The following is a 72,089-nucleotide window of genomic DNA, read 5'->3' as shown; positions in this document are numbered from 1 at the left end:
TCTCTCCTGTTCAACCCATGGTGTGTTTAGACCGGGCTACCGAGTAGCAAGGTTTTGACCGTTCTAACCACAATACATCATGACCGGACTAACTCTGAGACCGGCCTAACTCCAAGTTGCTCCCGGCCCAGAGTAACTTTACAAATCTTGGGCCGAAGTAACTTTATTTCTCTTGGGCCGGAGTAACTTTATCTCTCTTGGGCCGTAAAGTCCATCTCATAGCTCGACCCAATTTTGACCAAAAATTACCCTCTCAATTGCCCCTTAATTCCATCTGCACAGCATGATTGGGATTACCTGTCCACCAGCCGAGCTGAAGTTTTTAAGCCTTTCCAGCCGAGCTAAAAACCCTTTAGCCTTTCCAGCCGAGCTAAAAAAAACTATTAGTCCTTCCGGCCGTGCTTACTTTACTCCGGGCTCTGCTTGTCCGGTCAAAACGTCTTTTCAATCACAGCGACTGAAACGCTTCCCATTCTAATCACACGTGGCACGCTCTGATTGACTGAGGACGGCTGTCACGCCGTCTTCGTACTTCGTGTTTTTTGAACAGTCCCGCCCAATTTTTGGGCTTTCAAACAAAAACAAGCCTCAAGGCCAGAATCCCTCTACTTTTGCCCTTCATCTTCTCCCTTTCCGTCAAGTTCTTCATTTTTATCCAACTTCTGCAATTGTGAAGTTTGCTTCGCGTGTGCCTCCTTTACTGTTGCTGCTTCCATCTTGGTCCTCTTCAATCTGGTAAGCAAGCCTATCCTTCTTGCTCTGTTTTGCTTTCGTACCTGTATATTTTGTTTTGTGTGTTTTTTGCAAACACTTTCTCTATCTTGCTTTGCTCTGTACTTCTATGAAAAAACTTTAACTGTAGAACACATGAGCATATGATTCATCCTGTAGAAAACTAGCTTTTGATCCAAAATCATGATGCAACCGAACTAGGATACTGTTTGTGCTATATATGTAGATCACTTCAGACAATAACCGAACTAGAACTCGTAGAAATAACAGCAGTTTTAATAAGTTACCAACTCCTGAATCACTCTAGCCGAGATAAGCTCACCGAACAAAGTTTGAACTCATTAAACTACGAACCTCGGTCTTCAACCGAGCTAAGCCTTGGGGCTAGGCCAGCTTTCCTAGTTTCTGAACCAAACTCAGAAAGCTGCCCCTGGAGGCTCAACCGAAGTAACCAAACTCATTGTTCAACCGATTTAGGCCTTGGGGGCTAAACCAGCTTTCTTAGTTTTTTAGACCGAACTCAGAAAGCTGCCCCTAGACAATGAATCGGTCTAACAAAATTGTTTCCAAAGCAATTATGCCGAGATGCTTGCCAAGGTCTGGCTAACAAAAACCCTGCTCAAACCGAGCTACCAAGCATTTTGCTAAACCGAGATAGAACCTGTCCACATAGCCAAAGTAGGACTCCTATTCTTGCTTTTAATTTGTAGCACGGTCCAATGATCTGTGCTTAACCCCTTTGTTTTCTACTTTGCAGACTTAGGTTGCCCAGGCACTCCTTCGTGCGCTCAACCGAGCTACTGAGTACAATTTTTGCACCGATATAACTTATTCATAATTTATACAATAAATGGGGAAGTATAGGTACCTAGTAAATACTCCGGGCGGCCTTGCCGAATTCAGAAAAGACTACGATATACCAGATGACGTCCACTTGATCTTAGCCGAAAAAGATGTCATTCCATGGGGTAATGAAGGCTTTGTCCCCTTCACCCTTTTGTCAATTATTGAAACCGGACTACGATTTTCAGTCCAACCTTTAATCTGTGAGTTTCTTAGGCAAACTAGATTATGCCCCACCCAACTATCCACCAATTCATACCGCATCATCATGGGAATAGCCGAACTGAACCGCCAAGCCGGACTAAACCTTGGCCTGGCCAAAATCTTCCACCAATACTCCATTGGTTCAAAAGAAGATGGGTGGGTCTACTATTTGAGAATACGTCGTCGTCGAGAGAAGATAATAAAACATACACCGGATAAAGACTTAAACGACGATGACTTTTTCTGGGTGTCTGGAAACTTTGAGGATCATCAAGCCCAGATTCCTGGCCGACCTATAAACGGGAAAAAAGGAGAACCTGGTATACTTACTTCGGTTTTCTTGCTTGCTTTATTATACCTCGGTTTGTTAATCTCTCAGCCGGACTAACAGTTGTCTTCTTACGCAGATTCTGCCCACCTTCACTCTTTATACAGCTACCCAAATCTAGCCACTTTGCGCGCCGCACTACGGTATCCAGAACGTAGTTGGGCCAAATTGCTGAAGTTCGAGCCGACCTACAGATATAGTGGTCGCCGAAAAGCCAGAGTGACTGATTTTCTTCTTGAATATGCCCCAGAGCCGGACCCAACCTTGCCCCAAATCAGACTAATTCCACTCACTGCTGAAGAGGAGATGGCCAAAAAGAACAGAGTAAGGGCTCTCTTGACCGAAACCAACAGAGCCGAAGTACCACCACCAAGTCAAACCCAAGAAGCGGTGGTGGCCCTTCCTACTCAACAATCGTCCTCATCCCACCGAACCAAGCGCGCCCGAACTACCGAAACTGAACAAAGCTTGGTTGATGAAGACGAAGCTGCTCTTCCACCGAGCCTGCCACCGAGCCCCCAACCGGAGCCTACCCACCGAACTACCACTAGCTGGGCACCAAAGCTTACCTTCAACGACCGAGATATCCAAGATTCTGACTCGGTTGTTGCTGAGAAGGATCACCAGTTGGCCTTCAACCTGGCCAAGAGTGTGTGCCTCCCCAAAGATATGGAGCACCACCAAAAGCAACTAAACACCGAACTGAAGGCCATCCGGTCTTCAACAAAGTCCATGATCCTGGTAAGTAGCTGTCCGTTTTTCTATCTAGTTTTTTCAACTTTTACTTCGGCTCTTTTTCAACTTTTACTTCGGCTCAAGGGAAGTCTTTGTTTTGTCAGGCCATTCAGAAAAACAACATCACTTACAGGAAGGTGGTTGAGCTCAGGAAAACAACAAGGCAAGCCGTGGCAGAAGCCGAAGCAAAGGCGACCGAGCTAGAGAAGGCCAGAAAGCAGATGGCCGAGCTACGAGCTGAGAACGGCTGACTGGCCGGACTGGTTAGTTCGGCCGAAGTAGAAAAGCAGAAGGCCACCATCGCTCTAAAGGATAAGTATCTGCGCGAGTTGGTGAAACTTGAAAAGAAGAAAGATACCGAAATGACCCAACTGAAGGAGAGCGCAAAGTTGGCCGAAAAGCAAGGCTTCAAGAAGGCAGAGGATGTTTATATCAAGCAGTGCGAAGCCGCCAAGGAGCTATTCTTTAAGTGCGGCTGGAGGGCAGCTGTTGAGAAGCTCGGTCACGATCCACAGACCGAGGTTTTCAACCCTCCAGCCTACTTCATACCGAACTCCCTTGTGGAGTATGCTAATGCCATGCAACAGCAATTTCTTGAAGGCTCGGACTCTGACGAAGACTCCGCTTCTGAGGATACTCCGGCTGTCAGTGCGGACCAGTCAGTTCGGTTGGAACCCATGGTGGAGGACCTGACTATTGAACTACCATCTGAAACCGTGGTTCCGACCGAAACTGCCCTTGAGAGCGAGCTCCCGCCTGAAACCGGTCTTCGTTTTGAGGCTGATGCTGCGTTTGATGCCAAAATTGATGATCTTTTCAACTGATTCTTTTTGCTTTTCTTTTTTGTTACTTTTTGCTTTTGTAACCGGGCAATGCCCCTCCTTTGTAATTGCCTTTCAATGAATGAAAATTTGCTTGAATTCTTATTTCGGTTGATTTGTATGTTTGTACTTGTAATGATTTTTCCATAGTCTTTTCATTCCAACTTTTATCTCGGTTTTTGCTAGTCAAATTAACCGTGCTTACCAGCCAACCACTCCTTAGCCGACATAATTACTTCGGCTGAGGAGTACACAGTTTGTTTAATCCAGCCAACCACTCTTCAGCCATGCCCTTACTTCGGCTGAAGAGTACAAAGAGTTGGTTTATTCCAGCCAATCACTCTTCAGCCATACCCTTATTTCAGCTGAAGAGTACAAAGAGTTGGTTTAATCCAGCCAACCACTCTTCAGCCATGCCCTTACTTCGGCTGAAGAGTACAAGGAGTTGGTTTATTCCAGCCAACCACTTAGCCATACCCTTACTTTGGCTGAAGAGTATCAAGAGTTGGTTTATTTCAGCCAACCACTCTTCAGCCATGCCCTTACTTCGGCTGAAGAGTACAAAGAGTTGGTTTATTCCAGCCAACCACTCAGCCATACCCTTACTTTGGCTGAAGAGTATCAAGAGTTGGTTTATTCCAGCCAACCTCTAAGTTAGTTTTTCCAGCCAACTTAGAATAATGTTTGGTTATTCCGACCAAACGTCCTGCAGCCTGGATCCTTATCCTGGGCTTAGGAAGGGTGTTGGTTTAATTCAGCCAACCTCTAAGTTAGTTTTTCCAGCTATCTTAGAATAATGTTTGGTTATTTCGACCAAACGTCCTGCAGCCTGGATCCTTATCCTGGGCTTAGGAAGGGTGTTGGTTTAATCCAGCCAACCTCTAAGTTAGTTTTTTCGGCTAACTTAGAATAAAATGTTTGCAATGTACCTAATTTTCACTAAAGCTAACTTTTATAGATAACAACTTATGCTGAAAAGAATCGCTTGTTTTATTGAGAAAAGAAAAAATTACATATGTTTGAAAGAGAAAAGCAAAAAGTAAAATAACTTGAGATTGGCCGTGTTCCATGGCCTAGGGATTGCTTTGCCGTCCTTGTCTTCTAGGTGGTATGCTCCTTTGCTTGCTAACCCAACCACCTTGTAAGGACCTTCCCAGTTTGGCCCTAACTTGCCATCTCCTGATATTAAGGTGTTTCCCATCACTTTGCGCAGTACCCAATCCCCAATCTTGAATTGTCTTGGATGCACCGTTTTGTTGTATTTTCTGATTAACTCTCGTTGGTATGAGGCAATGTGAACCAGTGCTCTTTCTCTTCTTTCTTCTGCAAGGTCGAGTTCCAATGCTATGGCTTCTCCATTCAAGTCTGGATCAAAATTTTCGCTTCGAATTGTGGGGAGGCCAACTTCCAGTGGGATTACTGCTTCCATTCCGTAGGCTAAGGAGAATGGTGTCTCTCCTGTTGATCGTCGAGGTGTGGTGCGGTAAGCCCATAAAACATGAGGAAGTTCGTCCGCCCACTTGCCTTTTGCCTTTTCTAACCTTTTCTTCAGTCCATCCAAGACGACTTTATTTGATGTTTCTGCTTGGCCATTTGCTTGAGGATATGCCGGTGTAGAATTGTAGAACTCTATCTTGTATTCTTCACAAAAGCTTCTGAAGATTCTGCCGTCGAACTGAGTGCCATTGTCCGAAATTAGGGCTTTTGGTATGCCAAACCGAGTGATGATGTTCTGCCAGATGAACTTCTTCACATCTTTTTCCTTGATTGATGCCAATGCTTCTGCTTCTACCCATTTTGTGAAGTAGTCTGTTGCTGCGAGAAAGAATTTTCTGTTGCCAGGTGCTGCTGGAAGTGGTCCTACTATGTCCAAACCCCACATTGCGAAAGGCCATGGGCTAGTTAACGGTAGGAGTTCTCTAGCTGGTTGGTGTATTTGGTGTGCGAATTTTTGGCATTTCTCACACTTCTTCACATATTTCTCTGAGTCTGCCTGCATGTATGGCCACCAATATCCTTGTAAAATGGCCCTGTAAGCTAGCGATCTTCCACCTTGATGGCTTCCGCACACCCCTTCGTGTATTTCGAACAAGAATGCTTCCACTTTGCTGGAATGAACGCACTTTAGGTAAGGCCCTGAGAATGACTTCTTGTATAATGCCAAAGATGGAAATAGCCAAAATCGCTGCGACTTCGCTCTTATTCTGTTGGCTTCTTTTTTCTCTTCTGGTAGGATGCCGTCTTTTAAGAACAGGATGATGGGATCCATCCAAGAGGGGCCTAGTGCTGCGCAACATACCTTTTTTGCTTCGGGGTCTTCTATGCTTGGTCTTGGTAAGTAGTCGATGAGCAATGGATGAGAGACGGATGCATCTGCTATTGAGGCAAAGCCTGCTAGTTCGTTTGCTCTGCTGTTTCCTCCCTGCCGATTTGTTCTATCCTTACTACATCAAACTTTTTGATCTCTGTTCTGACCAATTCTTGGTACTTGGCCATCCTATCATCCTTGGCTTCATAGTCGCCTGAGATTTGGTTTACCACCAGCTGTGAGTTGCTGTAGACCATTAGTTCGGTGGCCTTCATGTAGTATGCTGATTTAAGTCCTGCGAGAAGCGCTTCATACTCCGCTTCGTTGTTTGATGCTGGGAAGCCAAGGTTAATTGCTTGCTCTACAACCAAGCTGTCTGGAGAGATGAGGACTGTGCCAAGTCCTGCACCATGCCGGTTGGATGCTCCATCCACAAATAACTTCCACATCTCTCCAACGAAAAACTTCCAGCAAGTGGATGGGTCAGATGATGTTGTGGGGTCAAGAATGGTGTTTTCTTCAAGGTCTAAGCTTGCTGTCTGCCCCTCGCCATCTAATTGGACTGTTGGTGAGTCTTGGTCTGTTTCTTCCTTGCTGACTTTGGTCTGGTCTGCCTTGGATTCTGACTGAGTGCTTTCTGCTAGGGGTTGCGCTATTCCGGCGTCAACTTCCATCCTTAGTTCGGTTGTGTCAGTTAAGTCAACTGGGCAGATATGATGACTACCAGGAGTAAACTCTGCGACGAAGTCTGCCAAAGATTGGGCTTTTACTGCGGTTCTGGGTTGGAACTTGATGTCGAATTGTCCCAACTCTACTGCCCACTTCAAGATACGCCCAGAAAAGTTCGCTCTCTCAAACAAAGCTTTTAGTGGAAAAGCTGTGAGGACGACTATAGTGTGGGCATGAAAGTAGTGTGCCAATTTCCTGGAGGCCATCATTAAGGCCAATGCTAATTTTTCCAAGGGCAAGTACCTTGTTTCGGCTCCCAACAATGTCTTGCTGACATAAAAGATGGGCAAGTGTTGTATTCCTTCTGCACGAACCAACACTGCGCTAACTGCGTGCTGAGAGACTGCCAGGTACAAGAAGAGTTCTTCACCAGGTACTGGGGTAACAAGCAGTGGTGGGGAAGACATATATTCCTTCAAGCTTTCCAGAGCTTGGTCGCATTCTTCATCCCACTTAAACTTGGCCTTTAAAGCTTGAAAGAATGGTCGTAGTCTGTCTGATGACCGGCTTATGAACCGATTGAGCGCAGCCGCCATACCGGTGAGATGCTGCAATTCTTTGGTTGAGTTTGGTCTCTCCAATTCCTGGATTGCTTTGATCTGGGAGGGGTCTGCTTCTATACCTCGGTTGGTCACAAGGAAGCCCAGGAATTTGCCAGATCCTACTCCGAATGCACATTTCGACGCATTGAGGCGCAACTTGTGCTTCTTCAGGATTTCAAACATCTCTCCTAAGTCCTTGAGATGGTCATTCTCATCCTTGCTTTTGACCACCATGTCGTCGATATAAGCCTCCATTGTTCTGCCTAACAATGGTTCAAACATCTTGGTGACCATTCGTTGGAATGTTGCCCCTGCATTTTTCAGGCCAAAGGGCATGACTTTGTAACAGTACAGTCCTCTTGGGGTTGTAAAGGATGTGACCTCCTGGTCTGGTTCATGCATGGCGATCTGGTGGTAGCCTCTGTATGCATCCAGAAAGCTAAGTCGATTGTGCCCCGGTGTTAGGTCTACCAGTTGATCTATCCTTGGTAGAGGAAAGCTGTCTTTTGGGCATGCGTTGTTGACTGTTTTGTAGTCGACGCAGACACGCCATTTGCCATTCTTCTTTGGCACTACGACTGTGTTGGAGATCCATTTTGGGTAGTGCACCTCTCTAATTGCCCCTGCCTCCAGCAGGTTACCTACTTCTTCTGCCACTATTTCGGCATGGTGAAGTGCCGATCTGCGAGTGCGCTGAATGACTAGTCTGGCGGATGGGTGGACATTGAGTTGGTGACAGATGAAGTTTGGATCAATGCCTGGCATGTCGTAGGGTGTCCAGGCGAACACTTCGATGTTAGAGGTTAAGAATTCCAAGACCTCTAATCTCTCAGTGCTGGACAACGACGAACCGAGCAAAAAGAACTTATCCGGGTTCTTTTCATCTATTTTTACCTCTACCAAGTCCTCCACTGCTTTCTGATCCGCCGCTTTGCCGACATCTGCGAATAGCTCATTACTTTCAGGTTCTTCCATCGAATGAACATATCCTTTGGCAGCGCGGCTGCCGTTCACCGTGACGAAGCATTGTTTTGACATGATCTGATCTCCATAGACTTCTTCAATTATACCGGTGTCGTTGGGGAACCGCATGACTTGGTGGTAGGATGACGCCACCGATCGCATGGCATGCAGCCATGTTCTGCCCAAGATGATGTTATAAGTGGAGGGGACCTTCAATACCCAGAACTCCACTTGTTTTGTCACGGTTCCTGCTCTGACTAGAAGAATTATCTTACCAACGGGCCATTCTGGCATGGAGTTGAATCCAATTAGGGGAGACACGGCAGGTGCCAAGTCTTTGTCTTGCAGCTTTAATTGTTTAAATGTCTCGTAGTACATGATTTCACATGAACTACCCTGGTCAATCAGAATCCGCTTGACGTCAAAATCCTTGACTCGGAGAGTGACGACTAGGGCATCATTGTGAGGACAGTATATTCGATCCAAGTCTTTATCCGAGAAAGACATGACGTTTGTCGCCTCTGTTTTCCCCTTCTTGATAGCAGGTTGGGCACTTAGTACCTCCCTAAAGTGCTCAGCCTTTTTGATTGATCCCCTGAGCTCGCATACACGCTCAGGTTCAAAAACTCCATGTATCACATTGATAATGCCTTGAGGCGGGGCGTCGATTGGCATCCCATTGGGGTTATTATGGTCCTGGGGGGCTGGCTGCGTCCCTCCTTCAATGTATTTATCCAAGTGACCTGCCGCCACTAACTCCTCCAGGTGCTGTCTCAATGGTGTGCAGTTCTCAGTGTGGTGCCCCTTTTCTTTGTGGAAGGTGCACCGCAATCTTTCGTGGCTACTTGACGAAAGGCTCATCCCTTATTTTGCTCAGAATCCGATATATCGATTTCTTGAACACTGTGGTTATGGCAGTGCGGATTCTCAACCATCTTTTATCTGGGTCTTCTCCGTTATCTCGTCTGCCACGTCCGTTTCTGTTCTGACGATCTACTGTATTGACCTTTGCTGAGGTTTTCTTTTCTGGTACGGCGGTCGCACTAGATTTTGCTTTGGCACGTGCGCCATCCTCTTCTACCCTGATGTGCTGATGCACTCTCTCCATCAGGGCTTCCATGGTGAGGGGTGGCGTCATGGTGATCGAGTCCCTTAGTCTGTTCCCAACCGGAAGGCCTCTTTTATACTGTGCAATGGCGAGATTGGTGGGGCAGTCCCCAATCTGATTGAATGTCTCCCAGTAGCGACTGTTATAGGATCTTAAGGTCTCTTTATCGCCCATGTCGATGGAGAGTAGCTGGTCGATCTCCACCGGGGTTTTAGTGTTTGTTCGGAACCTTGTTACGAATGCTTCTGCCAATTGAGCCCAGGAGGCTATGCTGCCCTCTGGAAGTTTCTCGAACCAAGTCAAGCCTAGGTCGCCAAAGCTTGATGGGAAGAGTATGCACATTAAGGCCTCGTTTCGCCTGTATACGGCCATGACTTGGCGAAAGTGGCTGTAGACACCCCATTTTTGACCCTCCTCAAGACTTGGACGTCACCGTTTGAACACCCGGTGATCATCCATGTTTGTGTTCGTTTGGAGTTCCCGGAGGTCTCGGCTCGCGTGCCTTGCCTCAGGATCTCCGAACTCGACTGTTTAGTGTCTGGTTTTGCACCAAACACTTGTGTTTTGCCTTGGAGGGGCAGGGAATGCCTTGTGAGGCATCCCCACACACCACCGGCCATGGCCAGAGGCCACCGGCTGTGTTTTGCTTCCATCGGCAATCTCTATTGCCGGTCGACATTCTTTGTTGCCGGTCGGCACTCACTTTTGCCAAAATGGCATCTTTGGCCGGCCGACTACTGTGCATCTGCTTTTGCAGATATTTTATCACAGCTATCTTGCATTTGGCTCCCCTCCATACACGTGTATGGAGGGATCTCCCTCTTTAGAAGCTTGTCTTGTAAGCTTTACAAGACAAGAAACTCTATAAGAGAGGGTCTTCTCTCTTGGCCTTAGAGGTTAGACACTTTAGACATTTTAGACAGCCATATTAGGGTTTTGAGTTCTAGGGTTAGAATCCATACACATTCTATCTCTATACCTCTCTCTTTTTGCCTTTGTGTGTGTTCTAGGTGTTTTAGTCCATACTATTGCACACAAACACCTAGTGCTTCACCTTCCTTTGGCTACTGAGGTTCTAAGGGGCAGGTTTTGGTGTTTTGGAGCTGGATTCAAGCCAAGGAGGGCTATTGGAGCATCATTTGTGAAGGTGATCTACAAGGGTGAGAAACTTCCCTTTTATTCCCTATTTTTACATTGCTTTTCTACCTATCTTAGGACTATTTTTGTGCTTAGTGTATAATACAAAAAAGTTCTGTTTTTAGGCCCTTTTGATTGTTTATTAAGAGTGTTTTGTGGTTTGGGTTTGTTTGACCCCTCCTAAGCCTTGTAAGGCTCCTTTTTGTGCTATTTTTGAGTGAGTTTCGAGACTTTGGTGTTTGGGCCTCCTCACCACTGAAATCTTGAGGGATTTCAGAGGTGAGGATGGTGCCTTGAAGTCTCCAAAAGGGGAGGGCCACCCCCTCTCCTTATTGTCCTTGAAATGGACTATTTTTGGCCTCTTGAGGGAGCACTTAGCTAAGCTTCATGTTGACCATGCCTTGGCTGTTTTTTATGCTTAATATGTCATAATATACCTCTGTTTTTACTTGGTTTTGGTACACCATGCATGCTTAGCATATCTACCTTGTAATGCCATGTTTAGGCCTTAACATGCCTTAGGTTGTAAACCGTTGTTCGAGCATGTTTTAGGTCTAGTTTTGTGAAGCTTGTGTGCTTATTTTGCCATGCTAGAGGTTTGTCCATAGTCGTTTGGGTCGGCCATGGCATGCATTATATGCCCCCTTTGCATTTTGGTTTGTTGGCCTCAAGTGTGTGAGTATGTAGCATGCACTACTTGCTTTATTCTAATGATTTGGCATCATTTATAGCATAATTTCAGTCCCTTTGACATGCTTGTATGCTTGCTTTGGACACCTCTTTGAAGCTTTGGAAGCTTGACTTGCATGCTCCATGTTTTGGTCTTTGTGCACGCTTTTGATTTTGAGCCATTTAGATGTCATCTAAGTGTCCCTTGGGTGTTGTTTAGGTCTGCACTAGACCTATTTTAAGTCCTCTTAGCCTTGTAAGGCTTGGTTGATTTGGCCTTGGTTTAAGCCTCTTGGCTTGTCTTGGGTTTTTGGTTTTGTTTGCATGCCTTGTTTGTCTTGTTTAATTGGCTTAATACCCTTTGTAACATGATTTTCAATGCTTACCTGGCATGCCGTTAGTCCATGTTATGCCTCTTTCAAGTGTGCTTGGGAATTGCCTTTTTATGCTTAAGTGTTGGTCCTTGTGTGCATGCATGTTTGCATGTCATTTAGCCCTCATTTTATAGCACTATGGCTACTGTTTTGGGCCTATTTAGAGTTGCCTAAATCATGTATAAGTCCACCTTTTCATCAGTTTGCATTGCCTCATGTTTGCTTGTATGCTTGCATAAGTGTCTTGCCATGCCATGTTGCATCCTTAGCTTGCATGCCTAGGTTGCATTGCATCTTGCATGCATGCCTTATTCCTTGACTTGGTGATAGAAATTGGGCCTTGGTTCGTTTGTTTGGTTTGCATTTAATTTGACATGAAAGTTGCACACTTGATTCTTTGGGCCACCATGCATGGAAATGCGTGATTGGTGGTCCGAGAATCGAGACACATGCCCTTTTGAGTCACAAACATGATAGGGGACATGATTGGTGCATACATTGCTTGAATTGCATTGCCATGCAAGTTCTGTCCTCTGCTGCTGTAAGTTGCAGGTTCTGCAGGCATTCTTTGCCGACCGGCAGTATAAATTGCCGACCGGCAGTAAATCACCAGCCGATGGATTAATTTTGTGCCGGTGACCACAATTCACTACCGGTGGTGATTCCCAGTATCCAGAGAGGCATCCTTGAGACTTTGGCAGTTTTCAGAGAGGCAGAGCAAGGAAAACAGAGGCAGACTATGCATGGCCGTGCACTTCCGAGCAGGACCCGAGCACGCGCTGCATCTGGCTCTCCTCCCGAGGCGGTTTACTGCTTTTCCTAGCTTAGTTAGTTTGTTAATTAATTAGGAAATTTGTAATAATTAATTAGCTCGCGAGTTAGTTAATTTGTAATATTTATTCGGTCCCCCCGAGCGAGGACAAATCTGTAATAAGTGTGGGTGTGTGTGTGTGCATGTCTTCCAATCCCCACTTCTTTCTTCCCTTTTATTTACCTGCTTATGATGGTAGACTAGGGCATATTTAAAATTAGCATACCTTATGCTATGCATGCGTGTATTCATGCATTTGTATTGCATGCATCAGGCTCGGTACATCACGCTAACTGCATTTGTACTTCAATTCCAAATTGAATACGTGCATCAATTGATTGACTGCATTTCACATGTCATCCTTAAGATTAGCCGAGCCTATTCTAGTAACATCTTTGTATGCGATGCATTAGGCACTTAACATGGACTTGGATCATGCACTAATTGCTAACATGTTCCTGTTTTTTAGCTCGGAGTACTATGTAAGTGGTTATGCTTTAGCATCTCGCATGTGTGTGAATGTTAACATGATAACATGATTACCATGCGGCTAGATGCTTATGTGTTATAAACTGTTTGAATGCCTGTGGGTGAAGATTGGATTGCTTGAGTTGGAATAACTCGTTGAAATCCGTATTTTAGCCTACTTGCGAGTAGCAAATTCCAAAATGTTTTTCAAAGACAAACGGATATGCAATGCTTATTTCCAAGTTAGGCAATCTAGTCTATACTTGTTTGCTGTGCACATAACATAGTAATTCTAGGCTAATAAATGGTTTAAGAACACATAAAGTTTTCAAAACTAGATTCACGGTTAGTAGAGGCCGATCTTCGGATCGGGCGAGAGGGGGTGCTCATAGCTGACCTTCCCCAATCGTACCCTAGCTCCCGAGCCGAGACAACTCCGGTGATGACGGACATGTGGTCTTCGGCACCGAGTCAGGGTTTCCTAAATTCCCCCATAAAAAATATTTAGGTGGCGACTCTGTATCTGGCAAAGCAGTCCATGTTTGGCACTTCTTTTCAAAAATCTGTTTCTTAAAACGATTTGCCAGATTTGGACTCTTTGGTTCAAATTAAGAACCGTGACACAAATCGAGTCCGAACTGTAGTGAGGGCCCCCCACGCGGGCGCGTCTACAGTGGCTCAGGTGTGAATATGGGTCCGTCTTCCCTTCATATGTAGTGAATTTGGGCTGAAGGAAGCCTGATGGTAAGGGCGCGTTTTCAATCGCCGGAACAAATGGCGAAGTCTGCAGCCTTGCCAATGCTTTGTCCGTTGGTTCATAGGCAGGGCGCGGTATTGGCATTCCAACCTCGACGCTTCCATGCGTCCGAGGAGCCAACCGCTGTAAGGCAGAAACTCTGTGCGGATCCCGTGCCCTGGCATCCTCCTTGCATCGTGCTTTTTTTTCGAGCACGGTTCGTAAGTCGGATGATCTGGGTAGTTCCGTCTGTCTAGATCTGGTTTGGTGTGAATGTGAGGGCCAATACGTGCTTCCTTCAGTGTATGATCTTTCAGACCTCGTTCTCTCAGACCTGGAGTGACGAGTTCTGGAAGACCAGGATTGAGTATCGCCTGTCCTGAGGCTTCTGCTCTCTCCTTGTGAGGGTGTGGTATTCCTACCACGATTTTCGGAGTGGCGAGGGGGCGTCTTGTTTTTGCGCCCCTCTCCTGTCGCCATTTCTTTTCCCTTCATCTGGCGTTTCAAAGCTTCCATGTCTGCCGCCATCTTTTTTATTAATTCATCTTGTTCTTTCACGCGATCTTCCAAAGCTTGAGGATCAATCCTCCGTCTTTGTCTGTCAGGACTTTGCGAACGAGAGCGATGGGGGCTGTTATTCCGCCTCCCCCTAGTATCCCTCCTGGTGTTATGTCGTTGGGGCTCCAAATCTGCCATAGGAGGGATAGAAGGTAGTCCTTCACGTCTTGCGCCCCCATCTGGAGTTTGTCCGTCGATGGCGGACTGTGGCAATTCTTCAATGTGCGCCATTGTCTCTGAAGAGGAGGAGCTTAATCAAGAGGTTTTGTTCTGTCTGTTTTTCCCATAGACGGCGCCAATTGTACAGGAAAGAAATATACCTTCTCGTATAATCCTGTTGACTAAGTCTGTGCTCCTCCGTACGACGTTGCTTTGTCACCTGAAAACACAAACGTGAGCTAACCGGCGGGTGTGTGCCGGAAACCCCTCCGATGCCTAAGTCAGCAAACTTGACAAAATAGACAAAGCTCTGTGTATTCAGAAAGCAAAGTTGTGTGTTACCTCCTCCAAGGTGATGTTTGTGAGCTTTTATAAGTTTCGTGTGGCACAATCCTAGTAGGACTCTTATTTCTCCATGCAGAGTCCTCCTGGGATTCATACTCCTGAAAGATAATGCTTATCCTTCAACACCCCTCTCACTGCTTAAACCAAGTGAGATGGTTTTTACCATGGCCGAACTACCACATGACTGAAATAATTCTGGCTATGCTGAGCCACAGAGTAGGCCGAACTATCCTTAGTTCGGTTTTTCCTTTTATTTCTCCTTATCTCGGTTCTCTCCTGTTCAACCCATAGTGTGTTTAGACCGGGCTACCGAGTAGCAAGGTTTTGACCGTTCTAACCACAATACATCATGACCGGACTAACTCTGAGACCGGCCTAACTCCAAGTTGCTCCCGGCCCGGAGTAACTTTACAAATCTTGGGCCGGAGTAACTTTATTTCTCTTGGGCCGGAGTAACTTTATTTCTCTTGGGCCGGAGTAACTTTATCTCTCTTGGGCCGTAAAGTCCATCTCATAGCTCGGCCCAATTTTGACCAAAAATTACCCTCTCAGTTTGTCTAGTTTTATTGTTTGGCTTTTTTAACTTTTTAGCATTAAAATGCCAAAATTTCCCTCCACTTGGAAATTATACGTTTTTGACTCTTTATTTGTACATGCGTCAATTTGATAATTTTGTAACTTTTTTTTGTCTTTTTATGATTTTGTAACTTTTTTTTTTTTGGGTCTTTTTGTGATTATTTAGCCCAATGTGTTTGCCAAACCAAGGCTTAGTTTATAATTTTCTCAAAATTGTTTTCAATCGCTTTTTCTATCTACTCTAATTTTCTCATATCTCAGAGCATCTCCAATGGTGCATCAAATTTTTTTTTTAATCAAATTTGAGTAAGAGTTTCCTTTCATATCAAGTGCTCCAATGGAGAATTTAGAGTTTCATAAGAACACCGGTCGACTGGGCGGGTGTCCAGCCAGTCGACTGGCCAATGTAAATTTTTTTGTTTTTTTGCTTTGAGGTGGTTGGCGGGGGGTCGATCGGCCAATTTAATTTTTTCACAAATTTTTATTTTGAGGTAGTCATCTAGGGGGACATCCTGTAACAGCAATGAAAAGTGATTTGACGAAAAGCACATTTGTCCTCAGTTTGATGAAAGAAAAGTAAAATTCTCAATTTGATACCTATTTGATGCAACCGTTGGAGTAAGAAAAGAACTCATTTTTCATCAAATTCAAATTTGATAAAAGGCTTAAGTAACTATTGGAGATGGTCTTAGAGCATCTCCAACGGTTCAGTAAATTTTTCACCAAATCTAAGTAAAAAAAAAGCAATTTCCTCAATCTGATACGAGCAGCTCCAACCGTTGTATTGCAGCGTGCATCAAAACACTGGGGACGTCCTGTGGGACGGCCGACCAGTCGACTAGTTAGGGTACTAAACAGTTGATAAAGGCGAAGTAATATCTCTATATATTGGGTCTCTCTTCTTTGGGGTCTTGTTACGACCCAAACCCGCCCTTATAGGTTTAGCATCGTAACCGACCAGTAATCCTTGGACTACCGAAGGCCTCTGAACAGATTAACAAAATTAAGGGGCTAGCGGAAGCAAATGCATAATTATAGTTGTCCAATGAGCTGTGCTGACTTATATGAAACAGAATATTTAAAACTTTATATACATAACCGGTAGTCATACATTATACCTACACACATTATAGTATTTTAAGTGCAGCCAACGACATCAAATCAAGTTTTAAATAAACAGAAACCACAGAACTTAAACACAGGACGCTTCGGGAACCTCCACGTGAGGTACAATGGTTGGCTGACAACAGAACACAGATCCAGACAAAAGCTTTCAGGCTCGGGCTCCAGAATGCTCACCTGTACATATATATACACACAATGAGCTAAAGCCCAATAAATAACATTAAGGTAAAGGGGTTAGTGAACGAAATCCGACATATCATAATTAGCAGAAACAGATCAGAGCATAATCATTCTCATATCAGAACATAATAATGGTACATCCCATAGAACACATTACAGAACGTCTTCCAACTAGAATAATCGGTTCCGGATACCGATTAAACACATATCACCACAATAAAGTGGCTAACGAGATCTTGTAATTACTTGTATGTCATGGACCCGCATTTTCATGCCGTCCCCCATGACTTGGGACTATCTATGGATGCCATAATAGATTTCAAACATGGAATATTCGTTCACGAAAACAGATATCATTTCAGAAATCAGAACTTATCATATTTCATTTAGAACATAATTCATATGAACGTATCTTTACGATAACATTACTCACAGTGGTTCTTGCAAACGGTCAATCAATCCTCGGACGTTGACCTACAAACACAAAGGCACATAACACCAACAGATCCTATCATTACACAAGTGCTTGGCCAACACGGCTTAGCTTACATTACGTTGGTTCTTGTTAATTCTTAGCTCATTGCTAAAACACACCTACTTGCATTCCCTTAACTTAGTACATTCATTCCTTAGTATGTTTCTAATCCATAACCTCATTACTATGGCTTAAGTAAGGCTTAGAAATGCCTAAGATACAATGAGAATGCCAAAACATGCATTGGGACACTTAGGCAAAATTTCTGAAAATGAGGTCCCCGCTCGAGCGTAGCTTTCGTCGCTCGAGCGAACATGCAAAATGAGGGGGGTTACTCGAGCGTGACTTCCTTCACTCGAGCGACCTGCAAACTTGGAAAAAATACTAGGTGGTCGTAATCCAAGCTCGAGTTACAACTCCCACGCTCGAGCGGATCGACAACATGCAAAGGGTTCGCTCGAGCGTCCAAGTGGTCGCTCGAGCGGAAAGCTCATGTCTGAAAAAAAAATACTGAGAGCTCGCATTCTCCGCTCGAGCGCAGGTTTTCTCGCTCGAGCGGACTGTGAAATTCTAGGTTTTTCAAAACAGAGCTTGAGCTTAAAAATGTGATTTCCATGCTATACTCATGCATGGCTTGTTTTTAATGCTTGAAAACCTTTCTAAAACATGAACACTTGGTTGTTTACAAATTCTTTTGCTCAAAGCTCGTGAATTTACCAATTTGAACTCAAAAACTCTTGTATGGAAGATTTTCAAACTATATTCTTGATTTTCTCAGAACATGCAAATGATGATCAACAACCTCATGAATTCTGAAACTATGAGCATGCCGAAAACTCACATGCATGCAAGGACTTCAAAACCCAAACTTAAGATAGTAAAATCAGAGGTGTTCTACCATGAATACATATGCAAATCATTTACATGCCCAAAGATCCACTTCTCTTGCTAATTTCATGAAATTGGTTCCAAGATGAGTTGAAATCGTGATGCATGAAAGTTAACTTGCAGAGGATAATGCTAAGGACTCTTACCTAGAGCTTGATTTCAGAAATGTGGGTTGAATCTTCCTAGTTTTTGTCCTCTTCTTCAACTTCTTGAGCTCACTCTCTCACTCTCTAGCTATACTCCATCTCTCTAACACAAGGGACCAAATGAGCAAATTCTTGCACTCCTTTACTCAACCGAAAATACATGACACACTCCTCACTTTGAGCACAAATACACGTGCACACACATACAACCTTCCAACACATACACACACGAGGGTTTTAATTCCCTACACTCAATACTACAAAAATGCCTCAACACATTATACACTAAATCACATCTTGGATCATTAGTAGGATTAGATTAGGCACCAATCATGCATTATTTAAATCAAACATAAGTAACCTTAGTTTATTCAGATTAACACGAAATTCAATTAATCCAAAATGATCCCCACCAAGGCTTGATTTAATCACATGTGATATATTTATTTATTTATTTATTTTTAAACCGAATTAATTTTTAATAAAATTTGCCATGGTGTTCTAAAATTCTAAATAACACACTAATGTAATTAATTCCGATTTCAGATGCCGATAAGGCTTTCAATCTTTATATTAAAGCAGATTTCTAGACAGATATTTCCACCAGTAACAGATAGGAAGCCAAAGGTCAAGCAATTCACATAATATACTCATAATTTCTCTTATTCACTTAATTAGCATCCTTAATTACTGATTAGTGGCTGATTACGGATCGGGGTTGTTACAGGTCTTCTGGATATTCATTCTTGCAAGTTTTAGAGCATTTGTGTTTGAAGCTGTTGTTGGAATTTTTCCTGGGAATTCAGTTGTGATCATTGCTAGTTCGATTAACTTTCAAGAAACAAATGGATTACAGTAGTTTGCTTGACACTTCATTGGATCTCAATGCTATGCCTCTCAGATTTTATTGACGATGGATATCAATGAAGGAAATATGGACAAAAGGTGACCAGAGACAACCCTTGTCCAAGAGCTTACTTCAAATGCTCTTTTACTCCGAACATTAGATGATCAAGATTTCAGAGAATATACCCAGATGGGGAAACTCTATGGATACACATAAAAAGATGAACAAGGAAATGAAGATATCCATATGCGATTTTTTTTATGCAAGAGACGACCGGTGGGACGACCTTTGGAACGACCGGTGGGACAACCAACCGGACGTCCGCCCGGTTGTCCGATGGGGCTACCTCCAACATCAACGCATAGTGTTTTGGTGAAACCAGACCTAACTCCTCAATCTGGTGAAACTTTTGCTCCATTCTCAATTTAATATTAGTTTGGTGAAACTGTTGGAGTGAGAAAAATAGCATTTTTTCATCAAATTTAAATCTGATGATGAATTTGATTCACCTGTTTGAGATGGTCTTACACATCAATTAATCAAATTTTCTCTCTTATCTCTAGAAATGGCAACGAGCTGGGGTGGGGCTAGGGATTGCCCTTTTCGTCCTCGATCCCCGACAGTATGAAATTCTCAGTCCCCGTCCCCGATCCCCGGCGAAGAAGCCATCACCCCTTACCCCTCGCCCCCCGAATGGGGATCGGGTTTTTCAGACCCCGAAAAATCCCCAACGGAGAGATAGAGACACACAGACACATAGACACATCTACAGATTTGAGTAGTCGTTATCATCACACACATACACACACACGCACACACATCTGCAGATCTGAGTCATTGTCGTCGTCATCATCACACACACACAAAAACAGATAGAGAGAGAAGAGAGGTCTCGATCGGTGACGGAGTTAAAGAGGTGAAGAGATTATAACGAAAAGAAGGGAGGTCTCGATCGGTGACGGAGAGAAGAGAGGTCTCGATTGGTGAAGATGAAGACTCTAGTTACGCCGTCGGTATGAAGCGGCGGAGTGCGGCCATGGCAGCGGAGAGGCGAGAAGTAGAGAGAGGAGAAGGAAGGGTACTAAGATGAGAAAGAGAGAGAGATCTGAGATAAGAGAGAGGATGTGGGTTGTTGTGGTTCTTAGATCTGAGTCTAAGATAAGAGAAAGATATATATATATATATATATAGTGGATAAGTGAGTGAGACAGAGAGGAGAGAGAAGCGGGGTTGAAACGGGATGGGGACGAGACTGGGGCGGAAAAACTTATCACGGTCCTTGGCCCGAAACTTATCGAGGATTATTTTTTGAATACTATCCTTGGTCCGTTGGGGGTATTTTTCTGAAAAAAATCATATTAATCGGGGTCAGGAGATCGGGTCCCCATCGAGCTGGGTTCAAATTGTCATCCCTACTTATCTCTCATTCTTTCACATCAATCAATTACTTTCTCTCTTTTCTTTCCTCCTCTTGCATCACACATCAATCAATTATTCTTTATTTCACCCATATACAAAAATATTACAAATCATCCAAAACTCCAAATTTGTAAAAATTATTTTCGAAACATACAACTAAATAAAATTTTAAATTTTAAAAACTGTTTCCAGAAAATAATGTCTCAAAATTTGATTATAGGGTCATTTGGGAAGAAAATAAAAAGCCAACTTTTAGCTTTTTACCCATTTTGAGTCACATCAATTCTCACATTTTTTACTCACAAAAAGACAAAATAAACTAAAAAAAATCAAAAAGTCAACTTTTTACCAACTTCCCAAAACACTTAGGCCTCGTTTAGGAACATGCTAATTTAGTAACTTTTTGACTATTTGGCTAAAATATGAGCTAAAAAAAACTAGTATGTTTGGGATGACTTTTTAACTTTTTACGAAAAGATGTGCAAAAAGTAGAGAGAAAAGAGAATCTTTGACTTTTTAGTATGGGTTGTTGGGTTTTTGACTTTTTTAGGCCTCGTTTGGGAACCCTCCTTTTTAGCCAGAAAGTCAAAAATAAATTAGCCCAAAAGCCAACAACTCATACCAAAAAGTCAAAGATTCTATTTTCTCTCTACTTTTTACACATCTTTTCGTAAAAAGTAAAAAATTCATCCCAAACATACTAATTTTTTTTACCTCATATTTTAGCCAAATAGCTAAAAAGTTACTAAATTAGCCTGTTCCTAAACGAGACCTTAGTAACTTTTTGACTTTTTGACTAAACCAGTTGCTTCCCAAACAAGGCATTATATGAAAACCAAACCAAATGCAACTTTTATTTGTTCAATCCCTTTTAGGTAGATAAATCTAGAAAGTTCAAAAAAAAAAAAAAAAAAAAAAAAATTATTCAAAAATTCAAAAGATAAAAAAAAAAAAAACAAAAAAAGAATAAAAGAAAAGTCCATTATTTTTTAGGGCAAATTACATATATCTCCCTCGAGGTTTAACTAAATTACAGATACCCCTGAGGTTTTGAAAATTACAGATACTCCCCTGAGGTTTATATTTTCATAACAAATTGTCCCCTAAGGTTTATATTTTCATAACAAATTGCCCCTCAATTTGTTATGAAAATATAACCTTCAGGGGGTATCTGTAATTTCTCAAAGCTCAGGAGCATCTGTAATTTTGTTAAACCTCAAGGGGTATATGTAATTTGCCCTATTTTTTATTTATTTATCTTTTCCAAATTTTTTTATTTATATTTTTGGGTTCACCTTGTAGAATAGAATTCGGAAGTGTGTTTGGCAACAAAAAAAATTTTAGCCTATTGCTAAAATTCACAAAAAAATAAAAATACGTTAAAATAATTAATAAAATAAAATGTCACAATAAATTCATAATTATTTTATTTTTTTCTCATAAACATCACATCTAACCATAAAAAAATTCAATTATTTTCTTAAATACAAAAATTTTTACCTATTAAAATGACCAAAAACTAAAAAAACCTATTAAGCCTCGTTTGGGAAGTGGGTTGGCTTTTTGGTTTTTTTTTGACTATTTTAGCCTGGGCTTAAAAGCTTAGTTTGGGAAGAGCTTTTTGACTTTTTGACTTTTTTGAGTTTTTTTGTGAGAGAAGAATATAATGATTATGGATTGGATGTGATGTTTTGTTTGTTATGACTAAAATAGCCTATTTTACTTTTTGTAACTAAAATAACCAAATAAACCTGTAAACTCACTTGCCAAACACAGGCTAAATAACAACTTTTCAAACACCTACTTTGTCTATGGAATTGCGTGTGATTGCGGAGGCTTTGTAATTTTCGCCGTGGAAATTGCGTGTGATTGTGCTCTTTCCGTCAACTTCTTGTTTTTTAGTTTTATGGTTTCTTCTGTTCACATCGTATGGTTTTAAAATGCAATGGGAAAAAGACTGATTCGTTTCGGAAATGATTATTTTAAGGGAGAATTGTATTTTAAGGGTGAATTGTAGTCCCTCTACTTTGGGATTTATGTCACTTTGATTAATTTTTTAGTTATAATATGTTTGATTTTAAATTTTAAATTTTATTTTAGTAAGAATAATTAAAGATATTATTGTTTAATTTCAATGATAAAATTATCAATTTGATAAAATATAAACTAATTTAACAAAAATAAATATCAAAAAAATATTTTTAAAATTTAAAAAATTATTTCTATTCACTAAAGGTAAAATTATATAAAATTAATAAATCTTTTATATACTTATTTTTTTTATCAAATTAATTTTTATTATGTATTTGAATGATGATTATGTAATAGGTGATTGTTTTATTTTCATTAAATTAGTTTTTATTTTTTTAAAAGTCAAATATGACGATAACTTTGATATCATTATTAAACTAATTCATTAAATCAAAAAATTCAAAACTAAAAACATTTCATATATTAAATATATTGATTACACATTAAAATCCTAACAACCACTGGTTACACGATCATCATTCAAATACATAATAAAAATTAATTTGGTAAAATAAATAAACAGATATCTAAAAGATTTATCAATTTTACATAATTTTATTTTTAGTGGGTACAAATACTTTTTAAAAATTTAAAAATATTTGTTTGCCATTTATTTTTGTTAAATTAATTTATATTTTATCAAATTGACAATTTTGCCCTTGAAATTAAACAATGATTTTTCAATTGTTTTTATTTGGAATAAGATTCTAAATTCAGGATTAAATGTGTTACAATTAAAAAGTTATGAACCAAAGTGACACGAACCCTAAATTATAGGAACTGTTAGTGTAATTCACTCTTATTTTAATTTGGTTATTAATTTTTTAGAAAAAATAAAATGTAAAAAAAGAAAAAAAAAGTGATGTGATAATTTGGTTTCTCAAACAAACCTTGGGTGTTTTAAAATTAACTTTTTTAGTATTTTTCTTATTTTTAATTTATGAAAATATGTGTAAAAAAATAAATAAAACAATTTGACAAGTTGCACTGACTTTTCGATTTTTTTACTAAAAATTAAAGGTTCCAAACAAGGCTTACCAACCTTTTTTAGGATCAAAGGATAGAAAATTATTTATTTACAATTATAAGAAAAAGTATACGGTACTTAACTAGGCAATTAGAATTTAAAAATACATATTTAAATACTCAACCTTGAAAGATTCAAAAATAATAATAAAAATACATATTTAAATAATAATAAGTTTTAAAGATTCAAAAATTTAAAGATTCAAAAATAATAAAAATAATAATATTTAAAGATTCAAAAATTTAAAAATACATATTTAAATACTCAACCTTGGGAAGTGGGTTAAAAACCATTTCCTAACTTTTAACCCACTTCCCTCTCTCGCAAAAAAATCAAAGAAAGTCAAAAATTACTTTTAACCATCTTCTCAAAATACTCCAAACAAACAACTCAACATAAACTTTCATAATAATATAAATAAGGACAAATTACATATACCCTCTCGAAGTTTAGCTAAATTATAGATATCTCGTGAGATTTGAGAAATTATAGATTCCCCCATGAAGGTTTTGCATAACAAATTAGGAGGCAATTTGTTATGAAAATATAAACCTCAGGGGACAATTTGTTATGAGGGAATCTGTAATTTCTCAAACCTCAGGGGCATCTATAATTTAACTAAATCTCGAGAGGGTATATGTAATTTGCCCTAAAAATAAATATCCCACACCCTAAGTCGAAAATTCGTTTGGTACAAAGGTTAGTTTTTTGATTTTTGCCTATTTTAAAAGTTCGTTTGGGTTGATTTTTTGAATTTTTTTAACTTTTATAAGAAAAAAAACAAAATAATTATGATTTTAATGTGACATCTTATTTTATTAGTTTTTTAGTTTTTTTTTTTTTTTTTGTCATTAGTTAAAAAACTGAAAAAGCCCACTTGCCAAACAAGGATTATGAACTTTTCGAAATAAATCAAATACCTGTGTCCAACACTCGATACTTGAACAAGGATGTGGGATATCTGTTCGATACTTTTCATTGGACATTTCTCATTTTTTTTAATATTTATTTCACATTATCTTACATGTATCATTTATTGTATAATTGCTTTAAAACATATTTTTTACGTTGTATGTTTTTAGTGAATTTATTTTATTTTTCAATAATAATTTAGTCAACTTATTTTATTTTTTAAATGCATCTAGATAAAGTGTAATTAAAAAGTATTAAAAAATTAATGAAAATAAAAATTAAAAAATCACTAAATATAAAATGTCAATTTATTTAAAAAAAAATTTTAAAAAATAAACTAAAAACCAGGCAAAAAATTTTTGTGAAGTTATTATTGTGGGTCGTTGCTGTGAGTAAGGTAATGGTGGCGGTTGAATATAAAAATACAAAAATAAAATAAATAATAATAATAATAATAAAATGATAGTGGGGATAAAAATTAATAATAATAATAAAAAAAAAATGATAGTGGGGATAATGGTGATGACATTAGCGGTTTTTGTGGTGTAGACCACAATAAAAAATGATAGTGGGGATAATAGTGATGACATTAGCGTTTTTTGTGGTGTAGACCACAATAATAAATGATAGTGGGGATAATAGTGATGACATAGGAGACCACAATGATGGTAGCGTGCTGTGGTGTTTAGTGGAGGGGACAATAATGTGAATAATTTATAAAATTATTGTGAACCAAAAAATGGAACCAAAAATATTTGTGAAAAAATAATTTATAAAATTAATAAATATACAAAAATAAGAAAATATATTGAACTGTTATATTTTTTGATATTTAGTGTATTTTTTAAAGATTTTTTTTTATAAATATTATACTTTTTAAGTGTATTTATGTTAAATGTATCTAAAAATTTAAAAAAATTACTTAAAATATTAAAAAAATTCATTGAAAATATTAAAATATGAAAAATAAAAAAATATAATTTTTTGAAAATTATTTTCTAAAAACTAAAACCAAACCAGTTGAATTGCTTTATTTCTAACTACACCACGACTACCTAATAATGATGGTAACTTTATTTCGTTACAACCAAACAATCCCTGTCCCCAGTGGCGGAGGGAGCGAGGGATCAAGGGGTCACATGTTCTCTGAATTTTAAGATTTTTTTTACAAAAATAAAAAAAATATTTTAAATAAAAAATTATAAAAATATTATTAGAATAAAATGTCAATGACATTTTAAAAATTATGAAAATAATAATAGTTGTTATAATTGAAAATGTAACGGTGATATCATTTATTATTTATATGCAAATACAAATAATCTCACTATATATATATATATATATATGAAATTTATTAGATTTTAATTACATTTGATATGTGAAGTTCACTTTTCATGTGTTTATTTACTATTAGTTGGTGATATCTCACATACTATTGATGACGTAGTATTACCATTATATTAATTTTTTAATCAAATTTTATATAAAAAAATAATTTATTATTATATAATTTATTTTAAGACTTATATTCATTTTTTTTTTATATTAATCATGATACACTAGTTATAAATAATATTATTTTTTTGATATTTTTTAAATCAATTATAAAAACTTACGTGACATATTTTTATAAAAATTTTATATATTATAATTAATAAGTACTCTCTTTAATTTAATTTTTTAACTCCACGACTGTTGTACCTATGATCTTTTTCACTTTCTCTTTCTCTTTCTGATCTTTCCTCGACCCTTTCTACGTTGGCAACAACATCACCACCTCCTCCTGTCTTCTACTTCTCACTATGTTCTATTTAGTGCAATTTATTTAAATTAAAAATTAATAATTTAAAAATAAAAATTAAAAGTACTCATCATTCATTTTTTAAAAATTATTTTTTTTAATTTATTTAAATTAAGCAGAGTTGTACCAAACAATGAGATTGTTTGCTATAGTTTTTAAGAGATCATTATAACTTATGTTAATTTGAGAATATATGTTAGACTGTTTGATACTGTACAACTTTTGATTATAATTTATTAGACATAAATTACTTAAATAAGTTTAAAAAAAAATTATTTAAAAGTCAAGGAATAAGTGTTTTTAATTTTTACTTTAATTTTTATTATCAAATTTTAACCTAAATAAAACTTTACCAAAACAGCACCAATCTGGCACATATTTTCAAAATGTAAGAGCATCTCCAATAGTTCAATTTTTTTTTTTCTCATCAAATCTGAGTAAAAAATGATTATTTTCTCAATTTGATATGAACTGCTCCAATGGTTGTCATCAAAAGGCAGGGGACATCCGGTGGGTCGACCACCGACCGGTCGACTGGGAAGGCTAAAAAATATATATTTTTTTTACCTTTTTAAACTTGTTTGAATTTATCTATTTGAACTGTTTGAACCTTTTCCGGTCGACCGATGGGTCGACCGACTGGACGTCCGGCAGGTTGATCGGTGGCCCACTTGCAACGTTACAGCACAGGTGAAGGCTCACGCAGATTCTTAGTTTGGTGAAAAATTTGCCCCGTTCTCAGTTTGATATTAGTTTGGTAAAACTATTGGAGCAGAAAAAAATAACTTTTTTTATCAAATTCAAATTTAATAATAAATCTGATGCAATTTTGGAGATGGTATAACTCATCACTAGTAACAACAACACCACCACCATATTTGGGTGTTACGAGAAAATGTTTGATTTGGGCAGTTTGGTTACAAAGATAAATAATGATATTAACCAAGATAAATGTGCAAAATGGAATTGGATCCTCTGGTTTGGTGTTTGGGCTCGTCGGGTTTACAGTAGGTCCTGTTTAATAATTTAAATTATTCATTTTGATTAGTGTTTCACATACATTATTCATAAAAATAAAAAATAAAAATAGATTTATTCGATAATCGTAACATATTTAATTTATTGCGTTTGTTAATTAAAAAAAAAAATCTTTAAAAATATAATTGTCATTTTTTTGTAACAAATATTATAAATTAATTATGTTATGATTATGAAATCAATTTAACTTTTTTTTATAAATAATATATAATATTTAACAAAATAAATTATTTAAATTATTAAAACGAGATGATAACAAACCTCACTTGATTGAACAACACTCTCAAGTTCCCATGCACAAAATAGATACAACAACTCCATGTAATATTATAGATGCCGTCACTAGCCGCTCCCGGACAAGCAAGCGTAAATTTGTAAAAAGAGATACAACAACTCCATGTAATATTATAGATGCCGTCAATAGCCGCTCCCGTACAAGTAAGCATAAATTTGTAAAATGAAGCGTAAATTATCAATACCATCTCGAGATTTGATTAAAATACAGATTATCTTTTGAGATTTAAAAAATTACATCTCACTTTCGAGGTTTATATTTTCATAATAAATTGTCTCCTAATTTGTTATGCAAAAATACACCTCAGGGGGCAATTTATAATTTTTTAAATCTCATGAAAAAATCTGTATTTTAGTCAAACCTCGTGAGAGTGTTGGTAATTTACCCTAAAATTAATGCCACCATCCATAAGCTTTTTTGGTTTGGATTTTTAAGATTTATTTTTTAGAAAATTAAAATTATATATTTTTTTGTTTTTTCTAAATATTTTTAATATTCTAAGCAAATTTTTTTTTTAATTTTTACAAACATCTAACATAAATACACTTAAAAGGTATAATATTTGTAAAAATTTTTTTTAGAAAATTTACTAAATACCAAAAATTAAAAAAAAGAGAGAAGAGAATTCAATACATTTTTCGTATTCTTCTGTATTTATTGATTTTTTAAAATATTTTTTTATAAATATCTTATTTTTTAGATATATCTAAGTAATGTGCGTCTAAAAAAATAAAAAAATTACTTAAAATTTAAAAAATATTCACTAAAAACAAGAAAACACTCAAAACAAAAACACTCAATTTTCAAAAAATTAAATTTATAAAATTGAAATCAAACACACATAATGATTTTTTTGTTTTTTTTTTTTTTGAACATGCCATCAATAGTTGTTCTCTAACAATGGTCCATTTTGAAAATAGATAAAAGTTGACTTTTAAATTTTTTTAAAAAATATATATAAAAAAATAAAGAGACGTGATCCAAAAAAAACTAAAACACCGAAAAATTGATTTTTAACCGTATTGCCAAAAATAGACCAATCTAACCTTCATTTTCAGGATTCTAAAAAAATTATCATTTTGCCCTTTTAAGCTTCAAAAAAATCAACAATTAACTTTCTCAAAGTTTATCTTCTTGCCGTTAACTATTCTTGTAACAATTATGTTATGAATTTATAAAAAATAGATCATGTCTAAAGTACATGACACATTTATTAAATTTTTAAGATAATAACGCTCTTATCTGGCGATCGTGTTTGAATTTTACCACTAAAATAAGAGAGATAAAATGCAAAAAAAATTATCAGATAAGATTATTATAATCTTAAAATAATCAATAACATATATTATTGTTTTAAAATTTTAATAAATGTATTATGTGATTTACTCATGATCTAATTTTTGTAAATTTGTAACAGAATTCTAATAAAAAAAGATTGGTTTGGAGTGTCCTAAAAAAATACACTTTTTGTCTTTTTACGAAAAGATGTGTAGAAAAGTAGAGAAGTGATATGATGAAAAAAAGATAAAAAGATGAATTATATAAGTTATGCCAAACTAACCTTGTAGAGTTCAAAAATACAAAAATACAAATGAACTATAGTTTAAGAAAATTTATTAAAATTTATCCTAATTTCTTTAAAACAAATATTTAAATATCCCAAATTTATCCACGATTATTTCAAGGATAGGACTGTTTCCAAGGACTGGACAGTTCAGTCCAGCTCATTTGGCTTATTTTTGGTCTGTGTTGATAATTCGAATAGTTTATATTTTAAAATTTATCGACTATATAATTTATGTAAAAAATTAAGCTAATCAGACAATGAAAAACACAGGTTCAAAGCCGTTTATTTTCTCACTGTCTATTTTTTCTTTCATACAAACTTGATTCGAATCCGTAATTACCGTTATCTGATCGACTTGATTTTTTCAGAAATGATATACGCAATAAACCCAAAAATATAAACAATTCGAATTATCAAAATAAGAATTAAAAATAGACCCACTGAATCGGACAATACCTTTTTAGTATGATGAAAGACTGGAAAGAAGTTAGTCCCATTATTTAACTACGTTATGTTAATAATTTTTTAATTTTTTATAAAAAGATGTGCAGAAAATAAAGAGAATGATATGATAACTTATAAACGATTTTTTTTTTTTTTTTTTACTAAAACTGAAAATTGGACCTATATAATGCTTTCAGATCCTATGCATTATTGCAAAACAATAGGTGTGCTTTGTTTGTATTTTTAGATAACTTTAAAAAAAAAATTTAAGAAGAGAGTTAGAATTTTTTTTAGTTTGTTTGGTTGTATATTTTAAAAATAATTTTAAAATTTGAGATAATTTGATATTTTGTTGTAGTTGACTAAATATATATGAGAGAAAAGTGATTGATAATGAGAAAGTAAAAAGAAAAAATAATTAATTGATGTGTAAGAGGAAAAAAAGTGATTTTAAATTTTTTTTGGAAAATCATATCTTAAAATACAAACCAAACATACCTAATATAATTTTATATAACTGAAATAATTAATTAATACTTAAAAAACACATAAAAAGGAGATTTTTTTTTTTTTTTTTGAGTAAATCATAAAATAAAGACAATGAAATTATACAAGTTTACAAGGGGCATACCCAGGTACGCCCAACAACAAAGAAAAAAAAGAAAAGACATAACCAACACAAACTACCGCTTCCCCCTAAAAAGAAAGGGGGGAAAAAAAAAAAAACCCCAACTCTGTCCATATATCCTAATTGTCCCCAAGTAATCCCTACCATTATAGATAATAGATGGGAGCTTGAGATAGATATATGCAAAGATACAAAAGACACCACAAAGCTTATAAACACAACAGATACAAACACAAAGCAACAACCCTCAAGCCGAATCAAGGATGATAACCAACCCCACATGCCCCCAGTCACTGCTGCAGATTAACACATGAAATTCAATAAGCGTCTCACTCTTCACAGCTGTGACATCCAAGCCACTTAACCAAAACCGTGACGGAGGAAAAAATCTATCCCACGAGAAATCCCAACAAAGTTACATGAAGCTAGCACGATCAGAAACCATAAGCTACGTACTTGGGAGTTGTAGTGAAAAACAATAGTCCCACAGCAACAAACCAATACATAGCCAACAAAATCATGAAAGCAATCATTACATTCCCTAGTCCCTTCCTTGGTAGATCACAAGCCTCAAATCCCATGGCAGTGTGCCCTTCACTCCATGGCAGGCGTGGCAATACAATCAATAAAGATGGATTACATGAAGACAAGAAGCGACCAGAAAACCGGTAGCTATCCTCCTACTCATCTCCCAGTCTCTAACTCGGCTAGCATGAACCACTATTCCCCATAGCAGTGACTCCACAATCACTCTTGGCGGAGATGGCTCAAAACCACCATCATATCGAGTCACATTAGGGTCACATGATCAAACATCATGAAATAATCAATTATAAATGATCCGCTGCAAAAAAGCTAAACAAAATTTTTTTTTCAAAATGAACCCAATTACGGCCCAATAACAAAGAAGATAGTGAGCCCATTTGATAATAAAAAATTAAATCCAAAATGGGCCACTAATAAATCAAAAAAAACCTTTCCAAGAGGGCCCAGCAGCCCATGCTTTAAACTCCCACCAATTCTTTTAACAAAGCCCATTTGATAATAATGGTCCACTTATATAATCACAGCGGGCTAACACACCACAGCACACCAAATATATATATATATATATATAATATATAGGCAAATTACATATACTCTCGAGATTTAACTAAATTATAAAAATTTCATGAGGTTTAAAAAATTACAAATTCATCTTTGAAGATTATATTTGCATAACAAATTAAGAAAAAATTTATTAAATCTTAAAAGACAATTTATTATAAAAATATAACATTCTGAAAAAAATTTATAATTTTTTAAATTTTAAAAAAATATTTATAATTTAACTAATCGATAAGAATATGTAATTTGCCCGATATATATAAAAGATAGCCTACTGCAACACGTAAATCACGAGTGCCAGATGATCCACTACACCCTTCCCAACACTATGCATCGATGTTTGAGAAGTTAGTTTTTAGATTTTTTTTTTTTTTTTTCATTAAAAGATAAATATTTTATAAAATTAAAAAAAATAAATTAAAATAAAATATCACATCAAATTTTATAATTATTTTAAAATAATACTAAGTAACCATAAATTCTGTGGCTCAAATAGCTCAAAACACCCAAAACGACGTCGTTTTAAGTGCAAAATGACGCAAAACGACATCGTTGACAATTTCAGACCATTTAAGCCACAAAATTTGTGACCCTCAAACATTTTTCTATTTATTTTTTCTCTCACAAACATCACATTCAATTATAAAAAAATATAATCATTTTTCTTTAATACATAAAAAATTTTTTCTTTAATAATATCTTACAATTAAAAAAACTTATAAAAAAAACTCACTTTCCAAACACTTACTATATCTTAATCAAAACCAGCCCACAGAATTTAAAACCACTCTTGAAGAAAACAAATCAAATACCAGGTCAGAGTGGGCGGAAAAGCGTACAGCTGTTCCACGCTCGAGAGCTCACGTGTAGCTCACTCGTCCCCTCAAATTGGCCATTGAGCCTTCCATGACCGAAAACTTCCTCTACGGATGAATTGCGGCAACCAACTACTTGCGCTCTCAACTTCATCCACCTTCTACGCCGGCAAGCCACTGACGACGGCGATGAAGATAGTTCCACCCAGAAATGGCCATGATGCCAATCAGAGCCCAATCAGCCGGGGCTGTAAACGAACATCCTACCACTGCAGAACCGCCGGAGACCTGGAAAGCTACCGGCGAAAACTGATAACCACAAACTCGATGCTGGTCCACCAACAAGCTAAACCAGTGGATGTAAACTTCACGACAGCAGCAAACAATAACCCCGATGAAAATGGAAATCTTGAACAACACTAGCCAGAGCCACGGCTAATATAACATACAAACTCGACACCACCTACGAGCCCACTGGCGCCACCCACTATCGAAACCACCAATCCATATCACGGACCGGCGGGTACACCTACGAGAGGCTCCAGAACAAACCCAAAATAGGGGTTCAAAAACATTGCAGCACACCGGCACCGGTGCAAATCATGACAATCTTTATGCTCACTGCTGGATAAACCCAAAAGAACACCCATAAACAGCCCAATGGGATCTTGGTCAAAACACCAAATCCACATTCACAACAGCAACGACCCACACAGCTTCAAGCCCTCCTAAATCTGGACAGAATAAGACCAGATTCAGCACCAATACTCAGCACCACCTATACCAGACCAGGAATCTGATAAGGAACCCTCAAAAAACTCCATGGGTAACAACGGATGGAGCTTTCTCAACCTAATCCCCAAGATGAATTAACTTCCATCATAAAAAAGAAAAAGAAAAAAAACGGGGGACTTGTCTTAGATATTTTAACACATTATTGTCACACCATCTAATTTTTAAGGTAAAAACGCACTTCAGAAAAAAAAAAAAATTCGCTCTCTTCCGTCTGTTCTGCCTCCTCTCGTCGGCTGGCGGTCACCCATTCCCCACCCTCTCTAGTCGCCGGCTAACCTGCCCCACGCCTCGCAGCCACAGGCCAACCCCCGGTGGCAACGTTTCGCGAAGTTCTGCCGCAGGGCTTAGACCGGGGTTGAGAAAACAATGGATCTGTGAAGAAAAGATGGTTACAATCACTATCGAGACTTGAAAACATAACATAAAACGACTCACAATCAGCAAAACCCCACTTTGGCCCCCAAAAAAACACAAAACCTGAAATAGATTTTTATTTTCTAAAATCAAACGCATATGTGAAATCCAATTGATCGTTTACCTGTTTTCTCTGTTGTTGTTGTTTCTGAACATGTGGGTGTAATTTATTTGTTGCTGGTGCTGAATTCTCTTTCAGTTCTCTCCAAATCAAGCTGAAGATCAATGTTTCTCTCCTTGCTCAACACACCCTTCCCTGGCATCCCCCAAACCCTTCGAAATCGCAATCCGATGAGGAAAATAGAGGAGAGAAAGATCTGTTTCTTTTTTTCTTTTGAAAATGAAAAACGACATCGTTTAGTATTCATCCCGATACTTATATAGGGAAATAAATAAATATATGATAAATTACCGATACTTATATAGGGAAATAAATAAATATATGATAATTTAATAGTTAACCCTTACCATATCACGCTATGAGCATGTTTGATTGTGTGGATTAGGGGATGACATTGAAATTATTAATTTGTGGGTTCAATTATTTCATATTTGTTTTAACACTTTAGTTTAGGATGATTAATCCAATGAATAATTAATCTAACAAATTTATAGGATTAATAATAATAGGATAAAGGTAAATTATTAATGCAATAAATATTAATCTAATTGAATAGTGAATACCACACTAATTTAATAAGATTATTAATAATTCACTATTAATAATTCACTTTTCTACCCGTTAAATTAGAAAAGTTGTATTTTTTATTTTTATTTTATTTTTGAAGCTTATAAAAATATGTAGTACAGAACACAATTTCAGAACAAGCCCATGTATGGATCTAGGTGGAGATGGCATGTGTATTTCTTCCAAATCGAAGAGATGACTCAAAATTAAGCTCCATCCCACCAATCCAGACCCGAGTGTTGGAATTTATCTTGGTAGCTTCCTTCACAATCACCACAGTTCTCTTAATAATCCCATCTGAATACATAGATGGTAACCCAGTCCCCACTGTCTTCTTTAAAGGTCTCCCAACAACGTTCCAAGCTTTTGTTGTGTGCCTCGTCTTCTCCTTTTCTGGTTCGTTGAGTGCGCTGCTAATCCATGACACGTCCTTGCTTGCAAAGTTCTGTGAGTACACTTCCATGGCTTCCATGACATCTGCTCTCTCTCTCTTGCTTTGCACCACGTTTGGGCAGCTATGGATGCCCCAGTCTGTATGAAAAACTAAGGGTGCTGTGATCTAAACCGTCTTTGTTAATTTACTGTCTCTTGCTTTGCACCATCTTTGTTAATTTACTGTGTTTGTTGTGTTTTTGTGAATTATATTTCGAAGCTCGAAACTGCTTTGCCGTCGTTTTGGGCAGTCTTCTTTTTCTTTTTTTTTTTCTTTTTTTTTTCCCCCTTATATCTCTGAAACAGAGGGAGGAAGAGAGAGAAGAAGAGAGAGAGAGAAGAAGAGAGAGGAGAGAGGAAGAGGGAACAGAGAGAGAGAGAGGCTCCACCCATCACCGGCGCCGCCATCCTCTGTGTGTGCATACACAGATCTGTATATCTGTTGATGATCTGTGTATAGATCTGTGTCTGTGTATTGATGATCTGTGTGTGTGTGAGAGTAATGGAAGAAGAAAAGGAATAAAAGAGAGGCAAAGATGATGTATGGTGGTGATGATGATGTGTTGTGTTTGATGTTGATGCTCTCTCTTGGTTGATGATCATGATCTGAGTTGGTTGATGCTCTCTCTCTCTCTCTTTCTTCATCTTCACCTCTGCTTCAGAGGGAAAAAAAGCCATAAAAAAAAAAAAATCCAAAACGTCATTTTGGAACTCGGGCGTTCGACCCTCGGTATTTTCGAGCACAAATCGGAACGGTGTTTTTGTTAAGTTTAGGAATACCGGGTGCTGTGACCCCCTCATAAAGATCAATATCAAGTTTTTATTTCGATGATCTAACTGCTTATATTGGACGATTTATCTAGTAGTGTAAAAAAAAAAAAAAAAAAAACTCAGATTAATCAAATATTATAACACCTAATAATATTATATTTGTTTTGTAAAAGAATAAAATAAATAGTAAATATAATTTTGATGATAAATTATATTTATTTAGACCTTGATCATGTGGTTATGAATAATTGTTTATAAACATGATATTCGTAAATTTTATAATATTAACAATTTGAATTATGGAAAGAAGTTCGGTATTAGCTCCCCCACGAGAGGTTACAGCAGGCTAGACAGCATACCAGGTCCACGTTTAATGGGATTGACAAAAAAAATGTTGTTTTGAGATATCACAGTTCGACTCTTGTGACGTTATTTTTGTTGTATAGTGAAATTGAAAGGCTCGAGTTTTAATCCCAAATATGTGTGCATGCTAATTCTTCTACTCCTCTTCCTCTTTGCTTTTTCTTTTTTTAATTCTACCTACACAGGTAACATTCAATTGAGTGATCGAATAGCATAAGGAGAACAAGAACATAGGGTAAATTAATTTAGGCCAAGTTTGGGAAGATTAAATAAATGTACTTTTTGATTTAAATGTATTTTTTGATTTTTTATGAAATATGGGTTGGATTTGGATTGGGTTTGAAGTGATGTGTTAGAGAGGTGATGTGACTTAAATAAGATGATGTGACTTAAATAAGATAGTGATTTTTTGACTTTTTAAATTTTTTGGTGGATGTCAAATTTGGCCTTAATTTTGAATAATTGTTGTAGGCAGATCGGTATACTGAATAAATATAAATTTAAAAAAAAAAATTGCATAAAAAAGAAATAGTTTAGGGGGAGAAAAAAAAAAATACTGCATAGAATTTCCTAATTGTTTAGGGAGCTTCTATAAATACGTACACATTTATTTTGTGATGCAAGTTTTGAATGTTGTAATTTTAATAGTATCAGTACAAGAAATGAGAAATGACACTTTTGACGATTATATTTTTAGCCGTTAAAGTTTTTTAATGATTAAATATTTTGATAGTTGGATTGGTTGTTGAGTAATTATGGGGAAAGTATTGGTCACTAAATATTTAGTCGTCAAAAATTTTAAAATAAAATTAATTTTAGTTTTTAACGACTAAAACATTTAGTTGTGGATTTGTTTTAGTGACAATATTTTTTACATCTAGAGACCGAAGAAAATAGTCGTCAAATTTTTATTTTTATTTATATTTATTTATTTATTTATTTTTATTTTTTGTTACTAATTATTTATTCGCTCAAAATTTTATTTATTTTTTACCACTAAATATTTAGTAATCAAACAAAATTATTTTTTATTTAATTTTTTTAGGAATAATACTTGGTAGCTCAAAAAATTATTGTCCTAAATTGGCTCAAATTGGGTATGTTTTTTTACCCTCCGAAACAAAGAAGAAATAGAGAAGATGCGAGAAAGAGAGGACGAGAGAAGGAGGAGAGAAGGCCGAGAAAGAGAAGAAGGAGACAGTGATTGCGGTGTCAGTTGGTGGTTCTCTCTCTCTTATATATATATATATATATAGATGTATGTGTGTGTAGATTTGTGAATACATAAATTTGTGTGTGTTGATGATGATGAAATCTAGTGTTGATCGGTGTATAAATTTTTTTTGTGTGATTGGTGATATATATATGTGTGTGTGTATAGATAAAGAAGATAATCTAGTATTGATGATGATGAAATCTAGTGTTGATGATGATGAAATCTGGTGTTCATCTGTGCATAATTTATTTATTTATTTTTTTCTTTCTTGTGATTGGTGATGTGTGTGTGTATAGATGAAGAAGATAATCTAGTGTTGATGATGATGAAATCTGGTGTTCATCTGTGTATAATTTTATTTTATTTTATTTTTTATTTTTTTGTGATTGGTGGTTGTTGATGTCCCCAACTCTATCTTTTACCTCCTCTTTCTCCTCCATTATCATCATCTTCATCCTCTTTCAGAACAGAGAAAAGAAAAGGGAAAAAAAAAAACACTAAAACGGTGTCGTTTTGGATTCAAGCCATTTCGGGTCAAACCTCTTTCGAGTTACGTAGCAGCTCCGTTTTTTTAGCTACTAAATTATTTAGTTGTCTAAAGTCTCATTTATTTTTGGCTATTAAATATTTAGTTGCAAAAAAAAATTATTTTCATCTTATTTTTTTAGCTACAAAGTTATTTAGTCGCCAAAAATCTCATATATTTTTTGCTATTAAATTTTTAGTCGTCAAAAATCTTTGGTTTATTTCTGGCCATCAAATATTAGGCGCTAAAAATATTGATTTTATTTCTGGGCATCAAATATTAGGCGCTAAAAATATTGATTTCTTTTTTGGCTACCTGATTGATTAGTTGCTAATAAGTTCATTTTTTTAAAGTTACTAAACATTTAGTCGTCAAAACTTTGTTTAGTATTTTTTATTATTATTAATTTCTCTACAACTTGTATTTATTTCGTTCAACCGACAACCTATATATAAACAAAAACCATTCATATACCTGTTTCCATTTCACTTTTAACCATCAAAAAATTTGGTCTTTTGATGTCAATTCCATACAAACTAAATATGATCTGTCCTAAAATAATTAAATCCACACAAACAGAGAATCATACAAAAATTATGTTCTCCGTACACAAAAAAGAAATATCCACTAATAATATATACCGCACCAATAGTATTATGTTTTATGCCAAAAGTAATCTATACCTCTTGTTGTGCTGCAGCATTTAATCAATAATTAAAGGAAGAGAGTTTTGGTCTGATCTCAAATCCTCTTAAATATCCCTTCTTTCCAAGCACCCATCTTGATATTTTCTCTTGCGTTATCAGTGTTTCATATTGGGAAGACTCGTCTCACGCCCTCGCCAAATCTCTTTGTCATTGACAAATATAAATATATGTTTAACTGAAAAGAGATAGTGAAAAAACAAAGTAGCAAGAACAATTGGCTACTAATGAGATATGCTAAGCATCATAAGAGAGAAAAATATAAATGGGCACGGGGGAAACCACAAAAGAAAAGGAGAAACTTGCATGAATCAAACACTTACCTCATACCAATCCAAGCAATCAATGGCCTTAACAGAAAAGCTCTCCTTTTTCAATTTTCTTTTTGCACAATTTTTTTCTTTTTTCTTTTTGGCACTTCTGAAAGCCTTGCACATAATAAGATTGACCTTATTAAAAATTAAACGACTGAAATTGTTTAATTAAAAATGAACTTCCCATCCAAACAATTATTGATTTTTATTTTACAACCTCATATCAGGAAAAAGAGGAAAAATGAGTTGTTTCATTATATAAACCTTATGTTCCCATTTAATATTGCAGTGTTGTCACTATAGGAATTCGCACTTTTGCCGACTAAAAATTTAGTCAGCAAAAGTCCATTTTTAGTCGGCAAAAGTTATCTGTAATTAATTTTTTTAGTTGCTACTTTGATCGTCAATTGAGGGTTAGCAAAAGTAATTAGCGACTAAAACTTTTGTTTGTTAGAAAAAAGTTAGATTTGTCGACTAAATTTTTGGTCACTAAATATATCGTTACTACGACTAATCCATTTAGTAGCTAAAACACTTTGGTCGCGAAAAGTGATATTTTTCCGACCAAATATGTTAGTCGCCAATTGTCACATTCCATGACCAAACATGTTAATCGCCAATTGTCACATTTCACGACTAAACATGATAGTCGCCAAAAGGAATGTTTGCGCAACTAAAACTTTAGTCGCCAATAGACCTATTACCAACCGAATTCTTTGGTTGCCAATATTAATAATTTTAGCGACTAATTATTTAGTCGCCAAATGTATCCTCTCGCCTACCTTATTTAATCGGCGAAAGTCTTACTTATCTTTCTCGATTAATCACTTGGTTGCCAAAATAAGAAAACAGAAGCAAAATTTTGTCAACAACATACAACAAAATAAACCTATAATTCATAATAATCCATCCAATCCATTCAATACAATCTGTAATTTGCGATAATCTTCCAAACTGAATCATGAACATTCAACAAAATATATAAATTATCAAATCCTGAACCTAGTCAGCAACTATTATAAGTTTTCATCTACAAGTAATTCCAAACTACGTACATATTCCTCCGATTAAAAATTTGCTTGTAATCTATATAATCATCTTAAGGCTGGGCATAGGGTTATCCGACCCGTCCAAACTGCCATACCCGATCCGCCCCGCACACGTGTGGGCAGTTTCGCAAATACATTAGGGTCAGGTGCGGTTTGAATTTTGGCTGATTTTGGGGTTGCGGGCGGGTTGCGGGTTTGAATCCACCCGCCCAACCTGCCCACATTAACCTTTATATATATATATATATATATATTTCAAATCTAGACTGTTCATCTTCACTTCATCTATAACAAACAAAACTAAAACCCTAATCTAATATCTCAAACTTAAAAACACATTTGCTGCTGTGCAGCTCTTTTTTTCCTCTCATCTCATCATCACTCTCGCACTCTCTCGTTTTTCATCTGCACCGATTGACCTCGTAAGATCGCCTCTCTCTCATCATAAGATCGACCGATCGACCTCACTCTCTCATTGCACCGATCGACCTCACAGGTAAGCCTCTGTCTCTGTTTTTGTTTGTCTGTCTATCTGTCTCTCTCTCTCTCTCTCTCTCTCTCTCCTCGATCTTTGATTTTAGGCAATCAAATGTCTGTCTATCTTTCTCTTTCTCTCCCCGGTCTCTGAATTTTTTTTTTATGCATCAGATCTGTTATTTGTTTATGCAATCAGATCTATTATTTTTATGCAATCATATTTGTTATTTGTTAGGTAATTAGATTTGTTATTTGTGTGCAGATCTGCTCTATTTTTCTATATTATTTGATTTTTGAGGGTTTTGGGAAATGGGTTTTTGTGGGTTTTCTAATTTTTGTTGGTTTTTTGTGGGTTTGAATTTTGGATGACAGGTGAATCAATGGAGAGATGAGAGTGCCGCCTGGCCTATGGCCAACCCAGTCCTCACTTGTGCTTCAATTTCTAATGCTGGTTTCCCTAGTAATTTTGTTGCCGAGCCTTTTCTTTATGCACAGGTAAATTTCATTTTCAATTTTTTTTTTTCCTTTCTCTTCCTTTCTCTTCTTTTCTTTAATTTATTCATTTGTTATTTCGTTCCAGCCTGTGTAGATGTATTCATAATTTACATATATTATATATGTGTATTTGATTTCTATGAATTGAAGATTGCATGTAATTAAAGTTGGTGGTTGTCTTCAATGGGCAATGAAATAGTACCATTGATAAGGAATTGGTGATGCTGATTTTTTTTTTTTTTTGAATAATAAGTTTTGACCTTACTGTGTTAGCAATTGATTTTGTTGTATTTTTAATTTTATAAGTTTTAATTCATTAATTAATATGATTTTAGCAAAATTGGAAGAAAATGACTCAAAATAAATATTTACAAAATGGTAAAAAAAAAACTCAAAAATTAATTTTTAAAGGAAAAAAACCAAACGGCAAACCGCTTGCACATCCACAAACCTTATCCGCACAAACCACATTGTGGGCGGTTACGGTTTGACTTTTCCCCAAATAGCATAGATGCGGGTAGGTCAAAACTGAACCGCAAACTGTACAAATTCGATCCGCGAGCACTCCTAAATCATCCAATTCACATCCATCTAGCATAAAAAATTAAAACATAACAAGTACTTGTTATTACGTTTTAAATTTTTATCCATGCGCATATTTAAAAAAATATAACTAGTAGTCTACCTAAATATTTTCCATACATACCCATCCAAAAATATAATTTCTACTCTATCCAAAAATATAACTACTAGTCTACCCAAATATTTTTCATACACATCTATCCAAAAATATATAATCCTTCAAAAAATTCTTATAGTGCCAAGTAGTCTTGTACAATTTAGCTTCGTGCACAAGTTCATCCATCTATATCAAACAAAAAGAGAAATAATGTCAGGTAATTTTTTTTTGAAAATATTTGCACATCACTTTATTGTAAAATTGGACAAAAAATGAAAAATGTCCATGGAAAGTAAAGGTAACATGAACCATTTTCGGTTATAATCAAAAGGGCCAGAATAAATCATAGCTAAATAGTAGTTGAGGCTTAGCCAAAGGCCTGTTTAGTGATAATCAAATTTGTAATTATAACAGGTTATAGCAATGTGATAATCAACATCATAATGATTTGTAACCAAGTCATAAGAAACACCACAATGATATTTGTAACCAAGTCATAAGAAACACCATTTGAGGCATAATGAAAGACATCTTTGGTAAACAAATAGGTGACGTTGAATAAATAGGTGAATAGATAAGTGACACATGTACATATTTGAATAGATAGTTGGATAGATAAGTAACACGTGTACATATTTGAACAGGGAGGAGAATTCCCTCTAGTCCAAATTGGATTAGAGGGTGTTGTTTGGGTCTGTGGGACTTATCACGGGTCCCGTTTCGATGATTCGATCCGTTCATCTTGTCAAGCACTTCGTTTATTTCATCTAAAAAAAATTAGGTTGATTTGATAATTGTAACTTGTTCAATTTTTCACTAAAAAAATATACAACAATTGTATTTTTAAAAATAAACCATACATTTTTTTAGTGACAAATGTGATAAATTGAATAAGTTATAGTTATTAAATCAACTTAATTTTTTTTTTTTATGAACGACAAACACAAAGTGTCCAGCAAAATGAACAGTCCGGATCCTGAAAACTGGGCCGTAGTGGACTCCAAAGACCCAAACAGCACCTTCTATTTGGATTGGAGGGGATTCCTCCTCCTTTGAACTGATAGTTAGACAAATAAGTAACACGTGTATACATAGGTTACATTTGAACAGAAAAACAAATGGTAAGCTTTTGAATAGATACTTGTCTTTTTTGGACTCATAATGTCCTTTTGGTAGAAAACGAGAATAAAGTTTGGGTCTATTGGCCCAACAGTTTCAGAAATAGACCTCTAATCTAAGTGCCCTTTTAAAATTTTGATTAAAGTAATTTTATGATAATAAATTAAACTATTTAGGTTATTTTTTGGTTTACCTATAGATAGAGGTTATATATATATATATATTAATTTAAAATATTATTAAATAAGAAATTGGGTTAAAAATTTAAAATTAAAATTAGATAAAGGTAATTTTATAATAATAAATTAGGATGTTTAGGTTACTTTATGGTTTAATTTATTAAATATATGATTAAGATAGAAAATTATATGTACTTAATAAGAGGAAAAAAAAATATGGCATGCGGATATTTAAGTAATTTTGTTTGTTTTGTTAACAGAATTAGTTTTGTACTTCAATTCAAAACTCTAAGGGAATACGCCACTTATATTTGAGCCATATGAAGATAAAGTACCCCAAATTGAAATCACATCGGATAAAGTGACTTTTGCCTAAAACTTAAAACAAACACTACTTTTAATATTATATATATATATATATATATATATGAGATAAGATTTGATTTGTAGTGTTTTCATTTTGGAAAATTTTATGAAACGTACCCATATGCCCCAGTTGACGCTTGTGGTTTTACTTATGATATATTGTAGTGTTAATAATGATTTAATTATGACTTAGGCCTCGTTTGGGAACAAGCTTATTTAGTAACTTTTTGGCTATTTAGCTAAAATTTGAGCTAAAAAAAAACTAGTATGTTGGGGATGACTTTTTGGTTTTTTACGAAAAGATGTGCAAAAAGTAGAGAGAAAATAGAATCTTTGACTTTTTGGAATGGGTTGTTGGCTTTTTGGCTAATTTAATAACTTTTTGACTTTTTGGCTAAAAAGTTCGGTTGCCAAACGAGGCCTTAGTTTTGTTTGTTAACTATATATTTTAGTCAAAAAATCAAAAGTTATTATAAGTTGTCATATTAATTTTTTTACTTTTCTGCACATCTTTTTGTAAAAAGTTAAAAGATTACTAAAATAATATGTTCTCAAATGAGGCCTTAGGCCTCGTTTGGGAACAGGCTAACTTTTTGGCTATTTGGCTAAAAAGGTAGGTAAAAAAAACTTATATGTTTGGGATGACTTTTTGGCTAATTACGGAAAGATGTGCAAAAAGTAGAGAGAAAAGAGAATCTTTGACTTTTTGGTATGAGTTGCTGGCTTTTTGGCTAATTTAATAACTTTTTGGCTAATTGGCTAAAAAAGTAAGTCCCCAAACGGGGCCTTAGTTATGACTTATTGTGGTGTTAGTCACTACAACAAAATTAAATTTTTACGACTTGCAATATATTCCGTAAAAGAAATAAATTAAAACATACATGTAAAGTTAAATATTTATGACTTAGTTATGTCGTGGAAAGTGAATTGTCTTTTACGACATACATGCAAAGTTGTAAAAAGTAATAAATTAAAACATTTATGACATACTTTGTATGTTGTAGATGGTCTTTTACAACATTTTTTGCATGTAATAAATTATTGTACTTTTCACGGCATAATTTTGTATACCGTAAAAAGTTACTTTTAATATATCTATAATATATTTTGTATGCCGTATATAATCTTTTACGATATTTCCTTACATTCCATAAATCATTACATTTCTCGTAGTATAATTGTGTAAGTCATAAAAAATTATTTTTAATATATATATATATAAATATATACACATATATACACTACTAAAAAAAACACTTTTTGCGACCGCTATAAACCGTCGCAAATAATAAAAAACAGTCGCAAAAGACTTTTTGCGACGGCCCATGCGACGGCAAATGGGGGTCGCGAATATGGGGGTGGCAAATACTTTTTGCGACGGCAAAGCAACGGTCGCAAATTATTTGCGACCACCTAAACTACTTATGGCGACCCCTATTTTGCCGTCGCAAAAAACAAAGAAAAATACTAACATGATCTTTGGCGACCATCTTGTTACCGTCGCAAAAAATTAAAAATAAAAATAAAAATAAATAAATAAATAAACAAGTAGACACAATTGTACAACTAGACAAGTTTATATCCTCCCCTTGGTACAGGTAGACACAATTGTACAACTAGACATAACTACCAACTGATAGCTACAACTCCAGGGCAAATTGTGAAACATCAAAGCCCTTTTACCTATCCAGCTGTTTATCAAACAAATTAGACAAATCAAACCCACAGCTAACCTCTCGATATTCTTCCCATTTTCTTCAAATATTAAAGCTTGAACAAAATAAAAACAAAAAATGTCACAATTAAACAATTACTTTTAATATGTGAAACTTTTTTTCATCATATTCCAGTTGGGGTAATATCTGTCAAAACACTTCCAGTATACAATACTACTAATAGAACTTATAAAAGGCGTGTCAATGAAGCACAAGCATTTCAAAGCCCAAATGATGAACTAAAGGTTTAAGATCTAACACGAGGCCTTTAAAGGACTAGGAACATCATTGTGAGAAGACATAAAAATGCAATCAAGTATTCATCCACAAATACATGCGAATTTTTACACCAGTACCACTATTACATACTACATCATTGTGTGTTGGATCAACAATATCTTGTATTTTACCTACCCTAAATAATACAAAGGTAAATTGTGCAATGCCTACTCAGTTTTCCTGAATATGTGCTCAGTAAAACTGTGAGTGTGAAATTGTTATTTCCTTTCATAAATTCAGCTGCTTGTTGGGATTTTTACATCAAATTCTGTGTCGGTTAATAAATAATTTATAAGTGAGAGAATAGAAAAGAAAAGAATGTGTGCCTTTAAAAGAGAGATGCAATTGAACTATGCTCCTGAAACAACTTTGGCAACAGTACTCTGCAGCGTTGTAACTGAATCCACAGCAGACTTCACAAACCAACTGATCCCCACTTTCAAACGGTGCTCGTCTGTAGGCAATCTCGCCAAGTATGCTATTTTCCTCACTGCATAAGAACAAATAATAATAATAAAAGTGGTAAGAAGATAAAACTCAAAATGGGAAAGCAAAACCACTGGACAAAAGGAGGGCGGATTTTACCAGTATGACCTATAGGACCTTCCAAGGTTAGCCCCTCCAAGAAACTTGGTGAAATAGCAGCATCATTTCTCCCAAGAGTCATCATCTCACCTAAATTCTGGAATCTGACATCCAAATTGGGCAGGTTAGATAAATTGATGCTTTTTTAAAGGTAATAAAATGTGAGCTTTTTTTTTGAAACACAAGGGACATAATACAGACAAACACTACACAACAATTTTCAGTGGCAGTCACTATCAAATACTCCATAGATGGTAAACATAGAAGAATCGTGGACTTGCCTACATATCATATGTTCATACCATCCATCAGTCAATGTCATGCCCTCAGACCTTGCAAACATGAAGATGTACACAGACATGTGCACAGAGAGAGAGAGAGAGATCCTATCATCCTGATGTTGAACAATAGCATATCATGAATGTTCATGACTACAGCCAGCGAGATTACCCACAAGGGCCACAGCCCATGATACAGAATTAAAAATGCTACTCCAGAACACACACTATAGTATGATACTAAAACAGAAACACATACTCTTACCAATAGAAAATTAAATGAACACTTTGAGCACTCTTTGCATTTTTCAGTGAACACTTTGAGCACTCTTTGAATTAGAGTCACAAACCTCCAAAAACACTTGCATTCTTCATTTTATTGAAGGCTGAGGAGGTTTAAACTGGACTGAGCAGTCTAAGCACCGAAATTGTGATGAGTATTTTTTTGTGGCAAACATAGGCCTAGAATTTTTCCATCCACTCACTCACACGCCCAATATTAGGGTCACAATCATGATGCTCAGAAACCTTAAATAGGAGACAAACTCAATCCTAAATTCAATAAATGTATTTGGGGAAAGAACCACAAAATTATAGACAAGTCAGGTGTGAAAGCTAATTAAGAATTAGTTTTAAAATAAAGATAAAAATACAATGCTGGATCTTTCATTTAAATTTATAAAAAGACAGTTCAGTTTTTTCCTACACAGACAGAACACATCCCTGAATCATGAAACAGCAAAAGATGGTGTTTCAAAGTTGCAAGGTTCAAAAAACAATAACCTAAAAGCTGGTAGATGATTCATGGAGACATTACTGCTCGGTTGTGGATTCGGTTGGATCGCCTCACTGGAGTTTTTGTAACAACTACTGTCTTCACTTCTCCATCCTGTATCAAATACAAAAATGTTTAGTTCTAAACTCCTAAGTGCAAAGCATTTAATGGAGCATTTAATGTTTAGTTCTACTCTTACTTGAGTGTCTTCTTCTTTTCCATGTAACGCATACCAGTGCTGCTCCTACTAGTTGAAGGGAATAAACTTTCAGGACACAATTGAGGCAGCTCTCCCATGAGAACCATTGGAGAAGCACCAGTCTTGATGATCTACAACTAGTTGAAGGGAATAAACTTTCAGGACACAATGTCTTCCCTTCTTTTTTCTTTTTGTAGACAGAACATATAATGTTCAAAAACTAGCTAAAAACTTTTAGCTGCAGCAAATCAAGTAGAAATTCTGATTTATGTTATAATGCCATCTAACCACATGATTTTTTGCATTTTTCCATAGCAACATTCCAATATTTAAAACAAATATACATATAAGAATAGAAGAAAGAGAGAAGAAATACATATAGGGGGTCTCTCATCATTTATATTGCTAATATATTTAAATCATTAGTTTAGTTTTTCCAAGAGAAAGAAGTACAGTATGATGATTTCATGCTATAATTGAGAATACATATTCACACACACACCCCATTGGGAATTGATGAAAAGGTAAAGCCGTACCTAAGAGCTCACTTCCTGTGTAGCTTTATCATGGCCCTTAGAATACGATTGGCCAGATTCAGCAGACCTTAGAATACAAGTCCTGGAAAAGAACCAAATTCACTTCAACAATTACATATGCACTTCATTTTCACATTCAAGTGAAAGGAGACTAAAACAATGTTTACAAGACCTTTTTACCTAACATAACAGAACATAACAATGGTCAAATCTTTCTAGAGTTTTGACATTAATTTTTTATCATTTCCCCTGTAAAATTTTGAGCTCAAACTAAAATAAATATAATAAAGGGGACAGGAGGGGCGTGGGAGAGAAATGACATGTAAAGTAAGGAAATAGAGGAAGAGGAAGCCATTCTTAATGCATAACTAAGGGAAAGTGGAGTCACACATGATAATAAGACCCTCTTGCTTGGGTGGACAGGATCTCAGTGCATGTTAATCACAAAAAATCATGCATCAAGACATGAACTAGAAAAAATGTTCCCCATATCATTTGCAATGAGCTTAGATGTTTCCTTCTGCTCATCCAGCTTCCAATCTAAGTTTTCCAGCCTCTTTGTTAAATGTCTCTTTGTTGACTGCATAAATCAATATTAAACAAAAAAAATCAAGAGTATTGCAAACACCATGATTAAAGAACTCCTACAAGAGAAAGCGGTAATTGCATGGGAAACAAATTCAAAGATCCAAAGAATAATAAAAATAGAGAAATTCTATAGCTCACATCTTTAGTATTCTTTTATTACCAGAAATGAAAAATAACCTGATATGTAGATTGGAATTTTAAATTGAAAAAACAAGGCAATGGGATGATAAATTCTAATTCTATTTACATGGGAAACAAATTCAAAGATCCAAAGAATAATAAATAAATATAGAATAAGAAGTCAAACAATTAATAAATAAATACAGAATAAGAAGTCAAACAATCCTAAACTTTACAATGGTTTACAATATGAAAGATTGAGCTGCGTGAAGTTTTAGTTTGGAAAGCCACTAAACTGACATTCTTGTAAAATCTCATATAGAAGATGGGGACAAGAGTTGGGGACAGAAGATCCCAATAGAAATGATGGCATTCTAAAAAGCTCCCCTAAATGTGTCTCGTTATTTTATTATTAACATGAATGGATGCAGAGAGAAGTAAATCAAACTTTAGCAGTAAAGTTTACCTTGCAAAAGAAACGGCGACAACACTAGTTTGGCCTACTGAGTGTGCAAAAGATGCTAGGGTTTCAGCTTGCATTTCAATTGAATGTTTACCGCAAAACTTATAACTTGAACTCAAAACCTGCAAACCTAAGGATGCATAGATAGATCATAAATGATCCAAAATTATAGATGGAATATGAGAAAGCTAGATAAGTATTTATAGGGAGATTCAAAGACCGAGAGAGATAGAGAGAAGCAAACTGAAGGAGATTGAAGCAACCAAATATCAATATTGAAAATCACATTTTCCATTTTTCCCTCCAATTTTTAAGCAAGCAAACAAATTAATAGAGAGATTGAAGCAACCAAATATCAAAAAAGAGCCAACACATCCCCTGAGTTTTCCAGAAATTAATCTAGTATATCATCACAAACTTCCACTCAATCACATATAATATGTACCAAATCACTCCAAAATCTATACACATAGGTATTTGAAATACATATAAATAAGAGAATAATTGAATTAAATCAAAGTGATTCAATCAAATATCAAGAGTTCAAACACATTCAAATTGAATATTGCAAGGGTCATTTATCGATCCAAACCCTAGGAGTAGATTCAAATCACAAACTAAGAAAAAATGGAGTAAGATAGAAATAGAGAGAAGAATTTTCCAGAGAAAGTACCTTGAACTCGATCGAAACCCTAGGTGTAGATTGAAACCCGAAAACAAGAAGAAACAGAGAAAGAAACTTGAGAGAGAGAGAGAGCGCGTACCTTCAATGATCGAGTTCGAAACAGAGAGAGCACAAGATTGAGAAGAACACGAAGGGGAGAGCGAGAGAGAACGAGATTGAGAGATTCATACCGGTGTGAACTGAGAGAGAGAGAGAGAGAGAGGGACAAAGCGAGAATGCGTGCAAGAGAGAGAACAATCAGTGTTTGTGAAGGGCAGGGCAAATAAAAGGAAAATGGGAAAATAAATAAAAGGAAATATCGAATAAATTGGTTATTTGCGACGGATAATCGGGTGGTTGCAAATTATATGGTAGCAAATAGTCATTTTTTTAGTAGTGATATAAATATATACACTCATTATATTGTTTATATATCTCCTATTATGTTTCATTTTCATTAAAGGCCATAAGCCATTTGTAGTCTCAATTTTCTGTTTATCATAGCAACCAAGTCTAAATCCATAACACAATTCATATTTGAAAAGTTTAACCCAAAGAAACTGTCAAATGCCTTCAAAACACAATCTATTAGAAGTTTAATAAAAAAAATTAAAAATTAAAAAAATTATCATAAAAAAAATCCGTTATAAAGAGGCTATGAAAGGCTAGTTAATGAGATGCCATATGCTCTGATTTCCTCCAATACAACCTGCACCATTTAAAAAAGAAATAAATAAAAAGAGCATAAAAAATAATTTCATATCTGCTACTTTAAATCTAAAAATACATTATTAGTATCACAGTAATGTAATAAATTATGAGACCTTCCCCGTCTATACTAAAGTTTTCTATGAATATCATTTTTAGGAAACAGATTTTGAAATCAAGCAAAGGTTATGAAAAAAACAGGGGACATACTCACAACACCAAGGCAGAAGTACACCTTATAACTCATTGTAATATTAATTTGATTTATTGTGATTATTATTTTAATTATTAGTTAAAATATTTATAATTATATCTTATGTGATGTTTGGGTATAAGTAATTATTTTTTTAATTATAATTAAAATGATTTAATTATGATCTTGTAGCAGGTGACATAATGCATGACATTGTTGTGAAGGTGATGTAATGCATGGCATCACATTTTACCAAGTCCCACTACACCAAACTGAAAAGACTGGGCATCACATTTCACCAAGTCTGATCCGCAAAAACCATTCAACTCGAATTGTTCACATTTATTTGGACTGCTTCAGATAATCGTTAATTTTTCTATTTTGCGGGTTGCAGTTTTTATCTATATCCGTATTCACCTATTTGTATCTGTATACATTTTTTTTTTTTTCCAATTTGGACCGCCAAATTTTCTTATGAGTTTTGTGTAAATATTAATAATACATGTAACCATAATAATAATACAGAATTAAACTTAACAGGATCTTGAATTCATTATAATTCAAGAATAAAACGAACATACCTTTGTCAGCCATTGAATTAGAGAAGTTGAGAAAATACCCCTTAGAGTTAAACCTTTAATTCTTGGCTCACCTTCTTCTCTCTCTCCCTTAATTAGGATGACTATAAAACTTAGTCATGGAAAAATACTCATGATATAAAAGGGGAGTCACCCATCCTTATATAGAGGAGAGAAGAGGGCTAGATAAACTATATCAGAAGAATTCTTAATCTATCAAGGTTTCCTTCTTATTTTAGAAGAGTGATTATATTAAAATTCTAATTTCTGAGCTTTATATATAATATTGGCTTTATCTAATTGTGGAGTCCAAATAAAATAAAACATGTAAAAATATGTAGGCTATTGGGCCACACTAGAAAATAAATCCAACATTCTCCCACTTGGCCCATTAAGCAGATTAATGCAATTATGAGTTTTTCCAAAAATATGCAACTTATAAAATTTTTTGATTCATTGGATTCCACACTAAAAACTTTGACACGTGATTACGAATTTTAAAAATAGCCAATAAGTTCAGATATATTAGAAACTATAATACTGTGATTACTTCAGATCACCAATGTGAGTCATAGCGGTTATATAACATTTATGTCTTATTTCCTTCTATGCACTACACTATTGATAACCTTCACCAACCTAGTCCATTATCGGGATATATAATTATTTGCCTGAAAGGCCCCTGTAATTTGTCTTGTTAAGATATTTCCTGTTTATCAATATTCTATTTCATGTGTACACACACTTTTAGAAACAGGAAAATTAGAAACAAAATTATTATTGCGCAAATAGTGTCAAATAAAAATAATTAAGCACTCAGAATTAACCGTACACATCAAGGGTTGCTTAAAAGACTCATCCTGATAACATGCACTTTGTATGTCTTTGGTGGCAATCCCTTTGTGAATGGATCAGCAATCATAAGAGATGTGCTTAAGTTTTCAATTAACACTTGTTGTTTCTGGACTCTTTTTCTAACAACTAAGTACTTTACTTCCATGTGTTTGGAATCACTGGAGTACTTTCCATTCTTAGAGAAGAAAACTGCTGCGGTATTGTCACAATATATCTTCAGTGGCCTGGCAATTGAGTCAACAACACCAAGTCCTGAGATGAAATTTCGCAACCATAAAGCATGATTTGTAGCCTCAAAGCATGCCACAAACTCAGCCTCCATAGTAGATGAAGCAATAGCGGATTGCTTCACACTCTTCCATGAAATTGCTCCACTAGCTAGTAGAAAAACAAAACCTGATGTAGATTTTCTACTATCAAGGCAACCAGCAAAATCTGAGTCTGAGTATCCGATAACTTCCAACTGTTTTGATCTCCTATAGGTGAGCATATAGTCCTTTGTTCCCTAAAGATATCTCATAACTTTCTTCACTGCTTTCCAATGTTCCATTCCAGGATTACTTTGGAATCTTCCCAACATTCCAACTGCAAAACTAATATCTCGCCTGGTACATGTATGGGCATACATCAAGCTCCTTACAGCTGATGCATATGGAATGTCCTTCATTTGTTTTCTTTCCAAGTCATTCTTTGGACACTGTTTTTCACTTAATTTATCACCTTTCATGATGGGTGTATCACCGGCTGAACAAAACTGCATATTGAATCTATCCAAAACACGATCAATATATCCTTTTTGAGATAGTCCTAGCAATCCTCGAGATCGATCCCCAAAGATCTCTATGCCAATAACATAGTTTGCCTCACCCATATCGACCATTTTAAAGTTCTTGGCGAGATATTCCTTGGTTTCATGCAATAAGCCAAGGTCATTACTAGCTAACAAAATGTCATCCACATATAGTACCAACATAATGAACTTGCTCCCACTAATCTCCAGATATATGCACTGATCAACTGCATTTTCCTTAAATCCGAAAGAGGTAATGGTATCATTAAATCTTAAATACCATTGCCTAGAAGCTTGTTTAAGACCATATATGGATTTCTTTAATTTGCAAGCTAAATGTTCTTTACCTTTCTTTGCAAATCCTTCGGGCTGCTCCATATAAATTTCTTCATCCAAATTCCCATTTAAAAAAGCAGTTTTCACATCCATTTGATGCAACTCTAAGTCATAATGAGCTACCAATGCTAGGATGATTCTAAGCGAGTCCTTCTTAGATACTAGAGAGAAGGTCTCTGTATAGTCTATACCTTCTTTTTGAGAAAAACCTTTGGTAACAAGTCTGGCTTTAAATCGTTCGATATTGCCTTTTGCGTCACGCTTGGTCTTGAAGACCCATTTACACCCTATCGTTTTGTGGTTATTAGGCAATTCGATGAGATCCCAAACACTATTCTGTTCCATGGATTTTAACTCTTCATTTATAACATTGACCCATTTAGAAGAATCATCACTATTCATGGCTTGTGAAAATGAGACTGGATCTTTGTTAATCCCAATATCAAAATCAGATTCCTGTAGATACACCATGTAATCATCTGGAATGGCAGGCTTTCTTTCCCTCTGAGATCTTCTCAGAACTGTCGGTTGTGGTGGTTCTACAATATTTTCAATGGTGGTATCTTCATGAAGTGGTGAAACATGAGGTGGTGAAGGATTTTCATTATGTTGTTCATTTCCCTCAGCCTGTGGAATAGTCTGAGGAACAACAATTTTTCGATAAGGGTCAAATGTTGGCACATCTACCCTAATTTTCTTGAAATTCACCACCCGTGTTTTCTCACTCCCATTAATTTCACCATTCTCTAGGAATCTAGCATTACCAGTCTCCACTATCCTCGTACTGTGATTAGGACAATAAAATTTGTACCCTTTAGACTTGTCTGGATAACCAATGAAATATCCAGATATTGTTCTTAAGTCCAACTTTTTCTCTTGTGGGTTGAAGATCCTTGCCTCTGCTGGACAACCCCAAATATGTAAGTGTCTCAAACTAGGTTTCCTACCAGTTCACAACTCAAAAGGAGTTGTTGGGACCGCCTTACTAGGAACCCTATTTAAGATATACATTGTAGTCTTTAAAGCTTTATCCCACATTGAAATAGGTACAATTGAGTAACTTAACATACTCCTAACCATATCTTTAAGTGTACGATTACGCTTTTCAGCAACTCCATTTTGCTGTGGCGTACCAGGTGAAAATCCTAAGTGATTCGTGATTAGATCAAGATTAAATATTCCAAATCCCAGAAATCCAAAACACACAATCTAAATCAACAAGCACTTACGAAAGTGATTTAGATTGTTTGTTTTTCAGAATAATTAATAAATCGACACAAACGATTTTTACGTGGAAAAAACCACAATTGGACACCTCCAACTGTGATTAAAAAACCACGGGCGAAACGCCACTAATCAATCCACTACTGAAGTAAAAAGATTACAAAGATATCATACAAATTACCCAACTCAGTCAATCTGTCTTCGAATCTTCTGTAACTCTTTTTCCACGACTTCGTCTCGGAACTGATCAATCCTGAAGTTGATTCCACAACCTCACTTATGTATAGAATCAAACGCCTTTTGAAACTATACGCTTGAATCTTCGGAATCCACCGAAGAGAACTCTCTCTTAAAGTTAAAGTAACCAACTCCTTGATGTATGTATTTTAGATCATGAGTGAAGAACTCTTCTCAAAACATCAAGCAAAACTCACAAAAATCTCTCCACAAGAAAACCTCAGAAAATCTCAAAGTAGATCTAAAAAAGTAATCCTAAAGTTTGGAGAAGCCAACTACTTATAGAATTTCGGATTCTGAAGCTCGCTCGAGCAAAGCTTATCTCGCTCGAGCGAGAAGCTTATCTCGCGTGACTTCCATAAGTACCTTCGCTCGAGCCATAAAGTCTTCGCTCGAGCGAGGAATAAACTCTTTCAGGTTTGTATGCAGACGCAGTTCTTCGCTCGAGCCTCCAATGCTTCGCTCGAGCGCAGAATGACCTCTTTCAGGTTTGCAGCCAGACGCAGTCCTTCGCTCGATCGAGTACTTCTTCGCTCGAGCGAGCAACACAAAACAGCACAGAAATTACAACTCGATTACACAAGTTTGTTCGTGGAATTGACAAGACTTAGGGACCTAACAATCTCCCCCTTTGTCAATACCCGGACAAAACTTCCTAACACAATTTCCTAAACAGACGAACTAGCTAAAACGATTACAACTCAAAGCAAACGAACTAGCTAAAACGATTACAACGCAAGGCAAACCAACTATGCAACCAATCTCAAAACAAACTAGAACTAACATCTTGAAACAATAAACCAAACTTGAGGAAAATCTGTAATGAAATCTAACTCCATCAAACCTGAAATGTAACATAACAAAACAAACCATCAAGATATAAAATAAAAATATATAGCCCAATATCCATATCAATAATAGCCACATCATATAAACCCAATATCCATATCAATAATAGCCACATCATATAAACGTCCAAATGCTCATCTGCAAAAAAAATCAGATGAGTACCCCAAAACTACTCCCCCTTTTTGTCCGGAAGTGACCCAAAAACAACAACAGGCAGATACAGCATAAAAAAAACACTATCTAAAGTAAGAACAAAAACTGTCCAAGAGAAGCATATGCCAAAAGCTAAGAAGGAGAAGATGGTTGCTGCTGCAACTGAAGAAGAGAAAGAATCTGAGCAAGCATGGCACTCTGCTCATCAAGGCGGCCATCAAAAGCATCAAGACGTGTAGCCAAAAGATCAAGGCGACGTGTAACAGACTGCTCAAAGTACTGTAGCTGGCCACGAAATGAGCGAGGACGTAGCTCAGGAAGATCAGGAGCACTGGCATTGGCGGCCTCAAACTCTTCCTCCTCGGCAAGGGGATCATCATTACCTGCACCAGAACTCCCAACCCCCGACACACTCCCTCTTACATGAGCCTGACTCTGAGAGACTGTCAATTTAGTAATGGGTTTGATAGGATAAGCAAACTCATCATCATCAAAAAAAAGAACATCAAGGGCAGTGAGAAAACGAGTAAGCAAACACCCATAAGGAAGCCCCAAAGATTTTCGGCCCTCAGAAACCCCAATCATTTTTGAAACAATCATTTCCGGAAGGTCAATAGGTAGTCGGTGATGAATACAATACAGAACATAACCTTGGTCCTGAGTAATATGCGAGGAATGGGTGGTGACATAAAGATTCGCACACACGATGATATTCAAGAGACGGAACCGAGGAAGCAACTCATTTTGCTGAAGTAGATCCCCAGTGATCCAAGTCCGGTCAACACCACATAACTCAGAAGCAACACAATTAAAATCAACACCTGACCGGGTAAGAAACGGAAAATGACAATTACAAACTTCAGGAAGACCAAGCAAAACCCGAAACACATCCCCAGTGATAACAAGTGACTTCTTCCTAACCCAAGTCTCAAAGGATGCCGGAAGTTCTTTGCGAATGGAATGGATATTGCAATAGAATTCCCGGATGAGACTCAAATTTTGTAGCCCGGAGAAATGCAACACTTGATCTCCGCCTAACGAATCAAATAAAGACCGAATGGGAAGAACCTCAAAGGCATTTGGGAGGATATTGCGCTCTAAATGTACTTTACGAGATGCAAAAGACTCCCTAAACAACTTAGATTTTTCTTTAGATGGGAACTTTTCAGAGTTGAAGGAAGAACGAGAAACCGTAGCTTTACGGCGCTTGGATGACTCGGCCATGACTAATACAACCCAAACAGAGCAACATAGACAAGAGCCCAGAAAGACAAGGAACATCCAATAAACAACACCAGAAAACCCCCAAAACAAAACACAAAGAGCCAGTCAAAACAAATTAGTCCAACAGGGGTTAGAAAAGCAGTGAAACTCGTAACATTAGCATAAAAGAAATGAAATGATTAGCAGTGCTAAAGAGACAAACAATCAACCACAGAGAAAACAAGATATTACAGCCATTATAGAATCGAAACATCAATGTATGGAACAATAGAGAGAAAACAGATTACAATCACACAGTGGCAATATATGTATATGTAAATGAAATCCCCAATGTTAAACTCTAACACAATCCCAATGGTAAACCCTAAGCACAATGGAGAGTGCAATAGACAAAATCATGAACCCTAGATGCAAGAGTGAGGCTCGAAAATTAGAGGGAAGAACCACAACCAACAAAAATAAAACCTAGAGTCTAACAAAGAAAAACTACAACCACATCTCAACCCAAGTACCATACTAACAAAACAAGAAAATAAAACGAAGAAAGAAAAAAAACTTACCAGAAACGGAGAGAGAAGATGAAGAAACAAAAAAACTCCGAAATCAAGAGGGAAAATAGCAGAAGATCACAACAAAGATAACCACGAAAAACCCTAGGGGAGAGAGAGAGAGAAAAGACGAAGGGGGGGAAAAAATGAACTGAATAGGCACAGATTCAGAATTTGAACCGCGACAGGTCGCTCGAGCGAATACTTTCTCGCTCGAGCGAGAGCTAAAAATGCCCAGGCGGTCGCTCGAGCTAAGAATGGGTCGGTCGAGCCAAAAAAACATGCTCTCAGGTCTAATGCAGAGGCAAAAGCACACTTGAGCGACGAAATCGTTGCTTGAGCCAAGAAAGAAAAAAAAAAAGCCAATTCTTTTTTTTTTTTTTTTTAAATAAAAACAACACTATACTCAAAGTCAAGAGGTGAGACCTGAAACAAAAATAGATGATCATATTTAGCCAAAAATGAATACTAAGATGAAATAATCCGCAATTCATGAATCCTGTGAACTTGCAATTTAAAAAAAAAATGACACTGGAAATCATGAGCAAAGCAGATAAAATATAATCAATAATCATAAGCTACATGAGAATGTACAACTCAAAATCCAATATGAGAGCTCACATAAAGAAGTGTGTGTGTGCAATCCATGAGAGGTCACTGAGCTAGAGTTAATCCTAGTAGTGATCGGATGGCTGGACCTCCATCAAGAGTAACTCAACAATACAGTGAAAAGTCAAACCACTAGGAATCACGGGGTATTTGTTGAGTAAATGCGGAGGCTCCCCCTCAATCAAAGAGTCTTTTTTTTTTTTTTTTTTTTTTTTTTTTTTACATTTTCTTTCTTGTGGGCACTCACTGGTGGCTTTCACTCTCAAGAGTATGGAAACCAAACCAGAGAAGAATGAAATCATAAAGGATGGCCTGGTTGGTGCCTCTGAGGTAGCCTTTTCCTAATGCCCGGACTTCAAGGAACTGAGGGAGAAACCGTGGAAGTGAAAACAGATGGTAGATGGTTAAGAGACTCAACATCACCCATGATATGCTAGTATCGGTCAATTTCACTGTAAAAGTACAAGAAACACTGTTAGTGGTCCATAGAGAACTTTGATCACATGTGCGGAAACCCCTGCAACAATTAATCTCAAGGATGTGTACAGAATGAGATCACAAGGTTAATGAGCATGGGCATTCAAAATGAGCTATGACCAATGAACAATGAGATCTTGTAAGCAGCATGAGTAGTGTATATAAAAAGTTGGATGCAAGTACAACAGATATCAATGACAATGAGATTATGACATCCAAGCATACATAAGGCAAAACACTTACACCTACTCAAGTAACAAGTGACACTCTAGTGATCGAGCATGACACCCAAGGTCTTTCTAAGGAACTCAAATCGAAGAAGATCAAGGGGTTTTGTAAAAATATCAGTTTTTTGATGCTCAGTGGGAATATGCTCAAGAACAACAAGGCCCTCTTCCACTAACTCTCGAATAAAATGATGACGAATGTCAATGTGTTTGGTAAGAGAGTGTTGGACAGGATTTTTTGAAATGTTTATGGCACTTGTGTTATCACAGAAAAGAGTAAGAGTGTTCTGTTCTATCCCATAATCATGAAGCATTTGCTTCATCCACAGCATTTGTGCACAACAACTCCCTGCAGCAATGTACTCAGCCTCAGCAGTCGAAAGAGAGATGGCATTTTACTTTTTACTATGCCAGGAAACCAGATTATTCCCAAGGTAAAAACACCCCCCGGATGTACTCTTCTTATCATCAGCACACCCAGCCCAGTCGGCATCAGAAAAACCAGTAATTTCAGCTGTAGTATCAGTGGAAAACCAAACCCTATACCCCAAAGTCCCATTAACATATTTAATGATGCGTTTGACAGCAAGAAGATGAGACTCTTTAGGACTAGCTTGGTAACGGGCACAAACTCCTACACTAAAGGCAATATCAGGACGACTGGTTGTGAGGTACAAAAGACTCCCTATCATACTCCTATAAAGGGTAGGATCAACATCAATACCAGAGGAATCTTTGGAGAGGTGAAGACTGGTGCTCATGGGAGTGCGTGCATGTTTGGCAGACTCAAGACCAAACTTAGACACTAGATTTTTCGCATACTTAGACTGAGACACAAAAATACCTGAAGGAGACTGTTTAATTTGAAGACCCAAAAAGTAAGACAACTCTCCCATCATGCTCATCTCAAATTCATGTGTCATGCAATCCGAAATATATTTCACAAGATGTTCCGCAGTGGATCCAAACACAATATCATCAACATAAATCTGAGCAACAAGAATATGAGACTTAGTATGTTTCACAAATAAAGTCTTATCCACACTACCCCTTTGAAAATCATTATCAAGAAGAAAGGTAGTAAGTCTATCATACCAAGCTCGAGGGGCTTGTTTCAATCCATACAAAGCCTTGTCTAACTTGTAGACATGATTAGGACATTTAGGGTCCTCAAACCCTTTTGGTTGCTCAACATAAGCCTCTTCTCTCAAGTACCCATTCAGAAAGGCACTTTTCACATCCATTTGAAACAATTTAAAGCCAAGAAAACATGCAACACCAAGCAAAATTCGAATAGATTCGAGACGTGCAACTGGGGCAAACGTCTCATCATAGTCAACACCCTCTACTTGTGTGTAGCCTTGAGCAACCAACCTTGCTTTATTCCTAACAACTGTACCATTCTCATCAGATTTATTTTTAAAGATCCACTTGGTACCATCACATTCATGTCTCTAGGTTTAGGAACTAGAGTCCATACTTTGTTACGTTTAAATTGACCTAATTCTTCATGCATAGCATTGACCCAACTATCATCTAGCAAGGCCTCTTTAAAATTCTTAGGTTCAATTAATGAAACATAACACATATGTGATACCTCATCCCGAATCTGTCTTCAGGTTTTCATTCGATCTGAGACACTTCCAATCACCTGTTGAGCTGGATGATTCAGTTTTACCCTTGCTGATGGCTTAAGCTCAGGACTTGCGGTGACAGAAGCAACAGGAGTGATGTCCCTAGGAGCACTCTTTGGACTTGACCTTACCTGTGAGGATGGTTCTGTAACCATTTCTTGTGATTGGTCCGCACCTTCTCCTTGATTTTGTGATTCCATATCCAAGGTTGGAGACTCATCATTATCATCCTCATTTGTTGCTGGAGTAGGTGCACCTGTGTCATCTATAACCACATTGGTAGATTCCATTAAAGATGAAGTTCGCAGGTTATAGACTCTAAAAGCCCTACTAGTGGTTGAATACCCTAGAAAAATACCTTCATCACTTCGGGAGTCAAATTTGCCCAAAGGCTCTCTATCTTTGAAGATGTAACACTTACTCCCAAAAGTTTTGAAGTATTTTACATTAGGTTTCAAACCCTTCCACAATTCATATGGAGTTTGTAAAGTGTCGGGCCTTAAATACACGCGATTTATGACATAAACAGCAGTATTTAAGGCTTCAGCCCAAAACTTAGGAGGAAGTTTCTTACTAAGGAGCATGACCCTAGCCATTTCTTGAACAACCCTGTTCTTCCTCTCAACAACTCCATTTTGTTGTGGAGTAATAGGGGCAGAAAATTCATGCTTGATTCCATGCATATCACAAAAATCCGAAAACGAACTGTTTTCAAACTCACGACCATGATCAGTTCGGATTCTTATGATACGCCCAATGGAAACACCCTGTTCATTTTGGATTTTAAAGACTAAGGCCTGGAAAGCATCAAACGTATCAGATTTTTCCTTCAAAAAATTTACCCAAGAAAATCGAGTAAAATCATCAACAATTAAAAAAATGTATCTTTTACCTCCGATGCTTTCAGTGCGAGTAGGACCCATTAAATCCATGTGAACTAATTCAAGAGGACGTTTGGTTGTAAAGCTGTTCACCTTTTTATGAGGGGCACGGGTTTGCTTTCCAAGTTGACATGGTCCACACACATGGCTCAAATTCTTACCCAGTTTAGGTATTCCCCTTACAAGCTCTTTGTTGGTTATCTTAGTTAGGTCTTTGAAATTCATGTGACCTAATCTTTGATGCCACAGGTCAATGTTACTAATGATGGCAGAGTGACAAGTGAGATCATTAGTAGTAACAATCCCATAGCAGTTATCAGATGTGCGAACCCCATGTAAGACAGTATTTCCCTTTTTATCCAAAATTTCACATTTATTTTTTGAAAACAATACTTCATGATGGGAATCACACATTTGACTAATGCTCAAAAGATTTGCTTTAAGACCATCAACTAGTAGAACATTATCTAGCTTGGGAAGACCAACAACACTTATAGAGCCCTTACCAATGACCCTCGAAGTGCCGCCATCTCCAAAGGTAACAATTCCTCCTTCATATTTTTCAAGGGAGGTGAAGTAGGATTTGTTACCGGACATATGACGAGAACACCCACTATCAAGATACCACATGTGTGAATCACGTGCTTTTAGAGCAGTGTGAACAACTAAACAAGTCAAATCATCTTTTCTCACCCAAATCTTTTTAGTCTTGGTATTCCGCCTAGACATGTAAGGTTGTCTCCTAGCCCAAAAAGTATTTGAATTTCTACTCTTTTGAGACACCTTACCAAACAATTCATAGCAATAAGGACGAATGTGGCCATTCCTACCACAGTGATGACAAATAAAAACCGGTTTTACCTCCTTTTTGTTGATCTTACCAGCTTTAGGTAGATGAAGAGAGAGATCAGCCTGGTCTACCTTCAATTTTCCCTTTGCTTGAGTCTTCTTGTCATGTGAAGTAGAGGCCTGTCCCTTGTGAGCTGTTGCACCATAGCCTAACCCGCTTTTGTCGCAACCCATTTGTTGAGACCCGAGGATGTCTTCTAAAGATTTGGAACCTTTGTTCCACATGGCAATAGTGGCTCTAGCAACACGGAGCTCTTCATCCTTTTGACAGACTATCTCTTCCAATCTGGCTTGTGACAGCTCAAGGCTTTCAAGCTTTTCTTCATATGTGGAATACACCTTCAGAAGTTCATTCCTTTCAGTTTCACAGGATAGTAGTTTTCCACATAAGTCTTGCCTGTCACTCGAGATCTTGACGATATCTTGCTTTGCTGCTACAAGTTCTCCTTTCAGCCTGACATTCTCACTCTCACATGTTTTGATCTTGAGAGAGAGTTTGTCGTTGGTTTTGGATAAATTCAGAGATTCCTCGTATAGCTTTTCGTAAGCTTGTTGTAGTTCATCGCCATTGATCTCATCATTGTCATAAGATGTTTCATCATCCTCTTTTTGCTCTTCATTCTCCTTTGCCTCGTCCAATCTAGCAACTAAGACTGAAAAGTTGCTGGATGGTGGTAAAGGTGAATTTCCTCCTTCATGGTATTGGCTCAAAATTTTCCATGCCTCTTTAGCCTTTGTGCAACGAACAACCCGTTGCTGTTCTTCAGCAGAAATTGCCCCAAGAATAGTGATCAGGGCTCTCTGATTGCTCGGATTGTCAGCCCTGTCTGTATCTTCTTCAATGGCCTGCCAGCCTTCTGGATCAAAAGCTCTCAGAAAAGCTCTCATTCTGATTTTCCAAAACAGGTAGTTACTCCCGTCAAAGGTGGGAGGAAGATGCAAGTTCTGACCACGAGCTAACTCTGCTGGCTTTGGAGGAGGTGGTGTGAAAGTAGACCAAAATGCCATGAAAGCACTATCCCCGTCTTCTCCAGATTCAGGTTCTTCGGGTTCTTGCTCCGACCTGCTTTCATCATCCCAAGTTACAGTGTAGACTTTCTTTCGATTCTTTTTCGAAGGGCATTCAAGAGCAATGTGACCAAAACCTTGACATTCATAGCACTTGACCCCTTGCCCCTTTACAATCTTCTTTTCAGTTTTTGAAGCAAGTTTTGGTGGAAAAGTTTTGGGTTTGTCATTACTCTTGTCTTTTGAAATAGGGTCTCTGAAATTAGGCTTCTTTTTCTTCAAATTTTTTTTAAATTGTTTAGTAAACATAGCCGTCATCTCAGACTCTAAATCAAATTCAGCCTCCGGAGTTTTTGCAGACTCATGAGCACTAGTGAAAGCCACACTTTCTTTTTGTTTTTTCTTTGAAATCTGGTGGGCTTCATAAGTCTGCAAGTTTCCAACCAATTGATCAAGCTTGAGGGTATCAACATTCTGAGCCTCCTCAATATCGGTCACTTTTGGTTGGAACCTCTCGGGTAAAGACCTCAAAATTTTTCCAACAATTTTAGCTTCCGGGATTTTTTCCCCGAGTGTGAAATAGGAATTCACGATATCACTAAGTTTTGCATAGAAATCATCAAACGTCTCCTCATCGCGCATAAAAAGGGTTTCAAAAGCGGAGGTGAGACGTTGAAGTTTTGACCTTTTGACAGAAGTAGTACCTTCGTGAATCGTTTCCAAAATGTCCCAAGCCTCTTTTGCTACCTCACACATGCAGATACGTCGAAATTCTTTAGGTGTGACGGAGCAAAACAGGGAATTGAGAGCCTTACTGTTCCAACTCGAGTTTTGGTAATCAATTGTGTCCCATTTATCAAGGGGTTTAGGAATATTAACACCATCAATGGTGATAGTAGGTTCACTCCACCCATAGATCACGGAGTGCCAGACTTTCTCATCGATGGATTTTAAAAACGCTCTCATACGAGCTTTCCAGTAAGAATAGTTTGTACCATCGAGTAAAGGAGGTCTATGGGTCGAGTTACCTTCACGAATAGAATCCATAATACTAGTCACACAAAATCACACTCCTATAATTTTTTTATAAAAAAAAAGAGTGACCTGCTCTGATACCAATTGAAAATCCTAAGTGATTCGTGATTAGATCAAGATTAAATATTCCAAATCCCAGAAATCCAAAACACACAATCTAAATCAACAAGCACTTACGAAAGTGATTTAGATTGTTTGTTTTTCAGAATAATTAATAAATCGACACAAACGATTTTTACGTGGAAAAAACCACAATTGGACACCTCCAACTGTGATTAAAAAACCACGGGCGAAACGCCACTAATCAATCCACTACTGAAGTAAAAAGATTACAAAGATATCATACAAATTACCCAACTCAGTCAATCTGTCTTCGAATCTTCTGTAACTCTTTTTCCACGACTTCGTCTCGGAACTGATCAATCCTGAAGTTGATTCCACAACCTCACTTATGTATAGAATCAAACGCCTTTTGAAACTATACGCTTGAATCTTCGGAATCCACCGAAGAGAACTCTCTCTTAAAGTTAAAGTAACCAACTCCTTGATGTATGTATTTTAGATCATGAGTGAAGAACTCTTCTCAAAACATCAAGCAAAACTCACAAAAATCTCTCCACAAGAAAACCTCAGAAAATCTCAAAGTAGATCTAAAAAAGTAATCCTAAAGTTTGGAGAAGCCAACTACTTATAGAATTTCGGATTCTGAAGCTCGCTCGAGCGAAGCTTATCTCGCTCGAGCGAGAAGCTTATCTCGCGTGACTTCCATAAGTACCTTCGCTCGAGCCATAAAGTCTTCGCTCGAGCGAGGAATAAACTCTTTCAGGTTTGTATGCAGACGCAGTTCTTCGCTCGAGCCTCCAATGCTTCGCTCGAGCGCACAATGACCTCTTTCAGGTTTGCAGCCAGACGCAGTCCTTCGCTCGATCGAGTACTTCTTCGCTCGAGCGAGCAACAGAAAACAGCACAGAAATTACAACTCGATTACACAAGTTTGTTCGTGGAATTGACAAGACTTAGGGACCTAACACCAGGCATTATATATTGAGCACAAATGCCTTTCTTTTCTAAGAATTTGGCAAATGGGTCAAGATTTTGGCCTGACTCATCATATTTACCATAATATTCACCACTCCTATTTGATCTCACTATTTTAACCTTTCTATCTAATTGTCTCTCGACTTCAGTTATGTACTCCTCAAGGATGTCAATAGCTTGAGACTTTTCATGAATTAGATACACATATCCATAACATGAGAATTCATCTATAAGTGTGATAAAATATTTTTCACCACTAAGACATGGGATGTTGAGTGGCCCGCAAATATCTGTATGAATTATCTCAAGAAGCTCATTACTTCTTGTGGTACCTTTCTTGGTGTGTTTGGTTTGCTTTCCTTTAATGCAATCCACACATATCTGAAAATCAGTGAAGTCTAGGTTTTTCAAAATCCCATTCTTCACCAATTTTTCAATTCTATTTCTAGAGATATGCCCCAACCGTCTATGCCACAAGATTAAGGATTTTTCATTAATTAGACCACGTTTTAAACCAATATTCGAATGTAGAGTTACTAATGATTGTGCAAACTCATGATTTTAAGGTAATTTTATATAAACCATCACATAAATTACTAGAACCAATCACTTTTGAATTAAACATTAAATTGAGTTTTCCACAATTAAATAAAACTGAATATCCAACACGATCTAATTTAGAAAACGAAACTAAATTCCTAAAAATTGAAGGAACATAAAAAGTGTCTTCCAGATCCATCTGACGACCTGTCTCTAAGATCAGTCGATAGGTTCCTACAACTACGACTTCAGCTTTGAGACGATTCCCCATATAGACAAATCTTTCACTTTCTTTCGGTTTCTTGGTTGAGAGGTATCCCTACATGTCATTTGTAATGTGGGTCGTGGCCCTAGAGTCAATCTACTACGTATTAGAAGGTACTTCAGCAAGATTTGATTCATAACAAACAAAAGAAAATTTCTTACATTTCTTTTCGAACCAAGCCTTTCGCTTGCTGTAGTCTTTCTTCACATGTCCCTTCTTGCCACAAAAGTAGCACTTGACAGTGAAACCATTCTGAGCCTGATTTTCTTTCCCAGGTTCATTCTTTTTCTTTGGTGGATTTTTCTTTGATTTTACAAACTTACCCTTCTTTTTCTTTATAGCTCCATGAGTTACAGCCAATGCAGTTTGATGTCCTTCCTCCCTCCCTCAACCTCACTTCCTCCTGAACACACATATTAGTCAGCTCATTCAAACTCCACTTATCTTTATTGGTGTTATAGTGAATTTTGAATGCGCCGAACTGTGATGGAAGTGAGTTGAGAATAAACTGCATGAGGAAAGTTTCATCAACTTGCATTCCTAAAGTTTTAAGCTTTGCAGCTTTGTCAGCCATATTGAGGATGTGATCCTGAACTCCTCGGTTGCCATCATATTTCATTGTTGTCAATTCAGCCATAATAGTGCCAGCAAGTGACTTGTCAGCAGATCTAAATCGATCTTCAATAGCCTTTAAGTATTCCAATGCATTAACAGTTTGAGGTAAGGAGGTTTTGATGTTATTTGCAATGTTCATCTTCATGAACATCAAACTGAGTCTATTAGACCTTTTCCAAGATTCAGAAAGGACAACTTGTTTTACAGTACTATATTCATTAATGTCTGCAGATTTATCTTCAAGCAATGCCATATCGAGGTCCAACACACCAGTGTAAACTGAACATGTTCATACCATTCCGAAAAATTCGAGCCAGTAAGTAGAGGGACGCTCGATGCAAGAGAGTGCAATGAGGTGGGAACTTTCATTGAAATAAGATAGAACAATATACATATTAAAGTTTTGAGAATTATGATGAACTATTGATATTACATAAGTCTTTCATTTGGGCAAAACTTACGTATATCTATTGTCCACTCGTCAAGAATCACTCATGTAGGTCTAAAGTAATTTATGCAATTTTCTAGCTAGTCATGTTCCCTTTGGGTATTCAATTATAATCTGTCAAATTACATAAGTTACATTATCCTACCCAGTTTATAATTATTTGAAAGTGACTCTCCTTTGAGCTAGTCTCAATCTCCTAATTATAACTGCAATTGAGAATATTATCGACCTTAATGTTATCCTTTTAACAATTCTTTTATGTAGTTCTATATTCATAAGTTTTACAAATTTAAGCCACTTTGGCAGCTACTAAATTAGTAAACCCTATGAATACGGAACTAACCAACAATATTCTCTATTCATTAATTTTGAGCAATTTAATTATCATTAATTCAATCACAATTTTAATGAAATCACTATTTTATGATTTCTAAAATTTCTTTTATGTGATTGCAATTACCAATATAATAATAATGATAACTCTGGACGAACATGAATATTTATATATCAAAATCATGTAATATAACAATCATGAATATCTCATATAATGGTTAATAAGAATTACACCTAATATGAATTAACCACTTTAATATTTAATATTCAATGTCATAAAATTATATCATGATATCAAAAACTACACGTACAAACACCCAGACAACTACACTGCATGCATGTGTGTATGCGCACGTTTATAGAGATATACAATATATATAAATATATATATATACATAAATATGTACCATAACATGACTCACTAAATAGCAGTAGGTTGCGTATAAACATTTTGACGCAAACATGTAAGAAAATTAATAGATACAAGTATGCCAAGAATACAATATATATATATATATATATATTTTGGGCATAGGACATGTTATCAGCATGACAAAATCAATCAGCATAACAAAATCAAACAAACAAAAAAGGGTGTATTATACGTTTGATCAACAAATTGAGATAATATTTTAAAGTCAATACTTTTAATAAAACAAAGGTACCGTTTATTAATAACAGTATCATAAACATATTATTATTCCAAGGTGTGTTGATTCACAAAACTAAAGCTCTGATACCACATGTAAATATTAATAATACATGTAACCATAATAATAATGTGGAATTAAACTTAACAGGATCTTGAATTCAATACAACTCAAGAATAAAATGAACATACCTTTGTCAGCCATTGAATTAGAGAAGTTGAGAAAATACAACTTATAGTTGAATATTTAATTCTTGACTCACCTTCTTCTCTCTGTCTCTCTTAATTAGGATGACTATAAAACTTAGAGTGATGGAAAAATACTCATGATATAAAAGGAGAGTCACCCATCCTTATATAGAGGAGAGAAGAGGGCCAGATAAACTCTATCAGAAGAATTCCTAATCCATCAAGGTTTCCTTCTTATCTTAGAAGAGTGATTATATTAAAATTCTAATTACTGAACTTTATATATAATATTGGCTTTATCTAATTATGGAGTTCAAATAAAATAAAACATGTAAAAATATGTAGGCTATTGGGCCACACTAGAAAATAAATCCAACATTTTGTAAGTGTGTAATCCTAATCTTCTCTTCTCTCACTCACTTGCAAGTAAACAAATATTTTGTAACTTGTTTTGCATTGCAAGTGTGAAAACTCAACAAATGCTGGTAATTTCAATAAAATGAGTAAAAGGGCTTATTCATAATTATGCTTCTTTTTTTCACTAGTTAGTAAGTTCAGTAAACCCTAAAATTAATTTTCAGAAGAGATGTTTGTTCCATTTTATTAAAACAACAATGAGTTTTGTTTAGATTATATATTTTCTGCAAAGTGAATGTGAGTCCATTGACTGATTATGACATATGCTTATGGTCTGTTTCCTTCTGGAAGTAAATTGGATAGATAGGTTATAATTTATTTGAGATATTGAAAAATAATGATTTCATGATAAGAAATATATGATTTTATGACCCAAAATAATATTTAACAAATGGAGGGAAAAGGCCCAAAAGAATATTTAAAAGTGGGAAAAAAAGGCCCAAAAATAATTTTTTAAATGAAAAGTCCAATCCGCAAACTGTTCGCAACTGTTCGCATATCTGTGAACCCTATCCGTACAAACCACAATCTTCATTGCAGGCGGTTGCGGGTTCAATTTTTCCTAATCCACAAACATGCATGTCGGTTCAAACCGCAAACTGAACAGTCAAAAACCAATCTGCGAGCACCCCTAAAGACTCATAGGGTGTGTACTGTATATACTTTATAATTAAAGAAGAAAATGACATAATTTTATATTTTTTAAGTTATAATTAAAAGAAAATCATAACCAAACAACATATGAAGTATAACTAAAAATCTGGTGAGTCGTAACTAAAATAAGGTCATAACTAGAATAAAAAAGAAAAGAAAAGAAAAGAAAAGTCATAACTATAGAAAAAAAATTACATAACTTAAGAGTACATATAATAAAGATGTGTATAGTAAAATTTTCCTATAACTAGTATGGAAGAATTGTTTTAGGTGTAACTGAAATACTACGCAACGTTGTCAATGTATGTGATAACTTTGGTTAAATGGTGAACGCAATATAGATTGAATTAGTCGTGTTTTATATCTTATTTATTTAACAAATGTGAGTTAGTTTGTTTTATTTGTCAAATTTTATGCCTCATAATTTAAAACATTGTATAAATAATCTCGCAAGATAGTCCAAAATTACTAAAAAGCAAACAAAAACTATTATTTAATGGAAATTTTATAATACACATCCTAAGATGAGGTGTGTACCATAGCCCATGTATAATGGTTGTGGTCTTTGATTTAGACTTATTGTGGTATTAGTTATGACTTATTATGATATTATGTATGACCTGTTCTGATTATTATTTTAGTTATGATAAAAACAATTTGATTATATCTTATGTGATGGTTATAATTCTTTAATTTTTTTTAGTTATGACTAAAAATGATTTAATATTAAAAATGTCATAACTTACATATGACACACATCTTTTTTAAGATTGTGTGCTCCAAAATGATCCGTAGATAATTCATTATGTAAGAGGGATTAATTATGCCATTTGACATAAATAGATATTTAAATGCAAAATATCTAATAGTAATATTCCCTCAGTCTCAAATTATTTGTTTGACATGAAAAATGAGAATTTAAAAATAATATATTCTCGTGTAAAAGTTTTTATTTTTTTTTCATCGATTAAAGATCTCATTAAGTAATTTTAATTTGTGTAAGAAAATTAAAAATTTTGGCACAATATTTTATACATTTTAATAATTAAAATTATAAACTTTCTAATGAATATGTAATTTTTTTCTTGACAACCAGTGCGGTGTAATTACCCCTATGTACACTGATTTGGAAGATGTGGGTTGATAAATACCAAAGAACATCTTTTATTTGAGTTAATCTTTAATTTTGGCTGATTATATATGACAAATTGTTAAACTAATATGTTGAATGGAGACCATTTTTGTTTTTCACTCTAAAATACGAGGGTATTCATGTGTACACGTTTTTTTTTATAAGATCTCTTCCATTATAATAAAATAATAATTTATTTCCCTCATCTTATAATCTCTATATCTATCTATCTATCTATCTATACTTACTATATATTAAGTAAAAATAGGTTTTTAACCCCAAGCCTTGTGGGAGTTCCAATCTCCCAATATAAATTTCTTTATTTTTTGATTTAACAAAAAAAAAAAAAAAATCTTAGCATTTATTAACCTCTCCCAACTCCGAAGTTTTACACTCATAATAACACTTTAATGCATTAAGAACAAGCATAATTTTTTTTTAAAAATCCAATACATATGAATTCCTTGAAAAGTTCCAACACATATGATTATTATCCCTCATAATAACACTTTAATGCATTAAGAACAATCATAAAAAAAATTTCTTGAAAAGTCCAACACATATGATTATTAAAATATTAAACTTTAATATAATATAATAAAAAAAAGACATTTAATTCCTTGAAAAGTCAAAAACATATGATTATTATCAAAATATTAAACTTTAATATAATATAAAAAAGGAAAAAAAAAGACATTTAAAAATCAAAATTCACATATATAGATAATTGTAAACACAATCCGTGCATAACACGAGTGATATGCTAGTATCTATCTATACTATATATTAAGTAAAAGGGGTTTTTTAACCCTAAGCCTTGTGGGAGCTCCAATCTCTCAATTTAAAGTTCCTGATTTTTTGATTTAAAAAAAAAAAAAATCTTAGTATTTATTAACTCCTCTCAACTCCCAAGTCTTACCCTCATAATAACACTTTAATGTATTAAAAACAAGCATAAAAAAAGTTATTTGAAATCCAACACATGAATTCCTTCAAAAATCTTAACACATATGATTATTATTTCTAATAATAACACTTTAATGCATTAAGAACAAGCATAAAAAAAATTTCTTAAAAAGTCCAACACATGATTATTATCAAAATATTAAACTTTAATATATAATAAAAAAAAGACATTTAATTTCTTGAAAAGTCCAACATATGATTATTATCAAAATATTAAACTTTAATATAATATAAAAAAGAAAAAAAGAAGACATTTAAAAAAAAACAAATACATTTAAAAATCACAATTCACATATATAGATAATTGTAAACATAATCAGTGCATAGCACGACTGATATACTAGTATATATTAAGAAAAATGGGGTTTCTGAATCCCAAGCCTTGTAGGAGCTCCAATCTCCCAACCTTAATTTTCTAAATTTTTTATTTAAAAAAAAAACTCAGCATTTATTGATTTGGTCAAAATTTCCTGATCAGCATTTATTAACTTTTTTCAATCTACATGTCTTTCCACATGTTTGCATTTATTGATTTGGTCAAAATCCCTGATCCGTATTTAAAATCTTCTTATACAAATAATTATAGATATAATCCGTACATATTTACTACAGTAGTCTTTTTAATTTCTCATATACATTATGATTAGTGATAAAATTATTAAATTATTTTTATAAAAAATCTTAAAAAACATAATTTATATAGTCAAAAAAATTTAAAATAAATATCTATATTTATAATTATTCCGTACATATAACACAGATGATAAGGTGGTATATAACTATGCAAATGGTTCCTTTTTAGATAAGGTCTAGAGGATGTCCTTTTCGAGTATAAGAACTATGCAAAAGCTTCCTTTTTAGATAAGGTCTAGGTTTGAAAGTGATATATTTTTAATTATTTTATTTTTATTTTATTTTTTGGACGTGAAGAAAGGAAGTTTTGAGGGGGGGGGGGGGGGATCACGGCCTCTACAGGTGCAGGTCCCGGAATAGTCGGTTGTCGGCCTGGTTTAACCCAATCTATAGGAAGGGGCCTACTACTAAGGCACCAGTGGAGCTCATCAATCGCCTCAACCATGGACAAGTGCGATCGGAGTATAGCGCGAGGTCTTAGGAAAGAGTCCCTGGAAAATTCAAGATTTTCACGTTCCCCAGGAGTCGAACTTGACTCGTGACTGTGGGAAGACAATGCTTTCACCACTGGATCACCACTCTCGGTGGTTTTTAAAAAAACTTTAAGTACAAGATTTTGGACAATTATACAAAATAAAAAGTTTCTTAGTTCCAGTCCTTTAATATTTTGGAGGCCTTTTGGACCAAAATACCCCTACATACTAACATGACACATATTGAGTGATATTTTCAATTTTGGAATTGTTTCAAACTTAAAAATTTAATAATTTTGTATGATTTTTCTCTTCTTTTTTTTAAAAAAAAAATAAAATTAGTATTTTGAGAATTCTTTTTTTTGAAATCTTTCAAATAAGACCTATGATAAGTATGATTTTTTTTAAAAAGAAATATTGACGAAATTTCTTTGTGCTTGCTATTACAAAAAATAATGAAATTTTCAATTTAAACTAAAAAATGTAAAATTGAGGTCTAGTCTAAATTAAAGAAATTTTATTGTTAAAAAACAGAGAAATTTAAAATTTTTAGGATTAAATTTATCTGTTTTATAACAGAGAAGTAGTGAAAGTTCACTTATCAAGAAACAGTTTTAACTGAGTTCTCTGCAATGCCTG

General features: G+C 35.8%; 2 protein-coding genes and 2 long non-coding RNA genes across 11 annotated transcripts; 1 reads left to right on the top strand and 3 right to left on the bottom strand.

The window, feature by feature from the left end:
• Positions 1 to 31,738: 31,738 nt before the first annotated feature.
• LOC145795399 (uncharacterized) lies at positions 31,739 to 33,520 on the bottom strand. The gene is made up of 2 exons (XR_014336313.1): positions 33,228 to 33,520; positions 31,739 to 33,061 (listed from the first exon to the last, which is right to left on the bottom strand). It is a non-coding gene; the product is annotated as an uncharacterized LOC145795399 (long non-coding RNA).
• Positions 33,521 to 34,201: 681 nt separating this feature from the next.
• LOC114322058 (uncharacterized) lies at positions 34,202 to 50,059 on the top strand. The gene is made up of 3 exons (XR_014336312.1): positions 34,202 to 34,340; positions 40,016 to 40,138; positions 49,780 to 50,059. It is a non-coding gene; the product is annotated as an uncharacterized LOC114322058 (long non-coding RNA).
• LOC145795398 (alternative NAD(P)H-ubiquinone oxidoreductase C1, chloroplastic/mitochondrial-like) lies at positions 44,504 to 48,979 on the bottom strand. Of its 8 annotated transcripts, none has more exons than XR_014336311.1 (8): positions 48,784 to 48,979; positions 48,023 to 48,149; positions 47,239 to 47,428; positions 46,849 to 46,930; positions 46,313 to 46,449; positions 46,156 to 46,227; positions 45,061 to 45,164; positions 44,504 to 44,965 (listed from the first exon to the last, which is right to left on the bottom strand). XR_014336311.1 is itself a non-coding variant. In XM_082879658.1 (8 exons), the coding sequence occupies exons 6-8, from the start codon at positions 46,142 to 46,144 to the stop codon at positions 44,826 to 44,828; spliced, it is 267 nt and encodes an 88-aa protein (XP_082735784.1). In that variant the 5' UTR covers positions 46,145 to 46,227; positions 46,313 to 46,550; positions 46,849 to 46,930; positions 47,239 to 47,428; positions 48,023 to 48,149; positions 48,784 to 48,979; the 3' UTR covers positions 44,504 to 44,825. The 8 variants fall into 8 exon arrangements, 7 of the variants coding, with proteins under 7 accessions (XP_082735784.1, XP_082735783.1, XP_082735785.1 ...); XM_082879658.1 differs by having other exon boundaries at positions 46,122 to 46,227; positions 46,313 to 46,550; XM_082879657.1 differs by having other exon boundaries at positions 46,122 to 46,227.
• A 15,201-nt stretch (positions 50,060 to 65,260) lies between the features above and the next one.
• LOC114317704 (uncharacterized) lies at positions 65,261 to 65,809 on the bottom strand. Its single transcript, XM_028264461.2, has one exon. The coding sequence runs from the start codon at positions 65,807 to 65,809 to the stop codon at positions 65,261 to 65,263; it is 549 nt and encodes a 182-aa protein (XP_028120262.2).
• Between the last annotated feature and the right edge of the window lie 6,280 nt (positions 65,810 to 72,089).

Source organism: Camellia sinensis, chromosome 7, assembly GCF_055761805.1.
Source record: "Camellia sinensis isolate YWXY chromosome 7, ASM5576180v1, whole genome shotgun sequence".
Lineage (NCBI taxonomy): Eukaryota > Viridiplantae > Streptophyta > Magnoliopsida > Ericales > Theaceae > Camellia > Camellia sinensis.
This window is presented reverse-complemented; position numbering and strand designations above follow the sequence as displayed.

Bases quoted from the DNA above. Each gene is read 5' to 3' on its own strand.
- LOC145795398 (XM_082879658.1), bottom strand. From the start codon at position 46,144: ATGAATCATCTACCAGCTTTTAG. The intron at 45,165-46,121 runs GTTATTGTTTTT...TTTGGATGTCAG, and splicing joins AATCATCTACCAGCTTTTAG to ATTCCAGAATTTAGGTGAGA. The intron at 44,966-45,060 runs GTAAAATCCGCC...GTTCTTATGCAG, and splicing joins AGGTCCTATAGGTCATACTG to TGAGGAAAATAGCATACTTG.
- LOC114317704 (XM_028264461.2), bottom strand. From the start codon at position 65,809: ATGGCATTGCTTGAAGATAAATCTGCAGACATTAATGAATATAGTACT.